This window comes from Peromyscus eremicus, chromosome 9, assembly GCF_949786415.1.
Source record: "Peromyscus eremicus chromosome 9, PerEre_H2_v1, whole genome shotgun sequence".
NCBI classification, from domain to species: domain Eukaryota; kingdom Metazoa; phylum Chordata; class Mammalia; order Rodentia; family Cricetidae; genus Peromyscus; species Peromyscus eremicus.
Genome location: NC_081425.1, coordinates 48,181,646 through 48,253,734, shown reverse-complemented (window position 1 = coordinate 48,253,734; position 72,089 = coordinate 48,181,646).

Sequence of the window (72,089 nt, the reverse complement as noted above, 5' to 3'; positions counted from 1 at the left end):
TTTTTGCTATTTCCTTCCATAAAATTTCTTAGTATATTACATTTTTGTCATTGTTTTGAAAACATACAATCTTCTGTTTCTTGTCCCTTTTCATATTCTTTTCTTCTGATTTACCCCATCTTTTTCCTGTGAAGTCTCTACTGTAAATCTTTATCCTCTTACTTCTTTGTTTCTATCTATTTCCATGTATCGATTTTATATCTGTCTCTAGATACTTAATTTGGGGACCCCAAAGCCCAGCAATAAATACAGTGCAATAAATCAGCACATAACAATGATGTAGGCACATACCCACACACAGAAAGACATATCTAGATTAAACAAACAGACAAATATTTATTGCTGGACCTTTGTGGCCCCAAACAAATTCCATGTCTCATAACTGAGCTTTGAAGCTTCTGCCTGAGGTTATACTAGGTACATAACAGGAAAAAAAATAACCACAGAACACAATCCTCTTCATATTTTTAAGACTCTTGGGTTTCCCTTAGTCAGCTTTGATAGCAGAGCATGGATATGCAAAATGGGAATTCACTGTAGCTGAAGAATGTGGTGCTCACCCATACATAAGCAGCAACTTCGACTCTCATGGTTCTCCTCGACTTATATCATCTCCAGTGCTTAGGGGAACATTTTCCATTTTCTTTACTATAAAAGAGTAAAGCCGAGCCTTGGGCTCCATTCGAGCCTGTTCAGCCTTTGACAGTGTAACTCCACCAGGGATAGTTGCCTGTTTGTCCAGTCTAGACACGTCTTTCTGTGTGTGGATCTGTGTCTGTGTCGTTGTCACATGCGGATTCATTGTACCATATTGAGTTGAAATGCTTGCATTTTATATATTGGAAGGTAGCGCACTAATAATAACTAAAACTATACTATAACTCCAAAAAATCAATTTATTTTTCTCATTTGGTACTGATTTTAGAATCTTTGAAAGTGTGGCGCTACTAACCATGGTTCCAGTGTATATGTTTATAGTGTCTTTTTTATGTCAGTTCCAATGTATTAACAGGAGTCTATTCTTGTCATTTTAAACACAATGTTTCCCAAATTATGAAAAAATACAGTATTCACAGCACATACAATAAAACTCTCAGTGGTGTTTGATTTGTATATGAAAAAGCCAACAACTTCTAAATTAAATCAAAACAACAAAACCTCTTGAGAATTTAGATGGCCATAATTAAAAATAAACAAGAAAAAGAAATCTGTTGACCATGAGATATTGAAATCAAGAAAGCTAATTTTATCACTGAAATTTTACAACATTTTATAGTGATGTATAAATGATTTAAAAACTAAAAATAGGACTTATGCGCAAAAGAAACAATTCTACATTAATTGAATCTCAAACCACAGCAAACAAAGGTCCTTCTGACCTCTGGGTTCCCCTGACCTCTGTGTTAACTTGACCTCTGGGTTCCCTTGGGTGGTGTCTTCATTCAATGCTTTGTCCTAGATAAATGTACAAGCTTAAACATCATGTGCAGGCATTTCTGATATTATCTGGCAAATAGCGACAGTTTGGGTTCCTGGTCTTGGCTTCATGCAGTCTGACAATGCTATCTATCAGCTGGTTCTTCTATTTGAATAGATTCTTTAAAGAAACTTACTGAGATAGGGAGAGCTTAATATACTGTATTTTTTCAATGGTGTATATGAATGAATACAAATATAGAAAGCATTCTTATAAAATCATATATCATTTAATATCCCAGTAATAAGTAAAAAACATTTATATAACAAAGTGCCTAACATATAACTTCCTAGGCTATGAGTTGATTTAATTATCTCCTTAATAAATATTTTAAAAATTATTTCTTCATATCATAATTACATCATTTCTTCATTCCCTTTTGTTCCTTCAAACCTCCCATGTATCCTTCCTTGCTTCCTTTCACATCCATGGTTTCTATTAATTTTTGTTACATGCATTTATTTAAATATATGTATATATACACACTTACATGTTTCTAAATACAAAAATACAAGCTGCTCAGTCTGTATAATATTACTTCTATGTATGCTTTCAGGGCTGAAAGTTTGGTATTGGATACCCAATTGGTGTGCTCTTCCCAAGGGAAGACTATACTATACATATAAAATTTAATATACTTTGAAAATAGTTCTGATTTTCAGAGAGGTAGTTTCCATATTAAACTGTACTTTATCTCTTAGGAAATGCTGGGCCCCAGAGAGTGAGTCATGCCTGGTTATTTTTTGTTAATTTAAATCCAACTTGACAATGTCATTGGTTTCTGATGCTGTTGTTCAGGTTTCATATAATACTTGAGTCTCGGAATCTGCAAATTAGCCATGTGTGCTATATATACTCTCATCCAGATTACTGATAAAAGCCATTGAAAGTCATAGGGAAGACATCTCTAACAACAACAACAACAACAACAACAAACAGGTTCCTTTCAAGACTCCATTAAACTTATTTTTCATTAATAAGCCCTCCCTAGTCATGTAATAAAGCAGAGTATCCTATTCAAAATCTTTGCTAAATTCCAGCTCCTTTAACTTTGTGATATTCTCTTTACTAGCTTAAGAACCTTAAAATTTCACAAGTTAAATCTGGAGTGACTTGTGAACACACAGACGATTATCACCTCTTTTCCTTGTTAAGAATAGGCTGAGAAAAGCCGGAAGTGAGTCAGAGATGCGCGTTGTCAAATCCCAAGGTAGAACCTGTGATGGAACCAGGTGTCAGGTTATCATTAACCATACCCAAGCAGCATGCGGTCCTTCCCTTTCCAGATAATGAGTGTTGTCTGCTTTTTCACCTAGACTTCATATGGCAAGTAGGTCTTGCTGGCCTGATAGCCCCTCTAGGACTGCAGCTGTGGCCTCTACCCCTTCCCCTTGTGTAAGGTGTATGTGTCATCCAGCCATAAAGCTGAGAATCCCAGGACAAGTTTACTTACTGATGTCATCAACTGAAGAGGAAGAGGTTTGGTTTGTTTCCCTTGTGCCATTTCCATCATTTGACTCTTTGTCTGCATATGTCAAAGCTGTCAAAGCTTTGGGTGCTGGTCAATGTTCTAGGTCCTGGATTGTGTTGTCTGCACTTGTGAGTACAATTGCTGAATTAACTTCAGTCTTCTTGTACTCTCCCAATATTATCTTTTTCAATCCATTCAATGGGACTGATGATACTGTCCCAGGGAAACTGATAAATGAGGAATTGTTTATAAGACATTTAGAGGAGTTTGTAACATATCACAAGCTTTAACTTGGCATTGTTTTCTAAAATAATTTATTTTATTTTATGTGTATGAGTGTTTTGTGTGTATGTATGCCTGTGTACCACATGTGTGATTGGTGTCCACAGGGGCCAGAAGAGGGTCCTGGATCATCTAGAAATGTTACATGTATTTGTGAGTCACTATGTGAATGCTGGGAGTCGAACTCAGGTCCTCTGGAAGAGCAACCAGTGCTCTTAATTAACTCCTGTACCATTTCTTTAGTCCTCCCGCCCCAATTGGTATTATTTTAATTGTATTGAGAAGGGTATTCTCCTTCTCTGTTTGAAGAAATGCTGGGTAGTTGAAGGCTATAGTGTTAGTTAATTGAAGTTGTCATGTATATACGTTATAAAAATTATTTCCAGACATGGGTAGTTTATGCTTTTCAGAGAGTCATAGAACTAGTGAAAAATGTTAGGCAATAGAATCCTGCTCCAAATGCTCAAAAATACCAGTAATGGCTTGGTTTTTTTTAAAGCCCTTCTCCATCTAAAAGCAGAAAGCTCTCCCCAGCATTATCACATAATGTCTTCAACGAGTTGCTAGGCTACCAGGACTATGTTATTGTTTCTGTTTTGCAAGGCATTCCAGGTAACCTGCATGTGTTCACAGAGAAGGACAGAAGAGGAACAGGAAGAAATCCATTACACATGTCATTGAAATACTGCCCACAGGCTCCCAAATGATGAGCTTTCCAGCAGCCCAAATCACAAGCGCTCTCTGTGCTTCTAAGATAATTCAGTTACAATCATTTTGCAATGTGAGTTATAGTGAGATAGATAGATAGACAGACAGACAGACAATTTGAGTATATCTAGCCTTAGCTTGATTCAACACATCTAATAATCACTAGGCTCAGGCACTAGTGTACTTGATTAGTGGGGGGAAGAAGTGGGGAGACATTTTGAAATTTCAACATTTTTAGCTTTCAGTTCAAGTTGCCAGGTGCTGTGACACACAGCACCAGAGGTAAAAGTGGTCCCCCGAGACTTACTGAAGTGAGATATTCCAATAGCTTAGTGATCAATTGCTGCCAATCCTGTCAATCTGAGTTCAGCCTGTGGAACCAACTTAGTAAAAGGAGAGAACCAATTCTTACAAAATGTTCTTTGACCTTCACGTACCCTAAAACCCGTTCAGAAAGTAAATGATAAAAATTAAAATATGGAATGAAAATGGAGATTGAGATCTGGATGATGATATGTAGATACTGATCCATAAATATATAACATTATACAAATGAAGTAAATCAGGTTATACATTGGGGAGGCATTGTTATTTTTAATATAATATTTTTATTCTTTGAGATTTTCATATGTACCTACATTGTATTTTTATCACATTCACCCCTATTTTTGGCCCCAATTCCACCTGGATCCACTGTCTACCCCTCACTCCCATCCCCATGTCCTCCCCTTTAAATAACCCAATGAGTTCAAATAGGGCTTCCCAGATGTGCATGGAGGTAGGGCTGTCCACTGAAGCATGGTTGACAGGGACCACAACTCTAAAGAAAACTGACTTTCCCTCCTTAGTAGACATCATCTGTCAATAGATTCTCAGCAATAGGGATGGGGAGTTGCTCATGAACCTATCCCAATTTCATGTGGGAATGTAGATTGGCTCGATCGTGTGCAGGTGTTGTATATGCAACCACAGCTGCCTATAAGTTCATGAGTTCAGTGACCTTGCCATGTCTAGAAGACATCATTTTACCCCAGTCCTTCCTGACATCTGGCTTTTACAAATTTTCTGATCCTTAACTACAACGTTTTCTAAGCTTGGAGGGGACTGATAGAGATGTTCTCATTTGTGGCTAAGCGTTCTGCAGATATTTATTATTTGCACATTGACTAGTTGTGAGTTTCTGCATTAATAGCCATCTATTCACTCCCAAATAAGCTTCTCTAATGAGGACTGAGAGCTGTGTTAGTCTATGGATATAAAAATACGTATTTGGAAGACAGTTTGATAAGAATATTTGCTATAGGTTCACCTATAACAAGAATGTTTCTAATAGGTTCACCTCCAGGCCCTGTGGGCTTCCAGCTGTAAGTTCTTGCTCAGATTTATTGTAGCAGGCATGTATTTCAGAAGATGTTATTTTTGACTAGGTTCTGGAAAAATCTTCTTGGAGGGATGATTTGAATGATATATAAAGCATGAGTACATTGTAAGTGACCATTGCTGCTTGGCAAAATGAAAGTAAACACTGTAGGGCAAATAGAGGGGGACTTTATAAACTTTGGTTGGTAGAAAGTAAGTTATACAAGCTTAAAACCAAATTCTCCTTAATCTATTAGGATAAAAAAAGAGAAGTGGAAAAGGAGAGGCAAGAAAGAAGAAACTATTTCAGTATTTTTCATACTTCTTTCATAGGATCTATATAAATCATATATATGCATATTAGCTCATTGGATGGCTTATTTTAGTAGCTAAAGCTGTGTGACATTTCTTTATTTCCTTCTCTAATTAAGAACGTGGTAACAGTGAGCTTTGTATTCATCTTCTCACTGATGAGATGTTGGAATTCTACTGGATTCCACTAATTGCAACCCAGTGGTGCATCCATGGCCAAGATGGAGTGTATAAGTATATCATCACTAATCAAAGTACTTTTGGTTCATTTTCTTGTTACCTGGATTAGTAAGGGATGGTCTCAGATCCATTGCATAGCCACAGCTTTTCAAAATGTATGTAAATTATTTCCAAATCTTCCAAAGTTAAAAAGGTTTATGCTAACTGATTCAGTCTATGTATTATTTTCCAAAATAAGGCTTGGTTCTCCTAAAAGAGATAAGTAGTAGATACATCTGAGGGTTCAGCTGTGAGATAACTTCAAATGCAAACACATTAGGAATGCCTTTAAAAACAGTATAAACATAATTCCATGTGCAGGGGAGGAAAGATGGACAGGTAAATCATACCTTATATGATGCACTAGAATTAATTCCTCAAAGAGGATTTAAATGTAAAAGTAGAAAAGTTTAAGAATATTCAACAGAGCTGGTTGGTGGTGATGCATGCCTTTAATCCCAGTACTTGAGAGGCAAAGGCAGGCAGATCTCTGTGAGTTCAAGGCCAGCCTGGGCTTCAGAGTGAGTTCCAGGAAAGGCGCAAAGCTACACAGAGAAACCCTGTCTTGAAAAACAAAACAAAACAAAACAAAAAGAAACAAAAAACAAAAAACAAAAAACAAAACCAAACAAACAAAAAGAATATTCAACAGAAAAAATCTGTGTGAACTTGTGAACTTGGGCCAGGAAATACGTTTTCAGGTAAGATGTCAAAATTCAATGAGTCTATAAAGAAGGATGTATTGAACTTTGTCAAACGTGAAAACTCACACATTTCAGATTTAAGGCTTGCTCTGGAAACCACAGGCTCCTCTTCTTCAGTGGTCAAAAGGGCCAACTGAAAGACAGAGGAAAGGCGAAGCCACTACTATTAGTTCAATGAAGCTTCACAGAGTTGATCAGAAGGTATTAGAATCTGTGAGTTGTTATACAGAGGTTTTGACTATGAGAGTTATGCATGAACATTTGGTGCTGATGGAAATGTTTTGCCTCTTGACTGAGACAATGGCTGCATAATTCAAACATTTCCAAAACTCATAGTCAAGCATGTTTAAAGGGTGAATTTTACTATGTATATGTTATTAATATTCTTCATTTGGAAAATGTTCCTTCCAGTCAGGCTAAGACATGATGCTTGTGAAGAATTTCCCTAGGTCTTATCAGATACAGTTTGACTTCAAAACACACAGAAATCTTCTAATATTTCATTACACAAATGCTTTAACAGCCTGTGGGATCAACCAGAAGAGCCTAACTATTTCTAACATGTTGGGCAATATTCTGTATGTTTATATAAGTGTGGCATGCCGTGTGTGTGTGTGTGTGTGTGTGTGTGTGTGTGTGTGTGTGTGTGTGTGTATAGGCTGGGATGTCCATCTATTCTCTAACAGTTTATTTTTCCCCATATATATAAATTATGTATATATATATATACTTTTTAATATTTTTTATATTATATATATTTTTTAAAGATTTTTTTATATACATTGGGGTTTTGCCTGCCTGTATGTCTGTGTGAGGATACCAGATCCCCTTGAACTGGAGTTACAGACAGTTATGAACTGCTATGTGGGTGCTAGGAATTGAACTCCTGTCCTTTGGAGGAGTGGCCAGTGGTCTTAATTGCTGAGCCATCACTCCAGAGAGATGGCTGTTAAAAGCTAGGCTTACAACCAAAAAGTATAAGTGTTCCCTTGTATTTTTAAAACAGTGTCATTAGGGGAAAATGAAATGTTGAGTTGACTCTGGCCCACCTCAGCCTGGACTTAACTGACAGCTTTTGCAATGCAAATGTAGACATTTATCCATGATTTGAATGTTAGATGTTGAGGACACTCTCCCAGCTCATTGAAATGTCAGGCAGTGCCTAGCTTGCCCTCTATCTCCAGGGATGCATTAATTAGTGTTAGAGCCATGGCTGCTGCCCTGGGAGCCACGAACTTCTTCATTGCCAAGAGGGATCAATGAAAGGAGGGGACATAGCTGGTAGAAATAATAAAGTTCAGAGAGGACTGGCCCCCCAAAAAATATGTGGCCTACTGTACAACCGTGGTCTGTCTCCTTCCTTGTGTGACTCTGTGCCCCGTCCTTCTTGAAGACTGCGCAAGTCTGACAGCATGAGCAGTAGGCGGGGCCAGAAGAGTGGTGTTTGATCTCATTATCACTACCAACGAATATTCTCAGCCTTTGTTTGCTTCCAAAATATAAGTGTTTAATTCACATTTTTTGTTTCTTTTAAACTATGTTTTGATGACATGGGGAGGAATCCCCCCTTTTTATTAATTTAATATATAAGGGTAGATAGATACTAATGGAAGAAATTATAATTTAAAGGGATCTCTTTGTTACTGAATCCATGAGACAATATTTTTATGAACATTTATAATCATTCTTCACAATGACATTTACATTTACATTCAACTGATTGATTTTAAATCTACAAAGGTATCTTAGAATCCCACCCCTAGGCCTAACACAGTAAAGACAATGAAAAGTAAAAGAAGCATTACAGGTTAGAGGGTAGAAGAAGACTCTAGGTAAAGAGATAGTTTGCTTACTGTTAGTCAAACCACTTAACATGTGTATATATGATATTTGGCTCAGCTCATTAGTTTGAGATTTTGTATGTATCTCATCATTTTATCTGTTTTCCAAAATACCCCATGACACCATTAAGTAGACATTTGCTTTTACATATCTGAAATGACAAGCAAATTTAGCATAATGAAATGTAAAACATCATAGAACAGGAGTCAAACAGGACAGAAACTGTGGGGTTTTCCCAAGGCCACTTAGGTAAGTGATCGGCCTAAATCTTTTGACTCTTAGGCTGATGCTCCTTTTGAAATATGAAAATATGATGCCACCTTTGACCTAGGTCTCTGTTGACAATGAGAAAGGCAAATAAAGATGGTCCTGCCAATCAAAGCTAGCTCTTGAGAGTCAAGGACAACAGATGCTTGTGAAGGGAAGAGAGGATGCACATTAAAAAGGAAGAATCAAGTCCTTTGAACTGAGACAAATGATTCAAAGGCTTGTGAGTCACAGGGTTTGAAGGGTTTTTTGGTTGGTATCTTTTGACAGTGTTTCCTAAGAACCTGTAATCTAGATACTTTTGCTTAATTATCTGCTGATCATTATGATTATTTTGCTCTGTTAGTTAGCCTTTGCTTACTGGGAAGTAGTTGGACTGATGATAGATCCCAAATTGTTTGATCAAAAACAAGACTGATAAAATTGGGTTTGGAATGAATTATGAATTCCATGAGCGATTTGTCACTATGGTTGTGTTTATCTCCACCTCCACTGCCTCCCTGTCTCTGTTGCTCCTCTTCCTTCTTCTTTACTCTTCTAATCCTTTCAATTGTTATTTTTATTCTTCTCCAAAACCATACTCATGCCTGAGAAGAATGAAAGGAAAAGTGAGCTCATGGCTCTCCTTAGTAGTCTCTAGCATGTGGTGAATTTTCATCTGAAGATGTGGGGCATTCCTTATTATATTTAGGAACTGCAGTTGCCTATAGACTCCTGAGGGTACATACCAAACTGTCTTACATATTTTGGGTGTTAATTTGTGGCTCAATCAGGCATAACTAAAAACAGGAAGAATCTTGAGCTAGAGCTGGATTGTTTTTAATCAGATTTCCAGGGGGCCTTGTATAAAGGGAATGTCTAAGAATCAGGGTAGAAATCCACTTCCACAGCAGAGGATGAGCTTTACTCTTCCCCACTCACCCCTGCACATTTGTCTAGATCTGCGAATGTGGACCAAGATTTAGTCCTTTTATAGTCATGGTGAGTTGGCCAAGGATAGATGTCTATGTCCAAATAAATCCCTCCAAATTGGGGCCAGGGCTCCTTTTATCTGGTTTGTGTGACATTGCAAGCTTTAAAGGAATTGAATTCCTTGAGAAAACATTCAAGCAACAGCAGTTATATCTTTTGGGAGAGCTTAGAGATTTACTGATTTAAAAGCTGTGAATAAAATTATGCCTAATGTTGCCAAAAGCAAGTGGGATAAGGATTCTGGAGTTAGGGTCGGACCCACTTCAACTTTAAAGATGTTGAGAACTAACAAAATTCTAAAGGAAATGAGCAAAAGGTTTGGTGTTATAAATCTTCATAATCCCTGAAATACCTAGCTTGTCATCATCAGCTTAATAAATTCTGCATGTGTGTGCTTATATTGAAGTCTACGTGTTATAGACTGAATGACTGCACAAAATTCATGTTTTGAAATGCTAATCCCTCTTGTCAAAATATGTATTTATGTTGCCAAAAACCAGTGCACATTTTACAAGGACAGGGCACCAAGTGGTTTCTGAACTTTCCATCATAAATATTTTTTGCCTACAGCAAAATACCACCTGGGTTGCTAAGAGACAAGCTTATTTCATGGACTATGCATTTCTGCTTAGGTCTTCATCTCTGATACATCTCATATATTCTTTTGCAACAGCTAAGACAAATGGGTCTCTTGATCATTTCAATCCTTTATGAATGTCGGTCTTCTCAAGAAACTGCTGGCTTAAATCCAACTTAAAATAAAAAAAAGTCTCTAACATGAAAATATATGTCTCTACTAAAGATAGCTCAAGAAGGAATTTACCTGTGGTAGCAGAAAGAATGTATGTATGTACAGGTTGGATATAGTCTACTCACATGAGGGCCTTCCAAATGTAATCTTCTTGACTTTCATTGAAACAAAGAATGACTTGCTGATTGGGACTGGATTGAAATTCTGGGCCAAATGTCGTTTTATTCTATATTAAGGATAAGCATTTCTTCATATGTACTCATAGATTGCAAGCTTGTTCACAGAAATACAATCTTCATTCATAGTTTGAAACCTAGGTACTACAGAGATCTGCCAGCGGCCGTGGGAACCTCTCCTAGTGAGCTGTGCTGAGTCTACTTCACCTGGTACGTCACTGGTATATATGCTTCCCAGCACGCCAGACAGTGTTTATGTCTTCTTGGTGGGCCACACACCTCCAGTCCTATTCTTAGTCAGTCATGGCTATGGGGATGACACCTGCCTCTTTCACCCTCTAATTAGTCTGTTATTTGCAGTTTACCTTGGTTGTTCCCCAAATTTAGACAATCTCTAAGCTTTCCAGAAATTTGTATAGTTTTAAGTGTTCACATTTATTATTTTCTAACCAATTGGAAAAAGTTGAACCTGTTGGGCATGAGACCCTCTCTCTTATAGCACGTGTTGTCAATTAGCTCTCCATGTGAGTGTGCTCATAGTTAAGTCACAGAGATAATAAATTTTAAATGAGTATTAAAAGAAGTTGTTTAAGCAACCCAGTTCAAGGTAATTCTTACAGCATCCCTGCTGGAACCACTACATGTGTGTGAACTATCTGAGGAAATACCTGGTTAGGGAAATTGTAGTACTTCCACATAACTTCCACTGTGTAAATGTCTGTTTGCATATGAATGTACAAGAAAGTAAAAGTTTGTCATCCATAAGCCACCGCAAGTGCTGAGAACTGCTTAGATATCTGTCTGTGGTATGGCTTCTGAATAGTCATTAATTGTGTAATACTACATAACTATTTAGTAGAGGCAACATACACCTATATCTATACCTTGGTATAGATAGTAGAGATATTGCTAATGATTTTTGTTTAATTTTTATGTTTATAATGTTAGCAGAATTGTGATTATAGCCTGGGCCCTGGTAGCACTGGCAAAATACATTTCTCAATAGACCAATTAAAGAGACAAGTAATCCATTAGTGAAAACTAGAGAAAGGAAATTTAGTCAACATGATTACATTTGGAAGAGAGCAAATAAAAAGGTCCATTTTGAGGACAACGACATGGTGGCAAGAGGGATGTAGGACTAAGCAGTTCTGGTTAGTGTGTGGACCTATGCATGATTGACACATCATTGTCTTGGCTCCTGGGTCCAAGTCTGTCCTGCACATTGTTTTTCTTGACTGGGTTTATCCTTAATGCAGTTTGTGGAATTTCTTTCTAGAAGACCATATCTCTCTTTGATTAGCATCATGGCTCAAGCATTTTCCTTCCCCAGCATGCATGAATCTCTTGTGATAATTTCAAATACTTGGGGTCCATTTTATTTCATAGTCTAAGAACTGAAGGGACAAACGTCTTTTCAGAATATTTTCATTTCTCCAGGACAACTACAATAGTATTAAACCTAGAAATATAATTTTCGGTGTTTTAGAACCTTAAATGTTGAGGAATATCTTGAGGTTTTAAGACAAGCTGTTAGACTTTTCAAATCTATAACACCACCTGTGTGAATTACCTTTTTGTCATCATTGTGACCAGAAGTCTATAGAATGCATGGAGAGTATAGGACTACAACTACCAGTCACAATCATTTTAAAGTCTGACTTCAAAGTTGTATTTTTGTCATGATGCTTCATTGATTCTATTGATGTTAAAATTAGTAAATTTTGCAAATTTTGCAATTATAACCTTTTATAAAGAAGGCAGCCATAGACTTAGTTTAGATATTGGGAATTAGAGTCTTGGAGTAAGATTTAATTTAAAATAAAAATTCTGCTATCACATACTTGGAAATTGTTAATTCAGAAGGTCAGTGTTTTGCACAGATACTAGTTTTGGTCTGCATGGCTTTGCACATAGATACAACTCATATCTCAAAACCTATAACTGACAACCTTCTTCAAGACTGGGTGTAAAATACTGAAGAACACAGTAGCATCCAATGATACTTACAGTCACACTGAGACAAAGGTAAATGCATATACATTACCTACCTGTCCACTGAGGCAGGTGAGAAGAAAGTGAGTAAACACTGTTTTCAGAGCCACCATTAAAATGTTAGAATTCATGGAGATTGGAGAGTATGAAACATAGGCAGTGAAAAGACCCTGATAGCCTGAAAATGTTTCTGTGAGTTGTAATGATTGTTTGCCGAAGCTTTGCTCCAGCAACATCCCTGATGAAGCCACAAGGCTCATATTCTCTGAACACATTGCTCTATGGAATATGTTAAACTAGGATTAAACACTTGATCCATACACTTAGCAAAGGCCTCACCATTCAGAATGTACTTTAATGTGGAATCTGCTTTTGTCCATCTATTGAATTCCTTTCCTCTCAAATTCCCAATGCATTTCCTTGATGAGACCACCTGCCTTTCTGTCATTAATATGTCTGGGTCAAAGGATGCTAAAGGCATGCATGAACACAACACAGGAACAGAAAACAGAACAGAGTGTCCCTTCAGAATACCTCTTGGCTTTCTAATGAGTCCTAAGCATTACCCTATCCTGATACATAATAGTGTGCTTCCATCTGACAAAAACCTTTAGGTTTCTGTCTAGTGGTACTTGCTCAGTTTAAAGTGATTCAGAGTCACACAGTGCATAGTCCACCATTGGAGGAGCCAGTGAGTCACTGATGGCCATTGTGAGTCAGTTGAGAGCATGTTTGTAGCACTTAGATGTTTGCGATGAAGGTACCCACTGGAAGTCACTGAAAAACCTCTTCAGAAATTGTACTTTGATACCCAAGTAATCTGTAGGTGCTAGCCTGGAATGAAGAAACCAAATTCAGTGATAAGACAGTATATTATGCAAGAAGGGAATGGAAGAGTGAGATCAGCTGTCTCTACACACTGCATCTTGTGAAGATGGCATATTTGGTCCAATTCATCTCATCTTCACCGTCCTCATGGCTATTGGGCAGTTGCTTGTCTCTGTGAGCCTGTTTTATCATGTTCAAAAGGGAATTAATTAAATGCACATTAAGTAGCTCAGGAATTGGCTGGGAGAGCTACAGGAATATTCCCTAAGCTAGGCTTTCAAAAGCAGCAATGAATGCTATGCTTCAGAAGTGACCTCCTGAGGATGCTACAGCTGTTGCTGTATCCACCTGTCTGGGTTTAACACCTCATTAACTAGACTGTTCTAGTGCTATCCATGCTAGCAACACAACACTCCCTACTCAATCCAGTAGAAACCTCCTGTAGATGTATCTGGTTGGAAGCCAGCACGGAGACACAGAAAATTATAATGCTGTAAGAAGGATGTTCATTGCATAATATCAAGTCACATAAGCCAGATGTTCACATACTGCTTTGTAAGCTGCCAAGACTGCTAAAGGAGTGGTGTTGGGAAGAGGCATCCACAGTGGCTGGATGTTTTGGTTTTCATTCTATCTCTTATGTGAATTTTTAAAACATGACTGTGCAGGACTTTGAGAATTCTGCTATGGATATGTCCTGTGTATTACAACAATTGGTATGACTCTGTGTCTTTGCCTTAAAGTGAGAAGGGGAAAATCATCTCAGCTTCATCTAAGCTCTTCTGTAATGCTGGCTTTGGCAAGGAGATCAAGCTCCTTACTACAAGGGTTGGAGTATAGGACAGTGGGCTGCATTTTCTTTCCTGGCTGTAGGAAAGTGATCAGTCCCAAATAGAAATGGGGTGAGAGGCTGTTCGTGCCCCATTCCCAAACCTTGGGAAGTGAGTCCCAATACAGTAGGGAGTGCAGCCCCATGGAACTGAAGACTGTGTCCCTCCACAAAGAGCCCATTTATGGACCTTGAGTTGGGTGAGCCAGCTCTTTTACATATATATGCACATCTTACAGGACTGTCACACTGCCAGCACCCAGGAAATGGTCTTGGGAGTAGGGAAGTGAGAGAAAGGAATATATTTTCTTCCTCTTTGGGGGTAAATCTTAGGAAGGGTAACTTCTGGATCTGCTGATGCTGAGCAGCAGCCCTGGGATCCAAGACTAAAGGAAGATGTTTCTGAAAGGTAAGTTACCAGTATCATCGTGTCAGGGTCAGAAATGAGAGGCAGCACTGAGAAGGGTGAGGGCTAGAATAATAGAAAAGAGGGATCCACAGTCAATAAAGGCGGGGAAATCAGGAAAGTCTGGGATGAGTGTCCTAAACGGCAAGAATGGAGACCAGAATGTCTTCTATAGTGTCTGTCTTAAAGGAATGACAATCTTCCATTTAGAGTTTTGAACTCAGAAAAGCCAGAGACTGGTTTTGGCATGACTGCCAAAAAGTCTACATATTAGACAAAAATATGATATTTGTCTTCCCAAGCCTGACATTTCCCTGATCATGATGATCTTCACTTTTATTTTCCTAAAAGTGGAAAGTGAAGTTATTCATTCCTTATGGCTGAATAACTTATTCAGCCATAATTCCCAAAGCTTTGGGAATGAGGCACAAACAGCCTCCCGCCCCATTTCTATTTAGGACTGATCACATTCCTACAGCCAGGAAGGAAAATGCAGCCCACTGTCCTATACTCCAACCCTTGTAGTAAGGAGCTTGATCTCCTTGCCAAAGCCAGCATTACAGAAGCGCTTAGATGAAGCTGAGATTTTTCCCCCTTCTCACTTTAAGGCAAAGACACGGTATAGTATAAGTCTTTTGTTTGAAAAGATCATAATGTAAAAGGAACAAATTGTGGAAAAGGAAAGCCATAGGACAAGTTTTCGAATGATGAGTTGCAAACACTTAATAATCATTTGGACAGAAGCCTTTCCCTGATTTTACAATGAGGGAAGAATCGCTCAAGCAATTCCATTGTCATGTGTGATTGATAACTGGTTATAAAGTCAAAGACATAGATTATCTTTGAGAGTAAGACAGAAAAATATTTCACAACCTCAGAAGTGGCACAAACTCCCTATCTAAGGCCACGTTAGGTTACCAGATACTTAGGCACAATCTCCAGTGGTATCATTGGCCAGATCCCCCAAGCCAAGGATGCTGTACTTAGAAGAGCTGGTTACTATTCTCTGGAGACAAAGATACTACTGAACAAGGTGGCTCACATGACTCTCAAAGCAATCAAATGAGATCAACTTGTGATCCATGGCTAGGTATAGCTCCTCACTATCTACTTTTCCTAAAGACATTGGCAGCGAACTGAACTGACTACCATTTGCAGAGGTGCTAGCTCCATCTGAAGGCATGGAGCATCTCAGTTTACACTGAGCAACTGGCTCTGCTACTGTGAGAGAAGGGAGGGTGCCTGCTACCGTAGATCCTATGTCATAGGTGCATTAGGAATTGATGCTGAGGTGTCCATCTTTCTTGGTTATTTTGAGTCTGTTGATGCTTCTAGTGATGGCGTGGCCAACCATTCTGCTGCTGCTCTGGAAATAGGAAGTAAGGTCTGTGAGCCTTCTTCCTCTGCTGCTGCTGCCTCATCGCTTGTACACTGTGTACACAGAACACAACAAAAGGAAGGACACAGCAGGCTGTTTTCCTGGTTTCAGGCCTGTCCCTCTCTCATACAGTATTACCCAGATGTCTAGAGCTAGAAGGAGATTCTCTTCTGTGTTGATAGACCCCATCCCACTGATACAGCTAGATTTTATGAGCGATCTGCAAACTTCCCAAGACTCTAGAAGTCACTTGTAATGCCCAAGTTGAGGTTTGAGTGACAGCATGGGAGGGAGAAACTAGGTCCAGATGTCTTCAAGGAACTCCTGCAAAGTGATTGCACTCAACAGGAGAAGTCCTAGTGCTCTCCTGGGGGCTTCTCTTTGAATTAAACTGGGACCCAAAGTGTCAGATACTAACCCTGGTCATCTCTTAAGTTTGCATTATTCCTCCTTACTGGAATGAGGCTTTATCTCTCTGGCCATATCTTATCTCCTGACAGTGGTTGGCACCAGGAAGTTAGGGAGATATTGTCCCAAAGGTCTTTTAAGGGCCAAATGTAAGCTGAAAAGTTTAGAAGGAAGGTACTCTTAGGTTGAGTTTACCTGGAATTCAGTTTTAGTCACTCAGAACATTGTTGTGGTTGTTAAAAGCTGTGATTCTATAATATGTATACAGTAGCAGTTGTGCAGTTTAATGAGAAAATGACCAAACAAAGCCAAAGAATGTTTAGCAATTTACAAGACTGCACCAACAATGTTAGATTGGATGGCACAGATTGGCAAGGCATTTATAAGCTGAGTACTTGTAGAAGCCTTGAGCCCAGGGGATTATAAATACACAAAGATAAAGTAATAATGAGTTTCACAGTTCCCTGGAGGACCTTGTACATTAAATTAGCCTTTGCTTGAGAAGCAGAATTTAGAATCTTTGAAGTTGTATACCTCTTAGGAGTTAGAAAACAGTACCAATGACCATAAATAGACTTAATAAATAATGTACAAATGTATCTCACACAGGTAATAGCTTTAACTAAACTTTAAAGCAGTACTTTAAAGATTCCAATCCAAAGTAGACATTTAAATGAGCCTTTACTTTGTTAATAGGTGGCCAGTTTCATGGAAAACAAAGTCATTTTGATATAACATTGAATCTTTGATATTTAAAGTTAATCTTTTTAATTCTTTTCTTTTTTTTCAACCTGATAAGTCTGTTTTATTGTTTATGTGCCTGGGAGAGGCTAATTATGAACAGTCATTAGTTGCCTAGGGATGTGACCCACAGAGAATTTCCCCTTTCTACACTAACATATCTGCACATATTGTCATTATTCAGGTTCTAGATATGCAGCCATTTCTAGGAAAGACTGTTTTACAGAAGATTTTCTCATAATCTGGCTCTTAATCTCTCCTCCCTCTCTTCAGTGATTGTCCCTGAACCATTAAATGGAAGACTTGTCATGTAGATATATCCATTGGTTCTGGGTGACCCACCAGCTGTTGATCTCTGCATTGGGTTCAATTGTGCTTTTCTAACACTGTCTTCATTTGCTGTAAAGAGGGTTCGCAGGTGAGGGATAGTACCTACAGTACACTGTGTGTATAAAGATTAGATTTAGAATGTAGGAAGGAATTATACTGGTCTAATAAGTGGCAGTAGTGAATTCTTTTCTTTTTTTTTTTTTACCCCCACTATCTCTCTTCTCCCCCAGACCCATTCCTTCTCTTTGCTTCCCTTCAGAAAAGGGCTGGCCTCCCAAGGATATCAACCAAAACATGGCATATCAAGTTACAATAAAACTAAGCAACTCCCCTCATATTAAGGCTGGATGAGGCAATCCAGTAGGAGGAAAAGGGTCCCAAAATCAGGCAAAAGATTCAGAGACAGCAGCCGTTCCCACTGTTAAGAGTTCCACAAGAAGACCAAGTTAAACAGCTATATTATATATGCAGCGGGCCTAGATTAGACCCATACAGGCTTTCTGATGAAACTGAAAAGCTTTTGTAAGGCAAAGGACACTGTCAATAGGACAAAATACCAGCCTACAAAATGGAAAGATTTTCACCAACTCCACGTCTCACAGAGGGTTAATTTCTAAAATACATAAAGAACTCAAGAAACTAGACATCAACAAAACAAATAATCCAATTAAAAAATGAGTACAGATCTAAACAGAATTCTCAACAGAGGAATCTCAAATTATCAAGAAACATTTAAAGAAATGTTCAACATCCTTAGCCATCAGGGAAATGCAAATCAAAATGACTCAGATTTTATATTATACCTATCAAAATGGCTAAGATCAAAAACACAAGTAACAGCTCATCCTGGAGAGGATGTGGAGCAAGGGGAACACTCCTCCATTTTTTGCTGGTGGGGTGGGAAGCAAGCATGTACAGTCACTTTGGAAATCAGCATTTCAGTTTCTCAGAACTCAAAACCCAGCTATACCACTCCTGGGCATATAGCCAAAGGATGCTCCATCCTACCACAAGGACACTTGTTCAACTATGTTCATAGCTGCTTTATTCCTAAAATAAAGGTGGACTGGGGCAGGATGGAGAAAGGAAGGAGGGATCAGGTGGGGCGAGGATGAGGGAGAAAGTACTGGGAGAGACAATACGAATTGGAGGACATTTTGGGGGCAAGGTAGGACCCTCGTTCAATGGAAACTCACTCACAGGAATCTATGAGGGTGACCTTAGCTATAGTTAGTCTATTTGTGATTTTTGCTGGAGTAGATAACATTTTAAGAAGTTCTAGTTCTTTTAAACATAAAGAGGTAAGAATATTACAAATAACCTTTGGGTTATAGCTCAGTAACTAAAAATCCTTTCTCATGAGATATATTCTTTATAAACCTCTTAAAACTATATTAAACTTCTATCACTTGTCTATGTTTTTGTAACAAATGCATAATCCTTAGATTACTGTAAGAGAACATTCTTATCAGAAATTATATAGGTTACTAATACTCTCTAAAATTTTTCATTGTAGTCTATTTTTGCCGTGCAAAAACTATGTATTTGAGTATAAAAATCATGAAATCATTGAATTATGAATACAAGTTTGAATTTCATTCAGAAAGAAAGCTTAGTTGCCTATAGTTCACATTATAATTTCAGATATTTTAGGCCATGCATTCTTAAGATAAATTCTCAAGATGTGTAGTGTAGCTGATAATATTCTAGTTTTATAGAGGCTACAAGACAGGTAATTAGAAGTCAAATAATTTTACCCCAAGTTCATCTGGTTTCTCTTTGGGTCCAGAGCTCAAACCAAATGCTTCATCTTCAGAAGCCAGAGCTGTGACTAGCAAAGCCCCTAAAACACTTTTATAAGTATTATGGACAGACATATTGGACAACAAATGAGCTCTGAGAGTTCTCTTCATTGGATTTCTTCGGGCTTATATGAAATGAGATTCATTTTGATCTGATTATTTCCTGAGTTTCTAATTGTAAATGCCAGCATCAGGCAACTCTTACAACCTGAGTAACATTTGGGATTGTTAAATTATGTTAATTTTCTCATTTGCATAACTGTCTTCAGCTTGAAGACAGGTGCTTGCTAGATGTGGGAAAAGTTAACATCTCTGAGCTCCCAGAATTTTATTCTTCCTGACTTCTTAGCTGTTGAGCTGAAAACAAATGATGATGAGATCTAGACAACTCTGAACTTTGGTTGGTTCTTTTAAAGGTGCAAACACTTTAAAAAGTTTCTTTATAGAGAGCTGGAAGATTTTAGTGTTTGGGATCTTCAGGTACCTCATAATTGTACGTTCTCTGCATCACTGGGGAAAATAGTCTTTATACATAAGTACAATTGTGCTCTCATTCTTGAGTGTCCCTTACTTCTTTGAAACCAACAGCCTAGCATTACCTCCTTCAGCCTCTTCCTACTCCCAACCTTGGCATACAAATTGCCCTTTCTAGCATCTGCTTCTAATCCTCACTAAGTACAAGGAATGTTAATATTAATACAGTTGATAACAGCTTTAGTCTGAGAAGTTTCTGTTTGCAGTGGACAGTGGTTACTGCAGAGACTTATAACCAGCGTTGAGAATAAAAGACTGTGGAATGCTCAGCCCTACAGGGGAGTTCTATATCATCTCTGCAAGGCTCAGGGAGCATCAAAAGGCCACAGAAAGAAAGAGCTATGGTGATATATTGTGTATCAAATAAAGCTTGCCTGAGATTCAGAGGACAGAGCCAGCCACTAGATTAAACATAGAGTCCAGGCAGTGGTGGCACACACCTTTAATCCTAGCACTCAGGAGGCAGAGATCTCTGTGGCACTCACCTTTAATCCCAGTGCTTGGGAGTCACATGCCTTGAGATTTTATGCCTTTGCTACCAGTATTTGGGAAGCACATACACCATTAGTCTCAGCACTAGAAAGGAAGTGAAATGGCTGGGCTGAGAAAGGCATACAAGGTGTGAGGAGACAGGAACAAAGGTCCCTTTCAGTGGAGGACTGAGAGGCTCAAAGTCTAAGGATTCATGGAGACAGGATGTTGCTTCCCTTTTGGTCTGAGGATTCCGTAGTGGTGAGAAGTTTCTCTAGTGGCTTGTTCCTTTGTCTCTCTGATCTTACAACTTACCCCAATATCTGGCTCTGGGTTTTTTGTTTTTTGTTTTTTTTTTTTACTAAAAGATCATTTAAGATTCGTGCAACAAAGAGCCACAAGAAGGATCAGGATTATGGGGAAAGTTGTCTTCTAAGCATAATATGACAACTGCAGTTTTGAATTCTCAGCACCTGTGATTACCTATGTAAGGCTTGCCCAAGGTTGGTCCTGTCAATCTCCTGTTATGAAGTGGGAAGGCCCTGCTTCTCCCCGAGGGCTTACAGACAGATAATGGTTACTAAGAGAAGCAGTATTGTAGCCCCTAGTAAGTTGCTCACGCTCCTGTAAATAACTGTAAATAACCCCTTATCTGTGCTTCTGCCAGTGACTCTAATTAAAATCATTAATTCATATGAACAAAATAAATATAAACAATGAGACTAATCTATCTTTAAATTAATTCTGGCTCAAATATTAGATGTACTCCTTTTATCATTTATTTTGTTTGATGTTTTCCTAGACCTCTTTTCATTCACTGATCTGTTATTGTTTATTTAGCCCCTTTAGTATATCCAATTTTTTTTTTTTTTAGTCTGAAGAATTCCTTCCATTATCTTTTTATCTGGCTAGCTTACTGGTCACAAATTTTTGTAATCTGTTTTCATTGTGGAAAACTTTTATTTATCCTTCAATTTCTTTAAAATTTTTTGTTTAGCTCTATATGTATCAGTGTATTTCCTTTGTGTATGGACATGAACCATGTGTGTGCAATGCCTTCCAGAGGCCAGAAAAAAATGTTAGATCCCCCGGAAGTGGAGTTACAGGTGGATGTGAGCTGCCACATGGGTACTGGCAACCACATCCAGATTGCCTTTACAAGTAACCAGTGCTTTTAACCTTTGCACCATATCTCCAGTCTGTCTTCTTCAAATTCAATAGATAATTTCTTGGCTATGGTCTGTGTTGGCAATTGTGGTCTTTTAGAACTTTAAATTTGTCTTTCCAGACTCCTCTGGCTTTAAAGTTTCTATTAAGTATCTGAGTGTTAATTCTGATGCTCCCTGCCCCCTTTATAAGTGACTTGACCCTTGGCTCTTGTGTTTTCAATACCTTTTTCTTAGCCTGTGTTTTTAGTTTTGACTATAATTTGTCCTCTGGAGTTTCTTTTCCATTCTTGTCTATTTGGTGTTCTGCAGGCATCTTGTACTTGGACTGACATGTCTTTCCTTGGGTTTGGGAAGTTTCCTTCTATGATTTTATTGAAAACATTCTGATGCCTTTAGTAAGATATTCTTCTTCCACTTTTATGCCCCAAATTCAAAGGATTAGTTTCCTCATGGTGCTGAAAATGCTCCCCATATTCCATGCCATTCACACATCTTTTTAAATTTCTCATTGATCTTTACTGAGTGTTCCAATTCCTGCCCTTTGTCCTCCAGTCCTGATACTTGTTTTCCACATGGCTCATTCTCTTGGTGATGCTTTCCACTGAGAGTTTTACTTGGCTTACTGAGTTTTTCATTCCCAGCATCATTTCAATTGGGTTTTCTTCAGCAATTCTATCTCATTATTGAAATTTATTTCCATGTTTTAGATGAACTTCCTCATCTCATTCAGTTCTTTGCTTTTGTTTTCTTGGAACATGATCATATTTTCATTGAGTTCCTGGGGCATAGTTCAGTTCTTTTGAATTCTTTGTAAATTTCCCCATGTCATTCTCATTGGGTCTCATTAGTATGAGATTAATAATTTTTGGAAAGGGATTGTTGTCATGGCTTTTTGTATTGGTTTTATTTCTGTGTGGGGACTTACACATGTTGGTTGAGACTGCCTGTCTTTCTTTCTTTCTTTCTTTCTTCCTTCCTTCCTTCCTTCCTTCCTTCCTTCCTTCCTTCCTTTTCTTCCTTTCTTTCTTTTCTCTCCTTTCTTTCTTTCTTTCTTTCTTTCTTTCTTTCTTTCTTTCTTTCTTTCTTTCTTTCTTTCTTCTTTCTTTCTTTCTTTCTTTCTTTCTTTCTTTCTTTCTTTCTTTCTTTCTTCACCTTTATCCTTTCAGTAGAAGGTGTATGGTGAGGATTAAATCTTAAGATTGCTGAGATATTCCTTCCTTCTTTTACTAGTATCTATCCTTATTCTTCTTTTGGCCAGTCAGTCCTCTGTCTATAGCCTTCTTGCATGGCTCTCTACCCCTATGTGTCATGCCTTGAGCCAGCTCTGATGTGATCCTCACTTCTCTGCTTCTCACACCTGTTGTGGGTCTCCACAGACTGGACACTTCACCCCATTCTCTGAGCCCAGGGCTTGTGCCTTGAGTTTTTCAACTCAAAGTCTATGTGCACCTTCCCTGATTCATATTGCTTTTGTTTGAATGACTTGTTATTGATTTGTAATCCATGAATTTATATGAGTGAGTAGTCTATACTGAGGTGAGCATCGAAGTTACCTGTGGACTTTTACATATGTATGTGCTAAGACTCCCCTACAAACTAACAGGTTTAGATATCCAGAAATAAATCTAAAGACATACATTGTGGAGCTGTCTCTCAAGTGATTAGTGCAAAGTTCAGATTAAGAACACTTTGCAAGAAAAACTCATGAGTCTTTTAGCAATATACTCAAAAAACTTATTGTTCATTTTCAATTTCCTCCAGTTATAGATTTGGAAACTCACACTGGTTCATATAAGAGCACAGAGATTTTTGAGTGAATGAATGCCCAAATATAACACTACAAGCTCGCCTCCCTTCTTCAGGTAGCATTACTGGTTGTGACCCTAAATGGTAGGGTTATTTTCCTGCTGTCTCCTCCCAACATGCTGGCTTTTTTATATGTTATTAACTCTTTCCTTCTCTGGGTGTGGTATATACAATGGATGCAGGTGTGGTTGCCTGTGAATTTATGTGTAGAGATAAGAGGTTGATATTAGGAGCCTCTCTCAATTGTTCTACATATGATTTTGTGAGACAGGGTCTCTGACTGAAGTGGGAACTGGTTTTCCAGCAAGATCTAGACATTTCTAGAGTTCCAGGTTGTTTTTCCATCCCTAGCCTTTATGTGGATGCTGGAGATCTGAACTCACACTGTCATGTTTGTACAACAAGCATTTCACCCCTCTATTTGTCTCTTCAGCCCTTCATTAATTATTCTAATCATGAAAAACTGGGATAATAGTATAATACATGTATATAGTATATAATGAGCAAATTGTGATATTTAACATATGCATCTCTTTAAATGTTTGCAATTAACCTAAATGTACATATTTATGAGGTGCATTGTGAAATGTCAGTACTTACATATATATTAGTCAGATGATGGTAATCAATCAATGGTTTTATCCATTATTACTCTTTGTTTTGGGGGCTTCTAATTAATGAAACAAAGAGTTGGTTCTTTGAGAAAATCAACAAGATAGACAAGCCCTTATCCAAACTAACCAAAAGACAGAGAGAGAGCATCCAAATCAACAAAATCAGAAATGAAAAGGGGGACATAACAACAGACATTGAGGAAATCCAGAGAATCATCAGGTCATACTTCAAAAACCTCTATTCCACAAAACTGGAAAACCTAAAAGAAATGGATAACTTTCTGGATAGGTACCACATACCTAAGTTAAATCAAGACCAGATAAACTATTTAAATAGTCCAATAACCCCTAACGAAATAGAAACAGTCATTAAAAGTCTCCCAACCAAAAAAAGCCCAGGACCAGATGGTTTCAGTGCAGAATTCTACCAGATCTTCAAAGAAGAGTTAATACCAATACTCTCTAAATTGTTCCACACAATAGAAACAGAAGGGACATTACCAAACTCCTTCTATGAGGCTACAATTACCCTGATTCCTAAACCAAACAAGGATACAACAAAGAAAGAGAACTACAGACCGATCTCCCTCATGAACATTGATGCAAAAATACTGGGAAACAGACTCCAAGAACACATCAAAACAATTATCCACCATGATCAAGTAGGCTTCATTCCAGGGATACAAGGGTGGTTCACCATACGAAAGTCCATCAATATAATACACCATATTTCATTTATTAAAAATATGTTATTGTGAATTACATCACTCACTGTGCTATAGAACACTAGTGATAATTTCTATCTTACTGTGCTTTAGTCTTTGGTATCTGTTACCTAATTTATCTGTCTTCTCCTATACTTCCCAGCCTCTAAAAAGCATTATTACACTTCATGACCAGTGCTATTTAACAACCATGAAACAGTAAATGTAGTGACCATCTTTCTTGGCTTTTTCACTTAACGTGATTCCTTCCAGTTCCATCCTTTTTGCAGTAGATGATAGGATACTCATTTTTATGGCTGAATAACAATCCCTTATGTATGTATGCCACATTTACCCATTCATCTATTGGTGGACTGATATATTCCATTCCATATCTTAGTTCTTATGAACAGTCCGTAAAAAGCATTGGTGAATGCTGTTATCATTTGCTTTGGACACATACCAAGGAGTGGCATTATAGGTTCACAAAGCAGGTCTACTTGTATGATGTTTGAGGACCCTAGATAATGAATGTCTTTACTAGTTTTCTTTCTCTTCTGCAGTAGATAAGGTTTCCTTTTTCTCTACGTTCTCAACAGCATCTGTGCATTTTGTCTTTTCTTCAGTAACTGTTCTAACCGGGCTTAGAGGATGCCTTACTGCAGTTTTGGATTTCATTGCCTGGGCTTTGGTAACACATCCTTGTAGTTTAGAATGGCATTACCCTGACCGCTAAGATGTTGAAAGTATTTTTCACAAATTTCTTGACTCTTGATCTTTCTTCTCTTGAGAAGTAGCTATTTGTGTTCTTTGCCCATTTTAAGTCACATTATTTGAATTTCATTATTGAACTTTTGTGTTCCTCACATATTGTGTCTATTGATCCTTTGTCAGATGAATACTTTGCATTTTTTCAATCGCATGTTGAAGCTGTCTCATCATCTGTTGTTCTTTGCTGGGCAGAAGCCCCTTAGCTTGATATAATCCTGTTCATCTTCTTTTGCCATTGTTATGACTTTTTAAAGGTTTAAACCCAGGCAGGGAGTCGGAGTGAAGGGCTAAGACAGTTACTACCTGACTGAGCAGTTCACACTTACTGATCTTTGAGGCTGACTCCATCTGTGAGATGTAGGACCTGGGGATGGCTCAGCCTTTGTCACTGTGAGGAAATATTCCCTGCTGTAGCTCCCATGACCTGAGTACTTCTCAACTTTGGATGGCCAGCAGTACCCACAATCAGCCCTGCACATTCAGCGTAAATTTACAGTCTTTCTTCTCCTTTCTTTTCCTTCCCTCTCCTTCCTTCCCCTCCCCTTTTTTTGCTGTTATCTTTGCCCTCTGAATCTTTGAGGGTGCTGCTGAGCACATCTTACTTAGGCATTTTTCTCATGAGTCCTCATGAACTGCTTGCTTTCATGATGATGGGGCAATAGCACAGCAGCCTCACGCAACTCACCTTCATGGCTGAACTGCCCCTAGGTTTTCCAGAACACAGCAATGTCAATTGACTGAGGGTTCTGTCTGACTGGTCCTTACCAGGGATGATGCCAGAAGGAAACAATACTTCCACCCATGGAAGAGGTATTGCTCCACCATCTGCCTGTCCACTCCTTTTCCTATTCCTGATCAGACACAACGCAGTAACTTTAAACTCAGAGGCTCAGATCTGAGCATCCTGTCCTGTCCAGTCAAATAGCTGCATGTTTACTATGAGTCCCGTGAAGGTCAAACCCAAGCCGATGTGTTTTTAGTTTCCCAGCATGAGATATGCACTTACACTTGTGCTTTCCTGTCACACAATTTCCCCTGCCTGCCTCAAGCACATGTGTACACATTAACTCCACAGTTCCTGAAGACTAGACAACCACTTCCGCGCTGTCGGCTTTCATTCGTTGTTAGGACACGGCTGCTGCCGAGCTCTGGCTGGAGCTTCCAAACTTGGTAAAACCTTAGGTTAGTGGTAACTCTGTCTTTCTCTCCAGGGAATTGTTTGTGATTATGTGCCTTTATAGGCTTTCCCTAAATTACAAGATCAGTCAAATTACTTTCAGAGTTGAAATGGACAAAAAGGCTGTGGAAGCAGAAAATGTTTGCAGGTCCCAGTGGGCAGAGTCCTTGTCTCCACTTCTACCGGGAAATGGAACTCTGCACTGCAGAGCCCGTGAGATGGTCCAGAGTCCTTCCCATTCCCACTCCATCTTAGCTTTCTAACGGGTTCTGGACATTCAGCAGTAAGGTCTGCCTGAACTAAAGTCGCAGGCTTCCTTTCACAACAAAAACAAGTATCCGTTTTACTGCAAAGGAAGTTTTATTGCCACGTGCAAAAAAGCATGAGAATAGGCTGCTGAGTACGTGTCTCCGGGTGTCCTTGGAAGACTTCTATTGAGAGACACTGCCATTGATTGGGGATTTTAGTCTGTCATGGAAGAGAAGACATGATGATGTTCATTCAGCCAAAGCAAGCCTTAAAGTGCCTCCTGTGACCCTGGACTAGAAAGTAGGTAGTTCAGACTGGTGTTTCAAGTGACCGACTTCTGCCAGCTACACACTAGCCTTTTTGAACAGCACTGCCACCTGGGGACAGCCATTGAAACAGATGAGCCAGGGGAGGACATTTCACATTTAAGTGATAAAAGATAAGAATGTCCTTTTTGCATGTTAAATTTAGACCCAGCTAATCCTATGCGCAAGTGTGTGTGTGTGTGTGTTGACCTAGTGATATAACATGGAGCCTTGAATAATCTAGAGATTGCTCTACCCACTGAGATATACCCCAGGCTAGGCTCCTTTGAAGCTGTAGAGAGATTATTATTCTCTTTAGTTTCTGTTGGAATCATTTTTTCCTCTGTGGACTTTTTGAAGAAGGGGCAGCTGATAATGTGTGCATTAATTAGCAGGTTATTTCTTGACTGACTGAATGAAGTTCTGAATTCTGTGCTGGAAAAGCTTTGCTTCTCTATTGCACTTTGGGATTTTACATGTGGACTCAATCTAAGATGGAGAAACATTGACTCCACATTCTCTGGAAGACATTTGAAAGCACTTGATGCTCAAAGGCAAATAAAAACAGTTCCCAAGAAGGATCTTAATTTATAATTAACAATGTTAGTGACTATACCTTTCTTCCCTTCATTTCTCTAAGAGTTTATCCAATATGATAAATACACATCGATTAGCCATTTATATAATCATGTTTTTGTTTTGTTTTGTTTTAATCCCCTTTAACTCAAACATTAAGGATTTTCTCAACTGAAAAGCTGAGAAGTAGATACTTGGAAAAGTTTACATGTAAAAGAATTCTCTACCATGCTGGCCTTTCCAGCTTAACTCTGCCTGTTCGATTTTGCTTGGGATCAATATGTACTCTAAGATTGATATGAAATGATTAGGTTTAGTATCATCAAATGGTTCTCATGACTCAGAAAAACATTTTTTAAATATATTTTCAGTCCTGTTGTCAAGATACATTTAAGGCTTTTTCATGGCCTATGTCATGTTCTTGCGCATGGGAAGACTACATTTTTAGTCAGGGTCTAGTCAAAAGAGGTGGTAGTATTTTACTTGAATCATATCTAATCTAGGATTAATGATTTTCTGTTTTAGGGAGTCGGGTTTAATGGGTTTTCTCATTGATTAGTATTTACTTTCTAATAAATCAATAATACAAATATAGGTAGACACCAATTCAGGTTTTTTTTTTCTGTTGACAGTTTCTTCATCAACCCACCTACACTTGTACAAGTCTATGACAGGTAGATATTTCCATTTCTGTAATGCTATAGTATCCAGACACCCACTTCTAATTCTATAATAAGCATTTTAAAATGTGAATATACTAAGACTACATTGTAGTATCTTTATCTTTTATGAAAGTTGTTAGGGTGCTAGCTACTCCCAACTGCACAGCCTTGGCTATCCTAACCACAAACTTCAGTGGTGTTTTTAATATGAAGACAGGAAGCACTTATTTAGGAACTACTTTCATGACATGCATTTCATATGAGAACTCCACTTTCTATATACACTAGCATATAGTGCAAATACATGGGTGTTTTTACTGTTTGGGGGTTTTGATGTCATTTGTATCTTCAAGCCAGATTTAGTAAACCTTTATTACAATCCAAAAGTTCTGATCAAAACAGAAAAGATTTCTTTCAGCAATTCTCTTATGTAAGTAGAACTTTCTACTCATCTCTGACATTAAGAACCACTTTCTTTCTGACTGGATCCTACCTGTCTCCACCACAGAACACACACCTTCTGCTTTCCTATGCCAGAGTCTGCCCTCTCCCTAACTCTGCTCACCCTTACTTTAGGTAGGTTGATTGTCTTTGCTCCCTTTCATTAGTCCTGATTGGCCTAATTCCCTTTGCTGTTTTCCCATTAGGAATGGTGTCACTGACTTCCTGTGTGAAGCTCATGCAGCCGTAATGTGAAAGTTTTCCCGTCACTAGTGATTCAGAATAGATGCTTTCTATTTGACACGAAACATCTCTGCTTCCTGACCCTTCAAGGTCCACCGCTTCCTCACTGAGTTCTTTTGTGTGGTCTCTGTTCCTGAGCATCACAATTTTTACTTCCACTTCTGTGGAAGTAGGTTCTCAGACATTCCCATGCTGGCCCAACTAGTCAACTGGTTCATGTTTGCATGCAGAATGTGAGCAAAAGTCGAGAATAAGGAATGTATCCCTCTTGATGGTGGGTATATAACTGGTTGAATTTCCCAAGAAGTGCCTTGTATGGAACCCATGAAGGTTGGGATATCTACTAGATTTTTAAGCAGAACTACCAAGTGCAAAGTGAGGTATATTGGCAGGAGCTACACATTCAGGGGTGATCAGTTGACACATTTATTTCAGTTCACACACCTGAGCGAGATGAATAGGATGGGCATGGCCAGAATGCCACTTTTTCCAGTTTAGTGTAGTGTTGAGAGCAGCTACAGTCAGTGACGAAGACTCCAGGAGGCTGAGTGTGCAGAAAGTTGGCAATCCACTGTGAACTAGAGATGGAAATGGGAGGCAGAGTAAATCTGACTGAGGTGTGGAGCTTTAACCAAAAGAGTGGCATGGGGCACATCTGCTATGTGGTAGTCTAATGTTTCTCTGCAGGGTCAAATTCTGATTTTTAGCCAATATAACAATGAAAAGCAGTTACTGTGATTTATAACTTGCTGATGAAGGCTCAAAACCCCTGTGAAGGTGCCTTGAAGTGACTTCTCATTGCTTACTGAAAACAAATAGCTTTATGGTTTTCCCATAATTTAACTAGTTCTAAATTTAATCTTAGCCACATGCACCACACTTATAGGAGAGGACCCCGGGGATTCCACCTGGAAGTCAGAATTCTGTGGCATTTGCTTCTAAATCTTTTAGCACTACATCCTTATCTCTAGTAAAGCCCTAGAAGAATGTGGCATAATGAGTTGTATGAGGCTGCCCAGTGTGCTTGCTGTGGTGACAAATCTCATGGATGGGACCTGGGAGTGAAAATGGAAAGCATCGTCAGTGGGAGAAGTAATTCACTCTTTCAAGTTGCTTTAAACAATCCAGAAATCATGTGGACCATAACCTCAGATGCTTCCTGGATATCAGTGAGTTTTGCTACTCCTTATGAAAAGGGGTGACAGGAAAAATAAAAAGGAGAATGGCATCTTTGTATGCCAGTGCATGGTATGATCTTTGTGTGCACTTAGACAGATGCTTATGAAATAATGAATAAAGAAGTTAACCAATGGAGACAGGCAGGCTGATTTTCCTATAGGCCTGAAACCCCAGAAGGCCCTTCATACATAACAGTGTTTAATTTCTCTGATAGGTCTGTGTGCTTGCGTACAATCATATCCAACACATCCTCCCCAGTGTTCTCTTCCTGACGTCATTTCATTTCTCAAATCAGGGAGATCCCTGCTGAGCACCACATTCAAAACAGAGCAACTTCATCCCAGCAGAATTTTTTTTGTACCATTTCTCTGTTCCTAGACTCTATGTCTTCACCTTATTCTAGGTGTGTGTTGATGCCACTCCAGAAGATAAGTTCTGTTTGAGTAAATGTTTACTGTGTATTTTAATTGCTAGAGTCTGAGCACATAGATTCTATTAGGTAGTCAAGAAGTAGTTATTGGATGGATAAACTCTCACGATTATGTCCTAAGTCTTAGCCACTTGGTTGTTTAGTCATTTGTATCATCAACCCTCCTGGATTTCTCCAGGGTTTGAGTGTTCCAACTCAGCTTGTTGTTTTATCAGTCGTCTATGTGTTGAGTAGATATTCATTCAGTGCTGACTATATAGTAGACCTTGATTTAGGTACTGGGAATATACCAATATAATAGGCATGAACTAGTCAGACCAGACATCTGCTGTCATGTAACATTGTTCAAGAGAAGCATTAGCTTAACTCATGCCCATGGGTCTTAAAACTTATGCTAGGCAGCACTACTAGTGTTAGAGCCTACCATGGAAGGTGTGTGAAGACCACTGCTTGGCAAACATTGCATGGAGAGATGCAGAATGTTCTTAAGGTTGGATCTATGCTGTAAGATAAGGCTGGGTAACTTGGAGGAAGGAACACCCTGCTGCCCTGTGTTCTGGCTAAAACCTGAAGCCAGTCATTATTGTTAATGTTAATCCACATGTCTTATTTGTTAATGCTTTAACCAGTTTTCATGGTTAACATCATTAAGAGTTAAATATGAAGGGACTAAAAACATCCACAGAGCTAGCCTAAGGCAAAGTTCTTGATCACTTCCTGTGGTGGTTTGAATAGGAATGGCCCCATAGACTCATGAGTTTGAGTGCTTGGCCCACAGTGAGTAGCACTATTAGGAGGTATGGCCTTGTAGGTGTGGTCTTGTTGGGGGAAGTGTGTCACTGTGCAGGTGGGCTTTGAGGTCCCATATATGCTCAAGCTACACCCAGTGGGGCACACAGTTGCTTCTGCTTCCTGCAGATCAGGATATAGAACTCTCAGCTCCTTCTCCAGCACCATCTCTGCCCTGCATGCCATGCATAGACTAAACCTCTGAAACTGTAAGCCAGCCCAACTAAACGTTTTGCTTTATAAGAATTGCTATTGTTATGGTGTCTCTTCATGGAAATATAAACCCTAACTAAGACACTTCCCATACGAAATTCTGGGCCCAGGACATTGTGTTACAGAGATATTTAATGTGAAACCTCACCAAACTGAGGTCCCACATTTTTTTTCCTGAAGTTTGTCCTTAATCAGTATCATCTATAGTCTTATTCCTCAGTGCTTTGAGGTGGAAAAAAAAATCTCACAAGTGTGTGTATTTAGAGATAAATCATCAAACACTGGAACATTTGAAGGCATCTTGGAAGAAACCTAAAGATAATTTGGTTAATATGGTATTTGGTGCCCACTGTCTTGTGTCCTGTTGTAGACAGCATCAGCCTCAGCCGGTACCAGGAGCCGCTCAAAACATTAAAATTCCCCATTTCAGTTCTCCTTCACCTGTACGTTTCTCGCTTGACTGTGTGCCATCCTTTTTCTGTCTGTGGGGCAGTCTCCCTGTGATAAACTTTTGATTTGATGAAATGTGTCACAGGCATTTTGAGTACCAGCACACAGCTTCCCCCACCCTAGCAATTTCTCTCATCTAGGGGGATGTGGGTAAGGATGGCATTTGAAGAGCACTTGGCTCAGTGACTACCTTCTCCCTCAGCATCCCTGTCAAGCAGTTTAATTATGCAAATGAGCACTCCTTAGCATAGGGGCTGGGGGAGGTGTGGCAGAGAGAGGAACAGTGCAGAGATGTGCTAGACAGGAATTAGGCCAAGAATATCTACACTTCTTATATTGAGAAAGTTGTTCCCAGGGACATTTTTTTTCCTTTCTCTCCAAGATGATAAATCATTTGGAAGTCTGCTCTTTTAACTTCCTTTACATTTTTTTCTGTCCTACTTCCTGTTCTAAAAAAAGATGGAGCCTTTTTTAAAATGCCAGTTTGTTTTGAGATTTTTTTTTTAAACGTCTCTGTCTCCATTAAAGAAGTTCTTATGGTCAAGTAACAGCAATATTTTTCACATTGATGTTAAATTTCATGGAGTGGGTCTCCCTTGACACTCTCTTAGGATCAGTGGGTTCTAGGTAGAAGGAGTAATCCAGTGATGGGTATTGGTGAACACACAGGGCTGGCGGGTGGGGCCTTCGGAGGATGGCTTCCAGTCTGAGGCTTTGTTCATGCACCAGCGGCAGGGCAGGGGTGAGCATAGTTACCCAGCCTACATGTAACTTCCTTAAAGGGATGGAAACCCACAGAATGAACACTAAAGAGCAGGATAGAAGCTCACAGAAGTATCCAGCTGGGCCTTGGAGAATAATACAGTGTTTGATTTTATTTTAACCTTTATGGATAGGTAATGAAACATTCTCAGAAATCCTTTTAGGATTCCACTAGAGCTGAAATATAGTATGATAACCTCAGAGTTTTAGTGCTCAGGGAAAGCTATGTAAATTCTCAGAGGCTGTTTCTTCATATATAATTCACTATTTTCCAACTTGATAAATGTTTATAGAGGACTTGCTTAAAAATAGACTAGACCCTAGATGTTGAATATTGATTCAAAACACACAAGTCCTTATGGTAACAGAACAGGGCAGGAATGGTAGAGAGATATGGAGGCCAGGCCACAGAGAACGTTGAATGTTTGAAACGGTAAAAGTGAGCTATGGTCTAAGAAGGGTTCATGTCCCTGACACGTCCATTAGGATTGAGTGGTTCATTTAAAGAGTGTTGGTAAGTAATGTAGCATCTTAGGGTGTAGGGCTTCAGTGAGAGGCTTAGGTCATTTCGTATGGGAGGCATTTCTCAATTAATTCCTTCAGTAATTCTTGCAAGAAGGTTGTTGTAAAAGAGCAAGCCTGGTCCAAATGCCCTCCTCCACCCACCCCTGCTCTGTTTGTGATATGGACTGCTCACTTACACATGCCCTTTACTGTGATATGGCATCATCTACTGACTTCACTGAATTCTACCTTCATAGCAATAGGCTTGTTTCTGAGTTGGTCCTGGGGTATAATAGTGATGGGAATAAGACAGGGGTGTCTGGATAAAGGGAACTCCTGAGAATGATACCCAGTTTAACTCCTTTAATCAAAGCAGGTTTATGTATACTATGTACAGGAGACAGAAGTAAAAATCTGACATAATTTTTTTAAAAAAAATAGGCAAAACTAGCTAATTTTGAAAATAGGGGGTGAAGATTTTACTATCAGGCAAAACGGAATTCTAGTTAAAAACCATTGAATAAAATGGAGATATAGATGATTTCTAGCATCCAAGACCAAGTAATAATTGCCCCATCAATGACCCTTACAATCTTGAATTTGATGATGTTCTAGGCTAACCTGCAGTCTAGAATAGTAGCATGCTTTAATTAACTAGTCTAAGCAAACTCAGTTCACAATAAATTTCCTTTTTTATTAAATTTTTTTATTCATTTTACATACCAATCACAGATACCCCTCTTCCCTCCTCCCTCCCCTTGAGCCTTTTCCCTCAAACCCACACCCCATTCTCTCCTACAAGAAGGTAAGGCCTCCCATGTGGAGTCAGCAGAGCCTGGTACATTGAGCAGAGGCAGGTTTAAGCCCCTCCCCCTGCCTCAAGGCTGTACAAGGTGTTCCACCACAGGTAGTGTGCTCCAAAAAGCCAGCTCATGTACCAGGGATATATCCTGATCCTACTGCCAGGGGGCCCCTCAAGCAGATCAAGCTACACAACTGTCTTGCTTATGCAGAAGGCCTAGTCCAGTCCCGTGGAGATAGTTTCCAATCTCAATACAGTGAATCAGAAATTTCATGAGTTCTCACTAGTTTGGTTTGGTTATCTCTGTAGGTTTCTCTGTCATGATCTTGATGCTCCTTGCTCATAGAATCCCTCTCTGTCTCTTCGACTGGACTCCTGCATGCTCAACTATGCATAGCAGCATTATTTGTAACAGCCAGAACCTGATCAATGAGATCAGAACCTGGAAACAACCTAGATGCCCCTCAACTGAAGAATGGATTAAGAAAATGAGGTACACATACACAAGTACTACTCAGCAGTAAAAAACAATGACATTTGCAGACAAATAGATGAAACTAGAAAATATCATCCTGAGTGAGGTAACACTGACTCAGAAGGAAAAACATGAGCCTTCATCCAGTAACTGATGGAAGCAGATGTAGAGATCCACAGCCGAACACCAGGCGAAGCCTCACGATAAATTTCAAACATCTTGTTTTCAAGTGTATATGGAACATTCATAAAATAATCACATCACAAAATGAGTTAAGTGACCAAGCAGAAAATATACAAATAATAGTTTCCAATCTCAATACAGTGAAGCAGAAATGAATTTGACAAATCCAAGAAAAATGTTAAAATTCACTTAAAGGCTATGTATTTAAAGAAGAAAGAAAATCTAACCAGAAAGTTTTAAAATAATTGTATTGGAAAGAAATGTTTGATCTGTATCTAGATTCAAAGTTAACTACAATGTAAAGCAAAGCCTAGGTGTGGGTTCTCATCATTCTCTGTTCCCCTCTCTCACACCCTACACTCCTACTCTGTCTTCCCCCTTCAGTCTTCATTTACTTGCTATCTGCCACCTTTTGTATGTGCACACATATTTATATATTTATGCACATACATGTATATGTATACATACACGTAATAGACATACCAATGCTTTCTTTCATACATCATTTGTTTTGAAACAGCCTTTCCTATAGACCTAGCTAATATCTCAGACTTCAAGATTATATACATGTGTACACACACATATATGTGTGTATATATACATCCTTGTATGGTGGCCTAATGAAAAATGTCCCCGTAGGTTCAAGTATTTGAAAACTTGGTCCATAGTTAGTTTTGCTGTTTAGGGATGTCATGAAACCTTTAGGAGGTGCATCCTTGTTGGCGAAGCATGCCACTGGGGGTGGGCTTTGAATGTCATAGCCTTACCTCACTTCTAGTTTGCCCTTTCTGTTTTGTGTTTATGGTTGAAGATGTGTGTCAGCTTCCTGCTACACTTGCTTGCTGCCATGTTTCTCCTACCTTTGTGGTATCTTCCTCTGAAATCATGAGCTCAGTTGCTTTGGTCATAGTGTTTCATCACAGTGACAGAAAAATAAATTGAATACCCTTGTCTTAGAAGTTAGCAGTGTTGCTGTGTGAGGCTCATTGCCTAGATAGAGTTGAGTAACTATTAAAATTAGGGATAACATAACACTTTCTTTAAAATAGTTAATACCTCCATGGTCCCTCATAGCTCATTTAATTTTGAATGTCTCCTCCTTTCCTCTGACATCTCGCCAGTATCATCTCAGACTTTAAAATTTAGTTCAGACTGTCATTCTATATTTTAGAAATGTGGCTGAAATTTTACATTCTTGGGATGGAGTAGTTGCCCATCATTGTGTGCCTGGTTGCATACCTTCATCTGTAGACATTGCAAACACTAAAGTTAGGATGCACAGTCAGTGTGTGAGAAGCTAGTGGCAGAGATTTGTTTCTACCTTGGGCCAGGTGGGACACAGGAAATCTTCCAACTACAAAATGCCCTAGTGATGAATGTTTATATACTTGCATCTGGCCTTGGCACTCTTTCCCTATTAGGCCCTCACATAGAAACTAATTTGTCATGTCTATGATGCAAAGTTAGCTAGAGTATTTTAAACATTTTACTGGCCACTCATCAGCCACAGCTTAATGTTTGTGCTTCCAAGGTGATGTGGTATAGTTTATTTTTGTTTGTGACAACTTGTCTTTCTGTCCTGAGATAGAAGCAGACTTCCCTGCTACCTATCCATTGCCATGAGGCCTGAAGTGGTGACTTGCTTTGGCAAATAAGCTGAGAACAGAGGTGCTACCTACCACACTGAGGCAATAGGTTTGTGGGTTGTATTGTAGTTCTGCCTTAGCTCTTTATTCTCACATAAGCAGTGCCCTATATGGGAAGTGCTATTCCTCCTGGGTCCTAGAGTGAAGAAGATACCTTGAGCAGAGCTACAATAGACGCAGAGCTGGTGTATGCCATAAGTAATGAACTTTTATTACTTCAAGTTAATGATGCATGGAGGTTGCTTGCTACTTAAGAATGACCTTATGAATTATAAAACCCTTTCAAATCTATGCTTCCCCTACCATGCAGCCTAATTCTTTGCTATTTTATATCTGTGTGCTTTAAATTCTCCCAAATACAACACCTCCTGGAATTGCCACCACACGCCTTTTTTTTCTGCTTAACTCTGTGATGTTTCTCACCTTCATGATTTTGCATATTCCACCTCCTCTTTCTAGAATATTCCTTCTCTCTGGTGTCCTCCTACTCGACCCAACTGTTGGCTCCTACATCAAATTCTCCTTAGGCTTATTCCCAATCTGGGATGCTTCAGGTTTATATAGGCTTGTTCTCTCACCCTACAAACTGTTTAATGATTGCTAATTAACTAAGAGAGTCTTTTGGTTTGTTTACGTGTTTTAGTATCTTCACTGTGGGAATTATATCTCACTCATGTTTAGATATCAGAGGTTTGAAAAATGGGCCTCACTGAACTCTTTCTTACTGATTTTTATGTTAAAATAAAAATAGAATAGCTAAACAAGAAATATAAAAAAAATCACATTGCAATTGAGTAATCATTTGACATGACTATGGAAAGATCTGTAAGTGATTTGGTAGAAAATCTTAAATTCTAAGAGCAATGAGGTTTGTCTAAGCATCCTGATCACTTTGGTCCTCTTCCAGGTAGCTTCCTCTGGCACTTCTACTGATTGTAGGTACCCACTTTCAACTCTGACGATATCTAGATACAGCATTCACCATATGCTATATCATCATTTTAGTGAGAGTATTGTCCCTTCCTGTACACTATAAACACAGAGAAGGAGCAGCTCATTATTTAAGTCTTTTCATGTACAAAATAGATGTCACATAAGTGCTTGGTCGTAGCTTGAGTTTTCCTGCCTGGCCCACAGTCAGGACAAATCTCTTTCACCTGCCAGTCCCACAGCAGCTCAGACCCGACCAAGTAAACACAGAGACTTATATTGCTTACAAACGATATGGCCATGGCAGGCTTCTTGCTAACTGTTCCTACAGCTCAAATTAATCCATTTCTATAAATCTATACCTTGCCACATGGCTCATGGCTTACCGGCATGTTCACATGCTGTTTGTCATCATGGCGGCTGGCAGTGTCTCTGACTCAGCCTTCCACTTCCCAGCTTTATTCTCCTCCTTGTCCCGCCTATACTTCCTGCCTGGCCACTGGCCAATCAGTGATTTATTTATTGACCAATCAACAACACACTTGACATACAGACCATCCCATAGCACTTGGTGAATGAATAAGCATGATAATATTGGCAGAGAACATTAGATCATTTGGTGACATCTTGATGTGCACTGGTATTAGAATCCCAAATGGAGAGACATATATACAATTATTAAATACCTATAAAAATTTAAATATTAGTCTATTTATTCTTTAAGGCTTAAAACACAAAGTCTGTCCTCCAAAGACCTTTATGGTGTCTCATGAACTCCTATTCAGTTACTCAGGCTCTGTTTTATTTTTAATTCCTGAAGAGATCTTAGAGTCCAATGATGTGGTTTCGCACTGCAACTCACTTCCTTTTTATATCTGATTTTGGGAAATTTAATCTATCTCAGATACTAACCCTGTATAAATAAGGTGAGAGTAACAACAGAAACCATGTTATAGCATTTTAGAGTTAATGAGAAGATGCTTGCAAAGTTCTTAGCTCATTGCTCAGCATCTAGTAAATAAACTGCAACTGGTATTACGATTATCTTCTTACAACTATGGTAAGAAAATTTAGTTTCACAAGTTTTAGGATGGAAAATTGTACTCAGATGGAAAAAGAAATGCTATCTTGTGGAAGAGAATATGCTTAATATGGTCTAGAACCAATATTCTTTTTAGTAAATAATTGCTGAGATCCTAACATGTGCTGGGCACTGAAAGTACAAATGGGAGTGTTATGCAATCACTGCCCTCAAAGTTGAAAGAAATGGAGAGAGGAGAAATAGCTTCTGTGTTTGTAATGGAAGGCAGGATACAAGAGACTTACTTGTAGGAACCCAGAGGACTAGAGCTGAAAACTAGCTAGTGTCAGAGTAGGGTATTTTCACAGATAATTTAACAGAATGTAAAAAAGGTAGAGAAGGGTTAACCCACTGAATTTAATAACAGATATTTTAGCTTCTCCCAGGAACAAAGTCAGTATGGAGAGCTCAGAGTATACATGCAGTTCACATGACAAAGAAGGTTGGAGACTGAGGAGGTGGTTTAGTGGCCATTGTTTGCTATTCAAGCATGAGACCTTGAGTTTGGATTGTCAGCACTTAAGTGATGGCAACATATGCTTATAGCCCAGCACTGGGGAAGATGGAGACAGGAAGATTCTAGAGGCATGCTGACGACCAGACTAGCTGAAATAGGACCGAGTGAGAAATCCTGTTGAGATTTGAATGTACAATATCCTCCATTGGCTTTGTGCATCAACGCTCAGTTCACAGCTGGTAGAGCTGTTTGGAAAAGTTGTGAAAATTTTAGGCACCTTAGTGGAAGAGGTGGGTCTCTGGGGGTGGGCCTTGAAGCTTTATAACCTACTTCTTATTCACTCTCTAATTCTTGAGTGTGTTCGCAATGTGACCAGCTGGCATCTTGCTCTTCCCATTATGCTTTCACTGCCCAGTTGGGTTTTAACAACTATGATGTACTGTACCCCACTAGAACTGTAACACAAAGTAAGTCCTCTTTCCATTAAGTTGCTTTTGTTAGGAAGCTTCATCACAGCAATGAGAAGGTAACTGAGTCTCGCCTTGTCTGAGAAAAATAAAATGGAGAAGCAACTGGGAAAGACACTGGGAATTTACATGCTTAGGAATTACATGCACACATGACTTCTCATACCTGCACATATATGCACATATGCATATATGGATTTCTCTCATATTCTCTTATGCATGCACGTGCGTGTGCATGTGCGCACGCACACACAGAAGAAGAAAGGAAAAGTAGGAAGGTAGACAAATGCACAACAGGGGAAATTTGCTTATCTGTGGGGGATGGCAAATTGTGGAAGGAGAATCACATGTTACAGGCTGTTCTGGAAGCTTGGAAGAGGTACTAAAGTAGGAAAGGAAGTATGAGATCAACGTTACATTTAGACAAGAGATGATGGTCTATAATATGGTTTATGAATGGGGTCAAGTTTGAGTTGAAAAAGGAGTTTTGAGACTTGCAGATGAGGCCAAATTGGCCAAATAATGATGTGGTGTATAAGGTGAAAAGATGGAAATTATAGATGACCTTAAGCATGGAGCTTGAAGTACTAGTTAAGTGATGGTTGTGCTGAAATAGAGCCATCTGGAAGAAAATGAGTTGAGATAGAGAAGTGAATGTAGTTTGGGATACATTGAATTTGAGATTGTTATGGGACATTCAAGATACATTTGTATATAGGATCCTGGAGCGCTCTGGAGGAGGGTTAAGTAGATAATGTACCTTTTGGGTTCCACCCACAGATAGGTAGTAATTCAAATCATAAAAGCTACACAAGATTACTTGGGGCATAGCAGGAGTATATGCCAATGTAAAGCTGTGAATCAAAGATTACTCTCAGAAAACCACAAGAATTGAAGATGAAAAAAGGCAGAAACATGAAGGGAAGAGAAAGAAGCTCCAGGATGAACCAGAGGTATCCAAAGGAGACAGGATTTCAAGAAGTTGTGAGAATACCTCCTCTGTGTATTGTAGACTTCCAGAAAGAGCAGAAGGAAGCCACTGTTATCAAAATTGCAGTCCATTCCCCTGAAGAGCTTATCAGGAGCAGTTAGTTCTCTGGAGTGGTTTCTGAGGGAACAATTGTAGACTGTTGTTTCATCATTATGGCTTTCTGGGGACCCTAATTTCCTGCCAAACTACGTAGATAGAGATGGCAAAGGTTTAGATGGTTTTATTTGTTAAATAATTAGAAAACTTAAATAAAATACAAATCATTCTTTAGTAGACCATACCAAACCATTTTGTATGTTTGCTATGTAAAGGATTATTTTCCAGTTACTTCTTTGTATTCTTACTGAGGGTATAACTTCTAAATTTTCAAAAGGTACTAAACTCAGTGGTTTACCTGTTTTACTATAGAAGATGCAGCTTCCAGATGGGAAATGCTTCTAATTAATAGTGATTATTAGTCCATAATAAAAACAGTGGAATAAAGGATGCTTAATATTTATCTCTATAGCAATAGGATCCAATTGTTGTCATCAAAATGGAGGGAAACAAAACCAGGAGAAAAATCAGATAATGTCTCCAGGTACTTAGAGCAGACACAGGAAGTCAGCATGCCTGAGATTACTCATACTCTAAGATGAAAAATCCTAGGATGCAAGTTTTTAGTGACCAAGATGAAAGGGTCATAATTGTGCCACATTTTTAAAAGAAGAATTTACAATCAATAGAATGTGTGTGTGTGTGTGTGTGTGTGTGTGTGTGTGTGTGTGTGTAGATGTATATGGAGGCATAAAGAGAACCTGAGGGGTCAATCTGAGGCACTGTCTACTTTGTTTTTTGAGACACTTCTTTGGCCTTGAGATCACAAAATAGGCTAGGCAGCTGATAATTCTGTATCCAATGACAGTACCCCTATAAAATAAAGAAAAGCAAAATCTACCAGATTAACAAAACAGGGTTCACTACTTCCACACATATCTGAAAATAGTAAAGGAATTTTATAGATACTGTGGATACTGTAAAGGGGGGTTTAAGGGTGAAATGAAAGACCATCAAAGAGTAATTTAAATGTGTGTAAAAATACAGTATAGGAATTGTAACTACACCAGTAAAGTAAAAAAAAAAATATAGGCAGTGTATTTTTGTTTTGTCTGATTTAAAAGTAATTGTAGAAATATTATGTGTTCCTGGGTGTACAACATATATAGCTTCAATTTAAATGGAAATATAACAGCACAAGGAGGGGAAAGGGCAGAGATAGAAAGTTGTAAAATACCAGGAGCACATAGCTCAATTAATATCACATTGATTTAATTTGAACTAAATGTTTGAAAATGAAGACATTGCTATCTCAGGATTAAGATTATTAAAAAGTATAAATGAAAGACATAAGAAAAATAAAATAGTATATACATAATACACATTGAGAAATGTTTATTTTAAAAATATTAGTTCTTTGAGAGTTTTATAGAACATATATTTAATCATATTCCCAGATCCACCCTTCTTCCCTACCCACCAGACTTTGTGTTATTTTGTCATAAATCAGGACCAATTTGTGTTGCCTAAATATTCTTAGATTTGTATATGACCTTCTACTAGAGTGTTGTCAATTTACCAGTGACTATACTCAGGGAAATCTGATTCTCCCTCTCCCCACAGCAGCTATCAACCTTCTACTAGAGTGTTGTCAATTTACCAGTGACTACACTCTCAGGGAAATCTGATTCTCCCTCTCCCCGCAGCTATCAATCAACTGCCAGTGGATCCCCAGCTAGAGGCAGGAGGTCATGTGCACCTACTCTCTCCATGTTGATGTTTGGTCTGGCCTGGGCTTGCACAGATCTTACAGATGATATCACAACTGTCATGAGTTTGTATGTCTGGCTGTCCTGCTATGTCCAGAAGACACTGTTTCCCTGTAGTCACCCACAGTGGTTGGCTTCTACATTCTTTCTGTCCCTGTACATAATGATCCCTGACCCTTGAGAGCATGGAGGTGGAGTATGCATGTTCTATTTGGGGCAGTCTGCCATTTTTTATTCTCTGTACCTTGGCTAGTTGTGGGTCTTTGTGTTAGTCACCATTTATTATAAAATGAAGCTTCTCTAATGAGAACTAAGAGGTACATTAATCTATGAGTATGATGGTAAGTCTCTAGGAGTCCAGTTAATACTTATGTTTATTTATCAGAATAATGCTAATAGATTCTTCCTTAGTGCCCATTTGTCTAGCTATAGGTTCTTGACTCAATCATGGTGGCAGGTATTGGCTTCCTTTTGTGGACTGAGACAAATCCAAAAAGAAAGTGGTTAGTTATGTCTCTGATGTCACTGAAGTGCTTAGTTACGTCTCTGATGTCACTGAAGTGCTTAGTTATGTCTGTGATGTCACTGAAGTGGTTAGTTACGTCTATGATGTCACTGAAGTGGTTATCTACGTCTATGATGTCATTTAAGTGGTTAATTATGTCTGTGATGTCACTGAAGTGGTTAGTTGTGTCTATGATGTCACTGAAGTGGTTAGCTACGTCTATGATGTCACTGAAGTGGTTAGTTACGTCTATGATGTCACTGAAGTGGTTAGTTACGTCTATGATGTCACTGAAGTGGTTAGCTACGTCTCTGATGTCACTATTGCACCAGTGGGTAGATGTTGTTTGGTTACTCATTATTATAGCTTGCATGGTTCACAGCAGGGTTCAGTTTCCTTTCTACTCTGGTAGCATGCATAGTGCTTCCAGCACCATGAAAGCCAGCCTATAGGAATGAGGTGTCTAGGTCAGTGCAGCTTGATTTCTCCATGTTCTGTGACTCAGCATGAAGTCTTACCAATAGGTTTAACATCAATCAAATTCTGGAGAGTAACCAGGAGCTATAGTGATAACCTATAATGTTTATGTGTCTTTGGGAAGTCACTGGCCAACAACTCAAAAAGAGATAATTTCTGGCCCTAGGCTTTTATTTTATTAGGCTGTGATGTCTGGTAGTGGCATTGCTATCCTTCTATAGGGTAACTCTAGTTTAACTCCTTTTATGTGTGTGCATGTGCATATTTCAAGAAGTTTCTACAATAGTAGGTTTCCACATGAATGTTGAAAGGTCTTTGGTGTTTTGTATAACTCTTCTTATTCACTTCTCTAACCTGTCTCTCCTGCCAGATCCCAATTTAACCTTTTCTGTTCCATTCTTCCATTTTTACCCTATGTAGGTAGGTATGCCACTACAAACTTTTAATCCCAGCACTTGGAAGGCAGAGACAGGCAGACCTCTGTGAATATGAAACCAGCCTTGTCTACATAGTAAATTCCAGGCCAGCTAGGACTACATAGTGAGACTATGTCTCAAAAGGTAAATGAAAAAAATTGCTTATCAACTCCATGGGCTGAGATGGCTCAGCCATTAAAGGCTCTGTAACTAAAAGAACAAACGTTTCTCTTTAAAAGGAAGTAGTACTGAAAGAATAAGAAAATGCCAAAAGGGGTGAAAACAAATAGTAAAGTGTCAGCGTTCATTCTGGCATACTAGCAGTTACCTTCTGTGTTGATTACTCCTGTGAAAAGCACATATCGACAGGGTGAATAAAGGAGCAACCATATGCTGTGTGTAGGAGAAAGATGTTAGAATCAAATATACAAAATCAGAAACTAACAGGACGTTACACTATGAAGACTATAACCAAAAGAAATTACATCAATTTCAGGAAAACAGCTATTAAGACAAGCATGATAGTAGGAACAAACAAAGACATTTAAAAAAAATAAAAATTCAGAACAAGGGATGTAGTTAAATGGGAGATGTGTGCCTAGCCTGGGTTTGATTCCCAACACCAGAGACAAAAATCAAAGAGGAAAAATTATAATTACCTGTACACCTAACTAAATAGTTTCAAAAGATATGAAGCAAAATTTATATGTACCACAAGATGATGCAGAAGAATGATTAGCAGTGGAGTTTACAGGCTTCAGTACTCATCAATAATGGCTAGAGCAGTTAAAGAGAAGATAAACAAAGGACACAGAAGACAGGAATCGTACTACCCAACATCTGGAACCAACAACCATAGATGGATGACTGCATCCTTTAGTACAGGTTGTTCTTCTCAAATTCACATGAAGTGCTCAGGCCAGATCTCACGGGGAACTGTAAAGCCATCTTTAGAGACCGTCATGCTAGAGAGTATCCTGGTAGGATTTCTTCCCATCACTGAATGAAATTAAAGGGGAACAGCCAATTCACTACAAAGAAGCAAATTAGAAATTACTTTGAGATGGATGAAAATGAAAACATGATTTTCCTAATTCATGGAACAACAAGCTAAGTCAAGAGTTAACTGAAAAAAATAAATACTAAAGTGGAAATACATGGAATACTGAAAAACAATGAATTCAGCAAAACAGAAGTTGGAAGAAGATATGGTGGTGCACACTTGTAATTGCCTCACTAACAATGAGACAGGAGAATCACAAGATTAAGGCCAGCCTTAACCACACCATGAGACTTCCCCACACCAAAAATGTTAGTCAATTTTAAAAAAATGAACAAAATTGACAAAATTTTCATTTGGAATAACTCACACTGAGCAATAAAGATTCAAATTTGCTAAAAGAAGGGATGAACGCTGACACTACTCCAAATGGCCTTATAGGACTATGGAGAATTACAAGATTATTATTAATAATTTTACATCAATAACTTAGGTAACATAGATGACACAGAAAATTTCCTAGAATGACAAAAAATTCTAAACTGACTAAAAAAGAATTAGAAAATTTGAACAGATCTATTAAAATGATTTTTCTAGTATTTGTAGCAGCTCCCACAAAGACAATCCTATCCTCATGGCTGGGCTAATCAGTTTTCCTCTATGTTGGAGAATGGACACCAGTACTATACAACTCTTCAAACACTGATTAAAAAAATAGATCCTCATTCATTCAATGAATTCAGAATTTTCCTAATACCCAAACCAAATACAACTCTAGCAAAACAAAATAAATTAGGCTGTTACCCTTTTGAAAGTGGTTACCCTGGCCCTAAACTAAACTAAATCCAGGAACAGGTTAATATGATGGTTTCTTGTAGGAATGCAGGTTTGATGATAACATAAAGCCAAGCACCACCTCCCATTTTATTATGTCATGTGCCAAACACATACAAATGCGGGATGGTCTCATCTACACATGGGGTCTGAGAGAGGCACAGGAATTGTGTAGAGGGATGGTTGCCAACAGAGGGACGGGAAGAAGCTAGGGATGGAGCTATTGGTAGGTACTGTGCTTTGGTTACTCCAGATATATAAATTCTGGTCACCTGCTATATAACATAGGACTTAAAGTCAACCATGTAGTATTGTATTCTTAAATTCACCAAAACAGTAGCTTTTAGCTTCAGTGTCCCTACCAAGCACAGAAAACAGTAGCTAATAAGTAGGCAGGAGGTACCTGGGAAATGAGTCATGCTGACTGCCCTAGTGGAGGTGACTATGTAGTGTACATCTTCAAATATACAAACTTATCTTCAAACTTGAGATGTTCATACTAAATGTGTTTACATTTCTATATATCAATCATTTCTTAATAAAGTGATTTAGAAATAAAGTAAAAACCTCATGGGAAAAGCAAAACCGTATTCTGCATTTATAAAATATGTAACAGAAACCACAGGATTATTTGCAGAGACAAATTTTTTGGTAAAACCAATGTCTCTCATGATGAAACCAAGAAGAACAAAGAACTTTATTCAGCTGACTAAAGATGCCTATGTAAAGCACATAACTGGATAAATATTTATGTATGTACTTTGAATTTTTCATACATATGCATGTACAATACATGCATTTCAGTCACAGTGTCTCCTAACTCTGTACATTTATACCTATGGACTTCTGCTCTCAGCTTTGCTCAGAGAAGTTCTGTTTGCAGGGAACAGCAATTAGTGCTGAGATTCACTGCTAGTCGGAACACTGAGAATGTGTGATTGCAGGATGCTCAGTCCTTAATGGGACATCCAGAGCTAATGTATTTGTTGGTGAGTCACTGAAATGTCTTCTCCAATACCACCAGCAAGACAAAGGTGCTTCTCATGAATTCTATTCAGTATTAAATAAAGGCCCTTGCTAGAATGAGACAAGAAAAAGAAGAGAAAAGCATCCAAATGGGAAAGGAAAAGGCAACACTGATATTTCCTGCAGGTGGAATGATCTTGTCTGTGCAAAATCCTGTAGATACCGGATAAAATAGATTGAGCAAGGGTAAGAAATAAGAAATATACACACAAACTCCAATTGCATTTTATGGATGATCAATGAATAACTCCAAAGTAGAACTTAGGAAACAATTCCGTGCACGATTCATCATGAAGAAGATGAACTTTCAGTTACTATGTACCATTGAAGGAAGACAAAGAGCATCTGCACTTCTAGAGCAGTGGTCCTCAAACTTCCTAGTGCTGGGGCCTTTTAATACACTTCCTCATGTTGTGGAGATCCCCCAACCATAAAATTATTCTCATTGCTACTTCATAACTGTAATTTTCCTACTACTCTGAATTGTAAATATCTATGTTTTCCAGTGGTCTAAGGTGAACCTGTGAAAGGGTATTTGACTCTCAAAGGGGTCACAACCCACAGGTTGAGAAGCACTGTTCCAGAGCTTTGTGTTCATGCAGCGTAGTCAGTAGTGTAAAGGTGGGATTGCTCCTCTAATCTTTAGGATGAATCTGGTACTTTTCAGAACTCTTACAGCCTCTTTACCTGTGTATATAGGGTACTAGAACCCACTGAATACAAGGGATCTAGGAGAGTTAAAAGCAATTGAGGAAAAAAATAAATCAAAAGTTGGAGGATTTATACTTTGCAGTTTCCAAACTGACTGTACTAATCATGATGATGTCGTGCAGGTCCAACACAGATACATTGATCAAAAAAAAAAATACAAGTTAGAGTTTAGAAGTAAACCCTTTTATTTATAGTCAGTCGCTTCCACCCAAGTTGTCAAGACTATTCAAGTTGGAAGGAATAGGCTTGCTTCTGAAACAACAGGATGTTCGTACGCAAAGGGATGGTTTTTGAACCCCCGTTGAACACTTTTTATAAAACTTAATTCAAAAATCACCATGAAACTTAAAATTCTCAGGAGAAAACAGAGGTTTGTGGTCTTTGATTAAGAAGTTGTTTTTTTTTAAATTATAATATGTGACAGAAAAGAGGAAAAATTCCATAAACCGTGTTAGGGTCCAGATGGTCTGGGATTCCTTTCTCAGGCACAAACCCTGATGGGGAGGTGGCTACCTGACTACAGAGCACTGTAAACATGAGATGATGTCTAGGAGGATTGTTCTTTGGTGCAAACAAGACCATAACAGCAGAGATATGCAGGGGATGGAAATTGGGGAAGGGACAAAAGTTCACAGACTGTCCAAGCCTTGTTATCAGTGCTGTTTTTACTGGCCAACTCAATGCTATATAAGCAGCTGGGGATAAACAGAAATTATTTACTCCTGAATGAAACCAGAGTCCTGTGTCTGTGTGTACCATTGCCTTCTTTTCCAGGTCGCTGTGTTACCTACAACTGTGCTGGCTGTGGCAAACCTGTATCTGATGAACACAAAGTATCGTATAGTAAGGGGACAACCTCCAGAATAGGGGAAGACCTGTAAAGTCAAAAGTGGGCACATCTCAAATGTATGAGAATATATATATATATATATATATATATATATATATATATATATATATATATATAATATCCAGAAAATTAAATATTACCTATCCACTGATAAACCTGGAAAACAATAATCAAAGCCAAAGAAATTCATCACAAAGGGGGGGGGAACCTCTGACTTCTCTACTTTCTAAAATCTTTGTAGCATCAAAGGCAAAATTTAAGGTTCATCCAACTCTGTGGAGAATGTTACTTGACTTTATTTTCCCATCTCAAAGGAAGACTTCTTACTTAGCCAATGGCACAATGCTTTTTATACGATATTTAAAATGTATATTTAATTCCATATTAAATGTATACCTGCCTTGTAGTTGGAATGGTGAGTGTTTCATTCCGCACACCATCAGAAATGGACCCTCAGAATCTTAAAGCTGTGGAAATGAGATCATTTGTCTAAGATCATGCATCTAGCCAGCTGCGGAATCAAGTTTGGATACTTGATGTATTTGGTTCTTCACTATGATGTGTTGCTACCTAGTGCTCTGCCTATGTTCCTTCTAGAATGACATGTCTGCAGTTGAGCAAGTGAATGAGATTTGCCTCAGGAGAGTTCTGCCTTTTTCTTCATTGTCCTTCTTAGACAGGGGTCCATACTCAGGTGGCCAGGAAGCATATACTGACATCTCAACTCTTCCCACAAAGTTCCTCAAGGCCCTTGATATAATGCTGATTAATTATGCCTTGTCACATACTCCTCAAGCCACCATTTGCCTTCATTCCATTTCTAACTCTAAGAAATTTTTAAAAGTATGAGTTTAGAGTTATATTTTAAAGAAGGTCAATACAAAGAGAAATTGATTGGAAAAAATAACAATTTATCTCTCAGTAGATGTGAGAGTTTAAGAAAGAAATTATATTTGTAGTTTTCAAAGTTGTGTTTTGGTTCTAAATGTTTCCTATCCAATAGTTAGAATTCATATGTACTGGAGAATTACTAGGTTTGATTTTCAATGATCTTTATTATGTAGCTGGAGTTTGAGATCAGTAGATTTGGAAAATAAGTGGCTTGTGAGAAAACATATAGCCTGTGGGATCATAAAGGTATATTTTTTTAGCATTTTATTGAAGAATAGCTTTATTTTTCTTAGAAAACTTGAAATAAAGCTAGAAAGCTGGATTTGGCTTATAAGCACACATTTACTGTCTACATTTCATTTGAAATTCAGCTACGACACTAAAAGAAATGTTACGTTTCTCCCTTCTTTGACACTGAGCTTGGCTCCATCCACAGGAGTGAACTGGCTTCCCTGCCTGAAGACAAGGCTAATAATTCATCCCTATTTTGTGATGCAAAGGTTTGAACTGATGCCCTTGAAAATCTCTCTCTCTCTCTCTCTCTCTCTCTCTCTCTCTCTCTCTCTCTCTCTCTCTCTCTCTCTCTCTCTTGTGTGTGTGTGTGTGTGTGTGTGTGTGTGTGTGTGTGTGTGTGTGTGTGTAGCTCAGATAAACCTTAAACTGCAGATTTTACCTCAGTCCCTGAGTGCTGGAATCACAGGTGTGCTTTTATATACTGGTCCATTTGTTCTTCTTTGGAAAGATGTAACATTGATAAAATTTAAAAATGTGAGATGGAGTTTCAGTAGGGAGGTGAAAGTGAAGAGATGCAGTCGTCCAGAGGCCTAGGAGATGCACACCAAGTGCAGAGGGCCATCTCTCCTTGTATTCATACTCAAGCTCAGCTTTTGGGAAATACACAACCATTACTTAAGCAATGTAATTATTATTGCAGCAGCTGTACATTTATACATGTTAATAGTCTAAAAAGAATGAAAGAAAAAGAAAAGCGAATGTGGAACAGGGTGTCAGCATTAGCAGAATTGAATTTGACATCTGAATTCCAGGTCAGCTTTTCACACATTCTGTAAATATCCACTCTTGGATCCCCAGTGATTGTATTTGTGAAACAAATAAATTAAAGTCAGGCTGTTGATTCCTGTGGCAAAGCATGTACCTACACTGTCTTTCAGGCTCCCTTCCTTTTCTGTTGAAGGTTCCTTGGATCCAGCCAAGTACTTTAGCTCAAACATTGCTTTCATTCTCTTCTGTGTTTCCAAAGTTACTTGGGCTGCCCTGTGTTTTTCCATGCAAAGGCCCTGCCTACAGTACAGGCTTATGCTTTGATATGTCTATGGGCATTGTAAGCCACAGAAACAGGTTCTTTTTAATTTAAACAAAATCTAGCCAGCTCCCATTGCAGTGCTGGAGTTTGAACTCAGGCCTTTGAGTGTGCCAGTCAAGGAAGCACATTGAGCTGCACCTCACTCTGTGGCGCTGAGTGTTTTGAAACAGGGTCTCCCTACACAGGAGACTTGCTCAGGGAGGCCTTGAACAGAGGAGCAGAGTGACATTACAGAAAGGACACATGACCAGGTTGTTTGGAAGAGAGTGCGTCTCAACTGTCTTTCTCAGCAAGTGGAGGCTTATGCCCTATGCTTACGTCCAGTAAGGGAAAGAGATGTTTAATTATAGTTCCATCAACATTGAATGCAAGGTGGTACTTATCCCTAGAGAACTCACAATGCTAATGCCAGACAGGGTAGGCTGAGCAAGCAAAACCAGTGTCCTTTGCAGAAGTTCTAGGAGGAGGTGAGGGCAGGGGAGGATTGTTGATTTTAGTTCTGTGTGAAGTAAGTCAGTAATATCCATTCTTTTCTGTCATTGAGATTAGGCCAGAGATTCTGTGATACAGGGATGTGTTTCTAAATTGTAGTACGTAGTATATAATCCCCTGTGACACACAGGAGCCAAAGTACAACACTTCAGTCTAATATCTTGGCCTGTTTGTGGCTATGTAATTTAACAGGTTAATGAACAATTTACTCTGATGTTTTGGTTCCTTATAATCCACTGGCATTTTTCACACATGAGAGGATCATCATACTTCTATCAATAGCATAGTCAACTAAAAAACTCTAAGAGCTGGGATATGATTTAATAAATTGTTCAAAGCTGAGTTATCTTTGTACCAGTTTATCATCTCATTTTTGTAATTCCTTATGTAAACCCACAGCATTTGCATCCTTGGTGCACACTTTCCTTCTGAAGGGCTTAGAAGGAAATAAAGAATGTTTATTAATCTACTTATATCCTTTCAGAGCCAAGGAAGTTGTTGATAAGGCCATTAAACTTTTTAAGACAATTTGTATGAGAAAATTCATGAGCTGAGAAAGATGTGGCAATTACCCACATTTTAATGATGCTATAGAAAAAATATAAACATTTTACCAGCATTGAAACAATAGCCATCATATTAGTTCACTTCTTTGGCTCATCATTTCAGGCATAAAATAGAAAGTACAGCATAATCTCCCCAGTAAAAACCATGGCCCAAGCATCTTATCTCTCATCTATGGCTCCCCTCAGGATAGGCACAGAGCTCTGAGTCTCTGGGGCCCATACGTGGGAACAGTCTGTGTTTTTGTTTCCTTAAAAAGACCCCAGGTTCAGGTCCAGCAAGATAATGCTGATGAATTCATCTAGTGCCATCTTTCACTTTTGATTTTCACACCCCCAGCTCCAATGCTGCCCCTCTCTGTCAAGATGGACGAGTCCGAAGCTAGGGAATCAGATCAACTCTGCCTTTATTCATAATTCCGGAATTCAGAGAAATAGTCTTCTTTTGTTGGCTTTATGGAGAATAGAGTACAATTTCCTTTTGCCTGCTTAGAGGACAATAACTTGGTGGTGTTAAGGTGAATTTTACCCATAGACATAGTATTAAAATAGACTTTGTCTTTGTATACAGCTCTATTCATATTAATCACACCCCTAGAAGGTTTTATTATGCTGTACTTGATAGCTTGGCTTCCATGTGGGTAAACAGGACTCCATCACAGGGAGCACTTTCTCTGTAGGAGTGATGGTACATGACTCCTGCTGTTTCAAGCAGAGCAGATGTACTTAAAACCCCAGAGGCCACTTTCCCAGATTGAAGGCATCTCTATCCAGTAGCTATCCTGGGGTAGACATGCTGAAACCTTTGTTTGGAATAAGACAAAACATAATGTCTGTGATTTGGTGACTTACTGGCCCTCCTCACATGTGTGGAAGAATGCTGTGTCCTGGGCATGGCTGTCTGTAGCAGAGGAGAATCTGCATATATTGTCAACAGTAAAAGTGTGCCTGTAGCTGAAGGACTGCAGACATACTGGAGGTGATAATCAGCTGGTGGAGTTGGTGCTCACCATATCTGGCTGCACTGTCTAAATGATGACAACTCTATCTTAATTATGAGTGTCCACACTCAGCACCCAGAGCCCTGATGAATCAATTTTACAGTCTGTGAAAGTTGTGTATAGATGGAATCATTTGGTCCCATGACAGCAATTCCTTCTCTTTGTCATCAGCATGGTCTACTGTCAGCTCTGTTACAGCCTTTCAAGTTCCGCTTCAGTGGCATTTCTCTAGATAGTTTCCTCTCCCTCCTCATTTGTATTCTAGAATTGATTTCCTTTCTTTTCACATGAACAGACTTACTAATGTGATCGGTGTTTGGCTTAGCCTTGGCCATGAGGTTGATGACTTTGCAAAAGTCTCTATAATGCTATTTGTTCACTACCTAAAAAGGAGCCTTGTACAGGGACTGGGTTATAGTAAATGCTCAAGAAACATACGGTGATTGGTCATTTCTAGTCAGTTTGGAGAAAACATTATGTAGGATTGCTTATTTTCATTTTATGTGTGTGTTTTGTCTGAATGTTTGTCTGTGCATCATGTGCATGGGGTACCCATGGAGCCCCCAAAAGGCGTCAGATCCCCTGGAACTGGAGTTAGAGATGGTTGTGAGCCACCATGTCAACCGTGATCTCTTTACTGGCTTTGTCTTCCAGTAACTACAAAGAGCTACTACATGCTGATTGTTCTGAAAAGGAAAAAATGGGCCGTGCTTTTAATAGACTGAAAAAGATTCTAATTGATTTGAGAATTACAACAACTATTTGTATATAGTGTGGTCACATATTTCAGCATTTTGTTAATAGAATGAACCTATAAAAATAAGTATATGTCATAGTGGATCAAATGACAATTATAATCACGTTCCTTATGGGAAAAGATTGGCCAATCTCTACTAAGTTATATTCAGATAGGAGAAATAAATTCTGGGGTTATGTTCCGTATTAAGATGACTGTGGGTAAGATGATAGAGAATGCATCTCAGAAAAACCTGGGGATGTTGAATGCTTTTATCCTGAGGCAATGAATTTGTGTGTTTGTATTCTTTCCCCAATTTGAGCATTAAACAACGTATATGCCATACAAATAAGTGTATATTTAATATGTTGTTAAAATGAAAATTTACTTCTCAGTACTTTACAACATAAGCACAATGACAGGCCAAATATGCTAAACAAAAGGAAATTGAGCAAGAATGTTCATAGTGTGGAGTGCTCAAAAATGGAAAAGTCATAAATGATACCTGGAAAGAGAAGATTCTTAGCAGTGGTCACCACTGGGATTGGTGTGCTATTTTATATTCTTTTCATTTCCAACATTTAAAGCCACTTTACATACTATGTATGTGTATTTTTTTTGAGCTGAGTATTGAACCCAGGGCCTTGGGTTTGCTAGGCAAGTGCTTTACCACTAAGCTAAATCCCCAACCCTGGTATGTGTATTTTATATATAGTATATGTGTGTGTGTGTCTAGGTGTCTATGTAGAACCTATATATACATACATATGCAATAGAGATAAGATAGATTATAGGTAGGTAGATAGATAGTTGATATATGATAGATGGAAAGATAGATAGATAATAGAAACACACAGTGTTTTTTATATTTGAATGACATAAGGGACTCCAAGATTATTTTAGGAAACATTAGGATTATGTTAATTGCACTATCATGTAAATTTACAAAATATAAATCACTATTTTTTCTTAACTCTATGTAGCCAAAAATTATAAACAAATACAAAAATGCAAATAAAGTTTTAAAACTGATTAAGTTGAAAACACTGGCTTCATACGATATAAAATGTTGAAATATAGTAGAATGTTTCATTAATCAGTAAGGACTTAAATACAGTCACTTTTTAAAACTTCAACTGCATTAAACTTTAGTTTAAAACAGTTTATATATATACTTGTATTTATATGTATATCACATATATATATGTACATATGTGATGCATATAACATGTATATTATACATCACATTTTTTTTTTTTTTTGGTTTTTCGAGACAGGGTTTCTCTGTGTAGCTTTGCGCCTTTCCTGGGACTCACTTGGTAGCCCAGCCTGGCCTCGAACTCACAGAGATCTGCCTGGCTCTGCCTCCCGAGTGCTGGGATTAAAGGTGTGCGCCACCACTGCCCGGCTTATACATCACATTTTATTAGCATGTATTTTATAGACTAGTTAACACATACTGTAGCATATACATATATAAATGTTACTTGTGATCATCAGAACTCATTCACAACCAACACTCTGCTAATGAGCAAACCTCGAACGTACATTTTAATGATGCATCACTTGATAACTTTTAAAGATACTGAATACATTAAAATAAATAAGATCCACATTGCTGCAAAAATCTAAAGTACATATATATAATCTAATATTTCTAGAATGAGAAACAGAATAATTTCATTTTTTCTGCTACTACTGTGATTGCTCATTAACATATATTAAATTTTGATTCAGGCACCTGTAACAAAATACCAAAAACAACAAAATTTCCCTTTTCACACCTTTCAAAGCCTGAAGTTCAAGATCAAGACACAAGAAGTTTGGTATCTGGTGAGGTTCTGCCTCCTAGTTTTTTTTCTCTGTGTCCTCCTTGGTAGGAGAAGTGAGAGATCTCTCATTCACAGGGTCTCCTAACACTGTCACTTTGGGGGTTGGGATTTCAGTATATGGATTCAAGGAAGAATACACAAACACTCAGACCAGCATACCACCGACAATAGTCCAGAGCAGTTTAGCTCACATGCCAGTGTGCTGTTGACTGGCATTGTACTGGTTCTTCTGTACTTCTTGTTTTCCTTCAATAGATAATTCAGTGACAACTAATACTATCTCATTTTTTAAAATTTCAACATCTTTAAATAAATAAAATCTTTGTTATTTTGGATTTTTTCCATGGATCTTTTATGAATAGCTAGCCTGATGACTATAACCATCAGCCAACTGGGACAATAGGTTATCATCCAAGACTCAACTTAAACCCCTTTCCACATGTTCCAGAGTTAACCATTGGGTGTATGGTTATCACTTGGATTAAACTGATCTGTTCTTGGAGTTGGTGTACATCGAATCCATTAACTGTTTTATTATGATTTCATGAGCTCAATATAGTATTTTGGAAATGTATCCATGTAGTTTCATTGATTATTTTTCCTATTTATTGGTAAGTAGAATTTCAGTACGATAGCATAGCTTGCTCATACATTTTCCTGTGGATAGAATTATAATTACTTTGAATGAATCAGTTATGTAAGGAAAGTCATATTCCAATTTCACTATGGCAATAAGGTGTCTTTCTTTTGGGTAAACGTTTAGGAGTGGAAGTGCTAGGTTGTAGTACATCAGCATGTTTAACACTATAAGAAAATGCTTTTTTTTCCCCCAAATGATTGTGCCACTTACATTCCAACCAGAAAAGTATGAGCATAATATGTATCCTACATTCTTTTTAAAGGTTGATATTGTCATTTTTTAAATTTTAGCAAATTTAAGATCTCTTAATTAGTAAAGTACATTTCATGCAAACATGAGGACCTAAGGTGGGCTCTCTGGCACACACATAACACTGGGTTCTATGACACTCATCTTTAACTCTAGCACAGAGGATGGGGTATGGAGAAGAGATATAGGCAGATCCATGATGCTCATTGGCCAGCCAGGAAATGTGGAGGTTCTCTTTCAGTGAGAGACTGTCTCAAAGAGTAAGGTGGAGAGTAATTGAGGTAGAAAAGTGCTGGTGATCTCTGGCCTCCACATGCATACACATACCCATATATGCACAGTGCACACCTGCACACACATGTGAACACACTTAAGAACATAACACATACATACACACACACACACACACACACACACACACACACACACACGAAGTTGCTTAAATATTGAATGAGCTCTTCATTGTGTATAAATATCTCTGCAGGTCACAATCATCCCTTTCTTAGTATTTTTTCTACCAGGAGTTTTAGTTTAGAAAACTCATTGTATTATTTTCCTTTTTTTAAATTTTTAATATTGTTTTGGCCACAAGGTATATTGCCTATACCTGTATGTAAACACATTTCTTGGGTTTTTCAATTTTCTGTTATGTTTTTATTGCTATAAGCTTTTATACATTTTTTGGTGTCTTTAGATAGTTTATTTAAAAGGCTTATTTTTTTTCTATGAGGATCTCCCAATCTTCCTGTATCTTTTGTTGAAGTCTATCCATTTCAATATTGAAACACCTGAGTGCATTCTCAAACTAAATGTTAGGTTCCCTTTTCAGCACCAAATATTGAACTTTATTGATGTATTTATCGTTTTCAGTAGAGTATTGGTGATTACAAAGTTTTGATGAGTTTTTAAAATCAGATAGTATCTCATCCAAATTTATGCTCCTTTACAACTGTTGGTCTATTTTGGGTTATATGCATTAATATCAAGTCTGGGAAAAATGTTTCAATTTTGTTGGGATGCACCAGTTTGAAGAGCACTGATATCTTAATGTAGAGTTTCTGAATCTCTGTATGTGGAATAGCTTTTCATAAAGATATTCTGTGTAGTTTTCAGATTGTTTTCTCCTTTTTCTGATGCAGATGTTTTCTTTCTTTCTCATGGTCCCCTTTCAAGTTTCATCACACACACACACACACACACACACACACACACACACACACACACACACCCTAAAACACCATGGGTGAGAGAGAGCACACGATGTTTGCCCTTCTGAGTCTACCTTATTTTCCTTATCACAATAATATCCGGTTCTACCATCTTCTTGCAACTGTTCTGATTTCCTTTGTATTCATGGCTGACTAAGGTTTCATTGTGAACTTGGGCCATGTATTCTTTATTCATTCTGTGTGGTGATAGATGTCTAGGCTGGTTCCATTTCCAGATACTGTGAATACTGCAGTAAATAGCCTGTGTGTGCTGGTGCCTCTGTGGTGTGTTGACTTGGAATCTCCTGCATATACCCAAGTGGTATAGCTAGGTCACATGATCAATTCACCCACACTCCTACCCCTCCTCCCATCATGAAATCATAACTGATTTTCATAGTAACTGTACAGGTTTACATCCCTACCAGAAACATGTAAGGGTTCCTTTCTTCCCATATCCTCATCATTTATTGTCACTTGCTTTCATGGTGATGGCCATTCTAACTAAGATGAGATAGAATTTCAAATGAGTTTTAATTTTCATTTTCCCAAGGGCCATGATACTGAACACTTTTCCAAGTATTTATTGTCCACCTATCTCTTTTTAAGAACTGTCTGTTAAGATCATTAGTCTATTTATTGATTAGAGTATTTGCCTTTTTGGTGTTTTAAGTTTTGTGGTTCTTCATATATATTGACTCCCCAGCTCATTTTCTCCCATACTGTGTGTTATCTCTTCACTCAGTTGACCTTTTTCTCAGCTTCAAGAGCATTTCATTCCATTTGCTAATCCTTGGTGGTTCCTTCCTGTACTCCAGGAGTCCTTTCCATGTTCCCAGCTGCAGCTGGGTCTTCAATGTCTTTTCTGATGTTTGCCTCCAACAGTTGCAAACTTTCAGGTCTGTGCTCCATTTTGAATTGACTTTTGTGCAAGATGAGAGGGATGGATCGAGTTTTATTTTCTTATATCTTAGACATCCAATTTTTTCAGGAACAGCTGTTAACACTCTGTTTTTTCCCCCAAGACATTTTGATACCTTTTACTGTCAAAAATTAGGTTGATGTAAGTGGGTAGGTTTATTTCTGAGTTCTCTTTCCTATTCTGTTGGCTTATGTGTCTATTTGGGTGCCAGTAACATGCTGTTTGGGCTACTAAAGTAATGTAGTGTAATTTATGGTCAGATGTTCTAGGATATCTAGCAATGTTCTTTCAGCCTGGGATAGCTTTTGTTATTTGTGGGTTTATATGTTTAAAAATAAATTTCAGGATTTTTTTCTAGTTCTGTAAAGAATGTTATTGGAATTTTGGTGGGAATTGTGTAGAATCTGCAGGCTACTTTCAGTAATATAACCATGTCTACAATAGTAATTCTGCTGATCCATGAATGTGACATATCTTTCTGGGGTCATATTCAATTTCTTTCCTAATGTCTTTAAGTTTTCATTGTAGAAAATTTTTTCCTTAGTTATATTTATTTCCAGATATTTTTGATGCTATTGTGAATGGAAAAATTATAATTTCTTTCTCATCAAATCTGTTATTGGCATATGCAAAAGAGACTGCTATTTTTATATTGATTTTGTGTGCTTGAGTTTGCTAAAAGTGTTTTTCATCTCTAAAGCATTTTAATTTTTTTTCTGGAATCTTTAGGCTTTTAAGGATCATGGCATCTGTCTTTTCCTTTATTATCATCCCTTTTTAAAACTTTTCCTGCCACTGTTTTGTTCTCATTAAGATTGGAGCACAGTTGAATAAAACTAGCAAAGTTATGTGCCTTCATCTGATTCTGAAAGGCAGTTCTGAGTTGGGTTTCCCACCTAATAAAATGTTTGCTATAGATTTGGCATATGTGGCTTGTGTTATGCTGAGGCGTGTTCTTTGTTTTTATGTTTTTTTCCAGGTTTGATTAAGTTGAACCTTGATGAATGTCTTTTCTGCATCTACCCCTGTGTCCATTCATGTTGTATTACATTCATTAATGTGTGAATCTTAAACCAAACTTATATTCTTGTGGTAAAGCCAACTTGATCATGATGTTCTTGATATAAGATCTTACTTTGGTTTGCAAGTATGTAGTTGAGTCTTTTTGAGTCTACGTTTTTTGGAGAAATTTGTTGTCTTCTGTTTTAGTTGCATTTTATCTGCTTTGGGTATTAGAGTCATTCTACCTTTGTGGAATGAATTAATTTAGTGTGCTTTCTTCCCTTTCTGTCTTAGGGAAGAATTTCAGAAGTATGTTAATCCTTTGCCTAAAAACTAGGTAGAATTCAGTAGTGAAGCTGCCATGCTCTTGGCTTTGTTTTGTGGAGAAATTTAATCTTGTTTCTCATTTTGGGCCTGTTTACACTGTGTTCTTAGTGTAATGTCTTAGGTCATGTGTGTTTAAGAATTCACACATTTTCTCTCAATTTTTCTACTTTTTTTGTATACAAGTTTTCAAAAATATTCTCTAATATTCTTCTGTATTTCACTGGTGTCTATGGTAGCATCTCTTTTATTACCAGTTCTGTTAATTTCAATCTTCTGTCTTTTTTAGACTAATTTCACTGGGGGTTTTCAGTCTTATTTAGACAGAACTGATTCTTTTGTTGACTGTGTGGTTTTTTAATATCTTCTCTAATCTTATTTCTTGTTATCTATTGCATTTCAGTTTGGATTGGTCTTGTTCTGTAAGACCCTTAGGTAAATTATTAGGCTATTTATTTGAAATTTCTCTAATTTTTAATTCAGGCATTTGCAGCTATAAACTTTCCATTTCCCAGTACTATCCAGTGGGAAAATCTGACTGAAATAACAAATATGGTAATTTGATAGCTGTCCTGGACACTTGGGAACTTTACCATGTCCCTAATAAGGCTTACAGACAGGACAATAAGACATTTCCTTGTTGTTAGGTGTTGTCTTCTAAAGTGCTGGTTTACTCATGCCCACAAGGGAAATTCTTTAGCAAGTATCTTGTGTTCCCCATATTGTGGCTCACTCAGGAAGTGGTTAAGGCAGTTCTTTGTCAGGACTATTAACTGCAAGACACTGGTAGAAAACCTGAAGCTAAGATAACCTTAGCTAAAATAGCCTTAGCCTCAGGTTTTCTACTACACTGCACCATACTTCTGTGCCCATCTGCAGAGCCTTGTCTACTCCAGCCATCTCTCCATCCATGTGTATCCTGCCTCCTGTCATGTCTTCATAGCCTAGTTTGATATATTTTTGAAACTACTGGAGCAGTAGTTTCTTTTATTTCCACTCAATTATTTCCTGAGTCAATTCCAGGGTGTTGTGGGATTCTCCCTAGAAATCTTCTAGCCCTGGCAGCTCATATGTTAGAATGGCTGGGGAAGACAGAATATAGGAATCCAGGAGTTAAACAGAGATGTTCCAGCACATTCCTAGAAAAAAAAAACTGTCCCTAATATTTTCTGAATGACTAGGCAGGGCACAGCTCAGGTAAGATCTCCTGAAGGCAGCTGGGCATCAGCTAGTGCTTGGTCCTCACAGACAGGCTTAGCGGGGGAAAGATCTGTTTCAAAATCCTTCCCACAGTTTGTAGAGTTCACTTATCTGGATTGTAGGTCTGATCTCCATATTTTTTTCAGGCTTTTTTTTTTTATTTTGCAATACAATTCAGTTCTACATATCAGCCACGGATTCCCTTGTTCTTCCCCCTCCCGCCCCCCCTCACCTTCCCCCAGCCCACCCCCCATTCCCACTTCCTCCAGGGCAAATCCTCCCCCACGGACTGAGATCAACCTGGTAGACTCAGTCCAGGTAGGTCCAGACCCCTCCTCCCAGGCCGAGCCAAGTGATCCTGCATAGGCCCCAGGTTTCAAACAACCAACTCATGCAATGAGCACAGGACCCGGTCCCACTGCCTGGATGCCTCCCAAACAGATCAAGCCAATCAACTGTCTCACCCATTCAGAGGGCCTGATCCAGTTGGTGACCCCTCAGCCATTGGTTCATAGTTCATGTGTTTCCATCCGTTTGGCTATTTGTCCCTGTGCTTTATCCAACCTTGGTCTCAACAATTCTCGCTCATATAAACCCTCCTCATTCTTGCTAATTGGACTCCCAGAGATCCACCTCGGGCCTAGCCATGGATCTCTGCATCCAGATCCCTCAGTAGTTGGATGAAGTTTCTAGCACGACAATTAGGATGTTTGGCCATCCCATCACCAGAGTAGGTCAGTTCGGGCTGTATCTCGACCATTGCCAGCAGTCTGTTGTGGGGGTATCTTTGTGGATTTCTGTGGGCCTCTCTAGCACTTTGCTTCTTCTTATTCTGATGTGGTCTTCATTTACCAACCACATCACAAGAGCACTTGTTCAGCTATGTTCATATCAGCATTGTTTGTAATAGCCAGAACATGGAAACAACCTAGATGCCCTTCAACTGAAGAATGGATAAACAAAATGTGGTACATATACACAATGGAATACTACTCAGCAGAGAAAAACAATGACATCATTAGGTTTGCAGACAAATGGATGGATCTAGAAAAAATCATCCTGAGTGAGGTAACCCAGACTCAGAAAGACAAACATGGTATGTACTCACTCATAGGAGGATACTAGATGTGGAACAAGGATGACTGGACTGCTACTCACATCACCAGGGAGGCTACCTGGAAAACAGGACCCCAAGAAAGACACAGGGATCGCCCAATGACAGAGAAATGGAATGAGATCTACATGAACAGCCTGGACATGAGTGGGGGTAGTGAAGGCCGAGGGTTGAGGGAAAGAGAGCATGGGGGAGTGGGAGATCCCAGCTGGATCAACAACAGAGAGGGAGAACAAGGAATAGGTGATCTCTATATTTTTTTGTTATTGGTCAGGACTAATCTCAGCCCCTCAAACACATCATAGTTCTTTATCATTCAGCCCTTTATACCACTGCAGTGTCCTTCAAGATCCCAGGAGAAGAACATTTTTTAATTGATAAGTGAAATATTATATATTTATAATGAGCAATAGGCTATTTTAGTATTTCTATACATTGTAAGATGGCTATATTAAGCTATTTAGGATATATTATCTCATGTACTTTTCACTAAATAAGCTTAAACATCTGTCTACTTGCTTTTTAAAAGCAATCTTAAAGTATACACCATGATGTCACTAAGTATAATAACCATATGTAATAAAATGTTTGAATTTACTTCTCTTATCAAACTGGAAATTTGGGTCTTTTGATCAATGTCCTCCAAATCTCTCCACCCTTCCCAACTTCTCAAATGACTGTTTTACTCTTTTCTAAAGATTTGAGTCTTCTATACTCTATGTACAAATAAATCATGTGACTTTTGTCCTTCTAGGAGGACTATTTCATTTAATATGATGTTCTCCTATTCCATCCCTCATGTCCCAAAGGATAGAGAGAGAGAGAGAGAGTGTGTGTGTGTGTGTGTGTGTGTATGTACATACATGTACATGTGTATGCATGCGTGTGTGTGTATGACATTTCTTGACTTTCATTTCTTGAACACTTAAGTTGACTTCATGTCTTGTATATTGTGAAAAATGCTTCAGTAAACATGAGTGTTTTAATCTATCAATTTACTGATTTCATTTCCTTCATATAGATTCCTTATTTCAAGATTGCTGGATCATTTGGTAACTTTATTTTTAACTTTTTGAGGAATGGTCACATGACTTTCTTTTACCATTCTACAAATCTGCTTTCCCAGTACCAGTATGGAAAGGATCATTTTTGGTGTTATCTCCCACTCTAGTTATCTTTCATCTTTATAATTCTACAAGTATAGGCTAATGTCTCACTGTACTTTTAATTTGTACTTCTCTGATGATCAGTGATTGTCTTAGTCACCATTCTCCTGCTGTGAAGAGACAACTTTTATAAGAGAAAGCATTTAATTGGGGCTTGCTTACAATTTCAGAGATTTAGTCTATTATCATCATGATGGAAGCAAGCTACACAGCAGATGTGGTACTTGAGAAGTAGCTGAGAGTTCTATGTCCTAGTCCACAGGCACCAGGGAGTCACTGGGCCTGGCTTGTAAACCTCATAGCCCACCTCCAGTGATTCACTTCCTCGCACAAAGCCACACCTATTCCAACAAGGCCACATTTCCTAATCCTTCTCAAGCAGTGCCACTCCCTGATGTCTAAGCATTCAAATATATGAGCCTGTAGTGGGCCACTTTTATTCAAGCCACAATGTTGATGTTGATAATTTTTCACGTACTTGGCCATTTGTATATCTTCTTTTGAGAAATACCTGTATAGATTCTTGCCCCCTTTTTCAATCGGCTCAGTTCTTTTCTTGCTATTGAGTTCCTTATATATTTTTAATGTTATCCCCTTATATGTACATGACTTACATATAGCTCCTTCCATTGCATAAATTATTTTTCGCTCTGATTTTTAGTTGGCTGTATAAAAGCTTTTGAGTTTACTATCCTGATATATTCTCACTTTTGGTTCTTTTGCTGGTGCTTTGCCAAATCAGTGTCTAGGAACATTTATTTTCTTCTAGTTGTTTCAAACATCCAAGCCTTATGTTTAATCTGTAATACATCTTGAATTGATTTTGAATACATGTACAGAATTTTATTCCTCTTCAAGTGACTATCCAGAGATTGTGTTTCCTCACGGTGTGTTCTGTTAAACTCAGTGTCATTGATATTTTTTTCTAGGCCCTCAACTGCATTCCATTGGTTCATAAACAATGGGTCAAGATGCTGTACAGTGGCCCAAGTAAATGAATTGACAGATATTGGCAGCAGTAAAAGGTTTCTGAACACAGAATAACCACACATTAATTCAAAATCAAATGTGTAATGAATCTGAGGTGTTTTGGGCAGTGACCTCTTCGTAGCCTTGGGACTGAACACACAATAATTCAAAGCACCTTTTGAATTGTTTATGCATCAAGCTATGTGGTGCCAGTGAACTCCACTTGAGATGACTCTGCTGGGATTTGAGATTATTCACATTATGAACTGCAATATTTTTACTATCCAACAAAATTTGGTTCTCTTAGGAAAACATAATGGTTTAATTATGCAAAACAGACACTTTCAGGATCTTCCTGTCATCCTTCCTCAGCATGGAAGCTTCAAACTATTGCTACAACATTTGAGCTGCTCACTGTGAGTTTCATTAAAATCATTGAATGAATTTTGATTTGAGATTATGACAGAATTCTCAACAATTTCTGAAATGGCTCTAAACCTATTTCTCTTGGTTTATACTGCATATTTATGCAATGAAGCAGTTTTAGCATTGACTGCTATGAATAAAAAAAATCAGTCAACTCTGAAAAAGGTTAAAAAATGCAGTATTGTAGTATCAAAGCTAAGATTTAATTTTTTATGTAAAAACAAGCACACCTATATCATTAATATGCACATTTACCTTAATAACAAATGGTAAAATTACACCAAAATCTAGTTTATGATTTATGGTCAACAAATGTTTGATTTATATACCTGTTTTACATTTTACATACCTTTGTACACTGGATATTTAAAAAATTCTCAGATGAGAAGGATTATAATTGGAAAAAGTTTAATCAGCTCTGATATATATATGTAAAAAATATATATATATAAATTTTTTCAGTACCATGCAGGTTAAATTATTACAGCCCTATACTGTATTTTGAAGTCTGTTAATGAGGAATTTGCAACTTTGATCTTCTTAGGATAGATTTGGTCATTCAGAGGTTTTTGAGGCTCCAAACACATTTTGGATTACATATAATTATATATTTATTTATGCTACTACATATGTCTTGGCCCATAGTTAGAGAACCAATGGAGCACAATATAGAGCCCAGAATATATATGTTCCCTAAGCAGTCTCATAAATCTCATATCTGGAGATATTAAGTCCCCTCCTCTTTTATGAGAGCCTTTTAGAGGTCTGATATTTGATTTTTCTTTAAATATCTTGTAGACCTCACTGTTAATGCCTGAGGTACTGGCCTTACTTTTATTTTATCCTTCTGACAAGTCATTCAATCTGTTTGCTTATTGTTGTCTGTTTCAATTTTCTCTATTTTTTTGAGTCAGTCTTAATAAAACATGTGGTTCTTGGAATTTGTTAATTTCTTCCAAATTACCCAATTTTTTAACATTTAATTTTTCACAGTATTTTCTTAAATTCATTTGTATTTTCATGGTATCATTTTTAGTGTCTCATTTTATTTTTTTAGTCTTCTTTTTCTTTATTTAGTTAAAGATTTTATTCAATTTTTCTTTTAAAAAAAAGTCAATCTCATCTTTTCTATTATTTTTCCCTCCCCCAATTCCTCCTAGGTTCTTCCCACATACCCACCCAACCTCATGTTCTTTTTCTCTCTTCCTCTCAAAATAATAAAAATCAAAACAATAGTAAAATCAAATAAAGCCAATAAGATTTTAAAAAATGCAAAATCAAATCAAACCAAAAACACATGGAGTGCATTTTGTGTTGACCAGCTACCCTTGGGCATGGGGCTTGGCCTCGAGTATGGTTTATATACACAGTGTCTCTTCCTTGGAGAATACTGACTTTCTGTTTCCCATCAGTAGGACATTGTGTGCATTTCCCTTCTCCATGCTGGGATTTTGCCTGGTGTGAACTCGTGCAGGTCTTGTATATGCTGTCACTGCCTCTATGAGTTCATATGTGTATCATCCCTGTTGTGTTCAGAAAACAGTGTTTCCTCTAGATCTTAAAATCTTTCCACTTCCTCTTCTGCAGAGACCCCTGAGCATTGAGGATTTGATGAAGACATCCCATTTAGGACTGAGTGCACTGAAGTCTTCACTTTCTGAACATTGTCCAGTTGCGGGTTTCTATGTTCCTCATCACCTACCACAAGATGATGATAATTTCTCTGATGAGAGCTGAGATGGGCCTGTTATTAGGAGCCTTTTTTGCTATGTTCCTTTAGCAGAACAACAGTGGTAGGTTTTTCCCCTAAGGTTCATGATCTATCTAATCTTGGGTTATTGGCCCCTTGAACAGTGTCAGGTGTAGGTTCCATCTCATGGAGTAGACCTTAAAGCTAATGAAGAAGTGGTTGTCTACTTTTGTGTTTGTACTCTTACACCAGTGTATTTTATAGGCAGCAGGTCTCTGTTGTGCTTCTCAGGATTTGCAGCTGTGTGATAACTGATGATTACTTTTCTTCTCTGGTACAATCCATAGTACTGTCCTGCATCATTAGCTTCTAGCTGAACACCAGCACAATGTCTCCATGTTTGATGACTTAGGTTAAGTAGTGTCCTAAGAAATAGGGCCTTCCTTTCAGATTGTGGAGAATAACTGATAGGCTTGGCAATGCCAACTAATGTTTGGGGAGTTTTTTGGTACCCCTTTGGCCCAATTTATCTCAATAAAATAGAACTCATACTGACACTGAGGATTTTACTTGGTGGCATAAGATGTCCAGTTGGGTTATCATGCTCCCCACTATATGGAAACTCCATTTAAATTCCTTTTACTGTATGTATATATTTTAGGATAGAACTAGAAACAGTAATACTGAGTGACGTAACGTAGACTCAAAGGGACAAACACTGCATGTTTTCTTTTATATGGGGATTTTTAGATACATGTGTTTCAGTCTAAACAACCACAGAAGTTAGGTAGCTAATAAGGAACCCGGTGGAGAGGAGGGATCTTCCAAATATAGTATTATAAAGAAATAATGGAGAAACTAGATCAGGAGGATTAAATGGGAAGGAATGAAAGGGTAGGGAAGGAGGATGTATGGAGAGGGACAACTTACACTGAAGGCCTTTTGAAAAGCCATATGGAAACCTACTACTTTAGATGACTATCTTTCTTAGAAGTGCTTTTACTGTAGCCCATAAGTTCTAATCTGGTATGTTTTCATTTTGCTTTTCTAGGATATTTCCAAGTTTCCCTTTTGATTTCCTCTCAGACCCATTGGCTGTTCCAGGTTGTGATGGTTCATTTCCACACACCTATGAACATTCTAGTTTTCTTTCTGATAATTTTCCCAGTTTTAGTACATTTTCATAAAAGATACTTGTTATGATTTTGGTCCTCATGACTTTCTCAAGACTGCTTTTGTAATCTAATGTCATCTCTATTGAAGAATGCTCTATGTGTGTTTGAAGAATGTTCTGCTGATTCTGTGAAGAAAATAATACCTAGAAGGTGGGAGGGAGAGAAGGTGAGAAACAGACTGACTGGCTTGCATGAGGAATAGCAAAGGGCACAGGGGGAGCACAGTATAGGAAATGGGTAACTGTTGAGAATGTATGAAGTAGGAGGAAGAGAAGGAGGGGTAAACAGGGGTCTTTTTAGTGTCCAGGCATATTTAAATTATAAATAACCATGGAAAGAGAACATGATAGATGAAATAGGAAAGTGCATCTGAGTTACTGTGGACAGGAGCCAAACTGACACCTTCCTTGGATAGCTTATGCCTTCACAACTAACTGGTAGGATATCAAATTAGAATCTCTGAGCTTCTGGACTCATGAAATACACAAACAGGACACAGAAAAGCTGCTGGGTTTAGATGTTGGGAAAGAGGAAAGACACCACAGGGAGAGTTGATGTTGAGGCCACGGTGAAATACCTACCTGTGGAAAGCAAAAGCAAGGAAAAGAATTCACATTAGAGTAGGGTGGTGAGTTACACAGGGGCAGCTCAGGTCAGACGTGAAGTCTAACAGATGCACTTACAAATCCCATCTCTGTCTATGACTAAGCAAAATCTTAACATTATTTATATATTTAAATTAATATGTTAATTTTCTGTACTGAACTGCAAGGCAGATGCAATATACACATAATACTGGTGAAAAGGTCAACCTTTACATTTCTTGGCTTCTAGAAGACTACACTTTGAGTCAGACTGAATTGTTTTTGCTAAATATCACAAAAGATATTGGACCTCTTCACATGAACAACATGATCCCATGTCTTTAAAATAAAATGGAAAGCCGAGATAACAGTGTTGAGTCACTCTCTCAGCCGGGGTCCTAGCAGAAAGAAGACTTTAATGAAGTACTAGCAACAGAGGTGTGGGCAAGACAGAGGGGAAAATGTTCCATCATCAGAGACAAACAACCCCAGGAAGCCATTACTAAGTCTGAGGCTGGTGGGGCAGTGGGAGGAAAGAGTGTCCATATATCCCAGTGGGAACCACAGACTTGAAGGAAGGTTGCCAGCAGGCATTACTTATAAAGAAACCCACAAAATAAAGCTGGGTATAAGTGAAGGGGAAATGCTCTAAATCTCATCTTTTCCCATCCTTTTATTACTGGGCAATGATTCTCTTTTGTGGAATTAAAGGAGAAACTGCAAAGTTCATATTGCTGATGTCCTTGGCAAGAATGATCTTCATTCTGCTGAGAATCTATCAGTAGCTGAGGGCACCCACACAATTAGCCAGCAAGCACATTCACTGTGATAGTGTGCCAATAAAGAAAGACTCACTCCAACAAAGACCATTCAAGTGTCTCGTGGTACAAGTCTCATTCTCATTTTTGAGTGCTTGAATCAATCCCGACAAGTTAGCCTCAGGGAAGGAATTAACTCTACCAAGTAATCCAAGCAGGGTTCCTGTAATCTGCAAAGCAGTCATTTCTGTAAGAAGACTCATCTGCAAGTGAATGATGCAGCTCATTCCTGGGAACCTATCAAATGACTGTTCCTTACCCAAGTCCATGTTCTCTGTACACAAATACCCTAACCTCCCTGCTTACCACTTAAAACCAGGTTTTATTTGATTTCCTGCCAGTACCCATTCTCTAGTGTGATATGTTTAGGGCAAGAATGTGACTCTCTGGAACTATGCAGACTTTTAGCCTTTATTTCTTCCATAAGTGCTGAATACAATAATGTGAATAGGGGTTATAATGTGACTGTGTTCACCTGATAGAGGTACACATGAACACCCCAGTCTGATGTCTCTATGTTCTTGGACATGTTGTGACTCTTCCGATTCTCACCTTTAAAAATGAATTAAGATTGCTTCTAAGGCTTTTTGTTAAGATCAAATACAAAATTTAGAAGACCATTCATGAGCTTTTAGGTTCCTTTAAATACTGATTTTAGATATCAATATTTTATTAAAAAATAAGAAGTAAGAATATACTTATTGATTTATTATGAGATGAGAAAGATAGGATTGTATCTTAACACAATAACAAGGTGGCAAACAGCTGTCACACTGAATATGTTAGATGGTACTTTTCTGTCAACCATCAAGATGCAGTTACTGTGAGAACAAAGCATTTATGTTCTCCAAATCACCTTTGAGTGTTCTGAGCTGATGCTGGTATTACTGAGGTTTTACCATATCATCATACTTATCATCCATTTATAAAACTTAGGTTATTCCACTCACTCTGATGTTCCTGTATAATATTAAGATATGGGACTGAAAGTAAAGAAAATATATGAGAAGTACAGAGGGGTTGGAATCCACAGAGTAAAATCAGGGTAGTTAGAATCTCTGAAGCATTTGAAGAGTAAGATCCTGAAGTTGATAAGACATGGATTTGAGCCTCTAAGAGGCATAGACCTCTTGTGAGCTGTGTGTTTTAGAGGAAGCCACTGAACCTCTATCATGTTACCTGCAATATGGAAATCATATTACAGATATTCTATCGGTATTAAGTTAGATATAAAAATATAAAGGGAACAGTAAAAAATTTTTACAAATGACCATTGCAATTAATATAGGTCCATGAGTTCCAGACTCACAAATGATTAAAAAAAAAAAAGAATGTAATCCTGTAACTCTTTTCTGTATAAGCAACATGCCTCAGACAGATGAGAAGGCTCACTGGGCACAGGTGCTTGTTGTACAAGCTGGGAGACCTGAGTTCAATTCCTGGAACCTGCACAAAAGTGGAAGGGGAGAACTGACTCTCCCAAATTGTTATATGACCTCCACATGCATATCTACATGTGTGCAAGCTGTCAAACACAATAGCTATAACCAGTATGGCCTAGGGTACATTAGATATATTACTGGAAGCTGCATGCTGATGACTTATAGTAATAATAATATTTTTGTCTCAAAGGCCGAAATCCTATTAGTAAAGCACCACCACCAAATGAACCGCCGCATTTGATACCATTCCAACTTATACAGCAGACGGAAAGTCCCCAAAGCTATCATATACTGAAGATATCATCCAGATCAAGTTTTTCTTTCTGGGGAGCAGTTAATTTTTTTTATTATTTTTTATTTTTTCATTTGTTTCAAATTTTCAAGTGTGTTTCCAATTTTCTGTTGACTTTAGAAACCAACTATTAATACCTTGATAACTGATAAGTTAACCCACTTGGCTTTTTTGGTACTTGCCATTTATGTGTGGTAGTATGGAATTCTGTATCCTCTGTAAGTGTTCTGCTTCTAGTCACAAGCTATTCAAGCAATACCTTAATTATATTGCAGCTTCACCAAACCCTACTTTGTTTTGCTTAGGACTGAGTTCTGTGTCAATTAGTGAAATAACAGCTAAGAAAAAATTTCTTCAGGTATAATTAGTGAAAGCTCATTATGCAAGGGAAGTGTTGGGAGCAGCTGCCAGTAAGATAACATCACCAGATGGGCAGTACCTCTGTCCGTGGGATCTGTTCACATTAGCCATGGGGACCAGCACATATTCCTGCTTATTCTAGTCCATGCTATTTTATGAGTGTAAATAGAACTGTGGTTCCATGGTATAAACAGATACTGAAAGACTGTTTTGTGTGGAGCAAGGAAGAATCATTTCCTTCAGGGAGCTGATTTCTAATGGGAAACAAACTACACGTAAGATAAAATGAAACAAAGAGAAAATGAAAAGAACTGAGATTTAGTTCATCTCTGCTGTGTACCAGGAGTTATTCCAAATAACCTGCATGCAAGGATTATAGCAATCCTTGGTGATTCTGTATTTTTCAGATGGGGAAACCAAGGAAGGGAAATTAAGTAACTGACTCCAGTTTATGAGTAGCAAATGTTCAGGCCAGCATTGATCCCTAGTGAGGGCAGACCTCCCACCCACACCTTAAGGGCCACCTTGAAGCAGGACAACAAAAATGTGAAAGAATTTGGAGGATAGAGAAATCCTCTTCTTCTTCTTCTTCTTCTTCTTCTTCTTCTTCTTCTTCTTCTTCTTCTTCTTCTTCTTCTTCTTCTCCTCCTCCTCCTCCTCCTCCTCCTCCTCCTTCTTCTTCCTCCTTCTTCCTCCTCCTTCTTCCTCCTCCTTCTTCCTCCTCCTACCTCCTCCTCCTCCTTCCTTCTCCTCCTCCCTCCTCCTCCTCCTCCTCCTCCCTCCTCCTCCTCCCTCCTCCTCCCTCCTCCTCCTCCTCTTCCTCCTCCTCCTCCTCCTCCTCCTCCTCCTTCTTCTTTCTCTCTCTGAGATGTCCTGTGTAGTGAAGGGAGAACCATAGAGCTACTACACAAAACCATATTAACCAAGAAAACACCTTTAAATACTCCATCCTGAGCTCATATTTAACCTTGAATCGTGAGTGATTGCCCTCTTCTAGACAGGCCTCCCCCAGCACAGGTATCTACCCTTCCAGAACCCCCTAAACACCAAATGTGATAGGGTCCAGCTGGACATGTAGCAGGTTTCAGAGAAGTGGACGGAGTCCACACTGTCCCAGGCGTGTGTCCAGGTAAGCACTCTACAGGATTAACCAGCGTGGGCATGCCAATTCCCGTCCACCCCTGAAATAGATTATAGTCCCCTAGGTCCAAAATATGGTTCCAGTGACCCCTAGAAGCCTTTTCACTTTAAAGTGGGAGAATTTCAGCAAGTTTCAAGATGCTACTGAGATATTTATATTCATTCAAGTCATGTTGTTCATTTGTGCTTTCAAACGAACAACAACAACAAAACCAACCTTCATAAATCTCTCTTAGAGCAAAGCAAAAGTATAAATAAAAATCAATAGATGAATTTATTTTTCCTTGGGGAGCAATTACCCCCTAAGTATAGCGTTAGATACCAGGTGTTGACTGCATCACACTTCTTAAACCTTGAGATTTGTCACTTTTGCAAGATGGATAGTGTTTTCCCACTAAGACACTATGAAATTGCTAACCTGGGGAAAAGGTGATCAAAGCGTTCTTGTGCTATCAGATTAGAGAGTCACAAAATGCAGCATCGAAATTTAAAATAAAACTTAGTGGAGTAGAAGAAGAAATTTCAAAAGTATGACATGAATGATTATTTTGAGAACTCAAGAGAAAA